General features: G+C 39.2%; 4 protein-coding genes and 1 long non-coding RNA gene across 5 annotated transcripts; 2 read left to right on the plus strand and 3 right to left on the minus strand.

Annotated features, from left to right (window-relative positions):
- Positions 1 to 4813: 4813 nt before the first annotated feature.
- LOC117339434 (putative protein TPRXL) lies at positions 4814 to 5263 on the minus strand. The gene has a single exon (XM_033901390.1). It carries the CDS (start codon positions 5261 to 5263, stop codon positions 4814 to 4816), a length of 450 nt encoding a protein of 149 aa, XP_033757281.1.
- An 18-nt stretch (positions 5264 to 5281) lies between these two features.
- Positions 5282 to 6436, plus strand: LOC117340303. Its single transcript, XM_033902389.1, has 3 exons — positions 5282 to 5427; positions 5679 to 6162; positions 6209 to 6436. The coding sequence occupies exons 1-3, from the start codon at positions 5282 to 5284 to the stop codon at positions 6434 to 6436; spliced, it is 858 nt and encodes a 285-aa protein (XP_033758280.1).
- A 113-nt stretch (positions 6437 to 6549) lies between these two features.
- LOC117341231 lies at positions 6550 to 7233 on the plus strand. Its single transcript, XM_033903409.1, has one exon. The coding sequence runs from the start codon at positions 6550 to 6552 to the stop codon at positions 7231 to 7233; it is 684 nt and encodes a 227-aa protein (XP_033759300.1).
- Positions 6826 to 32500, minus strand: LOC117323873 (beta-1,3-galactosyltransferase brn-like). Its single transcript, XM_033879380.1, has 2 exons — positions 32412 to 32500; positions 6826 to 9434 (listed from the first exon to the last, which is right to left on the minus strand). Exon 2 carries the CDS (start codon positions 9372 to 9374, stop codon positions 8265 to 8267), a length of 1110 nt encoding a protein of 369 aa, XP_033735271.1. The 5' UTR covers positions 9375 to 9434; positions 32412 to 32500; the 3' UTR covers positions 6826 to 8264.
- A 12099-nt stretch (positions 32501 to 44599) lies between these two features.
- On the minus strand, positions 44600 to 49646 carry LOC117323885. The gene is made up of 2 exons (XR_004531848.1): positions 49513 to 49646; positions 44600 to 44965 (listed from the first exon to the last, which is right to left on the minus strand). It is a non-coding gene; the product is annotated as an uncharacterized LOC117323885 (long non-coding RNA).
- Positions 49647 to 66133: the final 16487 nt, after the last annotated feature.

A 66133-nucleotide genomic window follows, 5' to 3' on the forward strand; every position in this document is an offset into this window, starting at 1 on the left:
ATCCATACAGTGTCGGTAAACAGATCTCTATAGTGTCGGTAAACAGATCTCTATAGTGTCGGTAAACAGATCTCTATAGTGTCGGTAAACAGATCCCTAAAGTGTCGGTAAACAGATCTCTATAGTGTCGGTAAACATATCCCTTTAGTGCCGGTAAACATATCCCTATACTGTCGGTAAACATATCTCTATAGTGTCGGTAAACATATCCATATAGTGTCGGTAAACAGATCTCTATAGTGTCGGTAAACATACCCCTATAGTGTCGGTAAACATATCCATATAGTGTCGGTAAACATATCTCTATAGTGTCGGTAAACAGATATCTATAGTGTCGGTAATCAGATCTTTATAGTGTCGGTAAACAGATCCCTATAGTGTCGGTAATCAGATCTTTATAGTGTCGGTAAACATATCCCTATAGTGTCGGTAAACAGATATCTATAGTGTCGGTAAACAGATCTCTATAGTGTCGGTAAACAGATATCTATAGTGTCGGTAAACAAATATCTATAGTGTCGGTAAACAGATCTCTATAGTGTCGGTAAACAGATATCTATAGTGTCGGTAAACAGATCTCTATAGTGTCGGTAAACATATCCCTATAGTGTCGGTAAAAAGATCTCTAGTGTCGGTAAACAGATCTCTCTAGTGTCGGTAGACATATCCATATAGTGTCGGTAAACAGATCTCTATAGTGTCGGTAAACAAATCCCTATAGTGTCGGTAAACAGATTCATATAGTGTCGGTAAACAGATCTCTACAGTGTCGGTAAACATATCCATATAGTGTCGGTAATCAGATCTTTATAGTGTCGGTAAACATATCCCTATACTGTCGGTAAACAGATCTCTATAGTGTCGGTAAACATATCCATATAGAGTCGGTAAACAGATCTCTATAGTGTCGGTAAACATATCTCTATAGTGTCGGTAAACATATCCCTATAGTGTCGGTAAACATATCCCTATAGTGTCGGTAAACAGATCTCTATAGTGTCGGTAAACATATCCCTATAGTGTCGGTAAACATATCCCTATACTGTCGGTAAACAGATCTCTATAGTGTCGGTAAACATATCCATACAGTGTCGGTAAACATATCTCTATAGTATCGGTAAACAGATCTATACAATGTCGGTAAACATATCCATATACTGTCGGTAAACATATCCATACAGTGTCGGTAAACAGATCTCTATAGTGTCGGTAAACAGATCTCTATAGTGTCGGTAAACAGATCTCTATAGTGTCGGTAAACAGATCCCTAAAGTGTCGGTAAACAGATCTCTATAGTGTCGGTAAACATATCCCTTTAGTGCCGGTAATCAGATCTTTATAGTGTCGGTAAACATATCCCTATAGTGTCGGTAAACATATCCCTATAGTGTCGGTAAACATATCCATATAGTGTCGGTAAACATATCTCTATAGTATCGGTAAACAGATCTATATAGTGTCGGTAAACATATCCCTATAGTGTCGGTAAACAGATCTCTATAGTGTCGGTAAACAGATCCCTATAGTGTCGGTAAACAGATCCCTATAGTGTCGGTAAACATATCCCTATAGTGTCGGTAAACAGATCTCTATAGTGTCGGTAAACAGATCTCTATAGTGTCGGTAAACAGATCTCTATAGTGTCGGTAAACAGATCTCTATAGTGTTGGTACACAGATCTCCTATAGTGTCGGTAAACAGATCTCTATAGTGTCGGTAACATTCCCTATAGTGTCGGTAAACTATCCATATAGTGTCGGTAAACATACTCCTATAGTGTCGGTAAACAAATCCCTATAATGTCGGTAACATCTCGCCCATTTCCGACTTTTTGACGTAATCAAGACATACGGAAACATCCCAGAGTGTCGGTAAGGTATGATCTTACCTCAGATATATATAGTGTCGGTAAACATATCTCTATAGTGTCGGTAAACATATCCCTATAGTGTCGGTAAAAAGATCTCTAGTGTCGGTAAACAGATCTCTCTAGTGTCGGTAGACATATCCATATAGTGTCGGTAAACAGATCTCTATAGTGTCGGTAAACAAATCCCTATAGTGTCGGTAAACAGATTCATATAGTGTCGGTAAACAGATCTCTACAGTGTCGGTAAACATATCCATATAGTGTCGGTAATCAGATCTTTATAGTGTCGGTAAACATATCCCTATACTGTCGGTAAACAGATCTCTATAGTGTCGGTAAACATATCCATATAGAGTCGGTAAACAGATCTCTATAGTGTCGGTAAACATATCCCTATAGTGTCGGTAAACATATCCATATAGTGTCGGTAAACATATCCCTATAGTGTCGGTAAACATATATCTATAGTGTCGGTAAACAGATCCATATAGTGTCGGTAAACAGATCCATATAGTGTCGGTAAACAGATCCATATAGTGTCGGTAAACAGATATCTATAGTGTCGGTAAACATATCCCTATACTGTCGGTAAACAGATCTCTAAAGTGTCGGTAAACATATCCCTATAGTGTCGGTAAACAGATCTCTATAGTGTCGGTAAGCATATCCATATAGTGTCGGTAAACATATCTCTATAGTGTTGGTAAACAAATCCATATAGTGTCGGTAAACAGATCTCTATAGTGTCGGTAAACATATCTCTATAGTGTCGGTAAACAGATCTCTATAGTGTCGGTAAACAGATCCCTATAGTGTCGGTAAACATATCCATATAGTGTCGGTAAACATATCTCTATAGTGTCGGTAAACAGATCTCTAAAGTGTCGGTAAACATATCCCTATAGTGTCGGTAAACATATCCCTATAGTGTCGGTAAACAGATCTCTATAGTGTCGGTAAACAGATCCCTATAGTATCGGTAAACAGATCCCTATAGTGTCGGTAAACATATCCCTATAGTGTCGGTAAACAGATCTCTCTAGTGTCGGTAAACAGATCTTTATAGTGTCGGTAAACAGATCTCTATAGTGTCGGTAAACAGATCTCTATAGTGTTGGTACACAGATCTCTATAGTGTCGGTAAACAGATCTCTATAGTGTCGGTAGACATATCCCTATAGTGTCGGTAAACATATCCATATAGTGTCGGTAAACAGATCTCTATAGTGTCAGTAAACAAATCCCTATAATGTCGGTAAATCCTCGCCCATTCCGACTTTTTGACTAATAAAAAGAAATAGAATACAGATGTTGGTAAAGGTAATGATCTGACTATACTTACCTAATCTCTCCTATCTATATTACGTAGTGGTTTCTGTAGCACAATCAGTATTTTCTATTCGTTGAGAATTGAGATCAGACATACAATAACCTCCGTTAAGTTGATTACTTATTCCTTATTCCATTACCTATTCGTTTCCCATTTACTAATTAACACGTCAAATGGTTCAAAACTTCTTATTCAATATTCCAGTTATCCATTCGACCATTCATTAGTCATCATTATTTGTTATTTTGTTCCTTCATTACTTATTCGATTACCTCATTACTTATTCGTTTCCTCTTTACTAATTAACACTTAAATGGTTCAAAACTAATTATCAAACATTCCCATTACCCATTCCACCATTCACTTCCTTGTTTATAAGTAATAAGGTATGGATAAGGAATGGGTAATAGGAATGTTTAATAAGTAGTTTTGACCATTTAAAGTGTTAATTAGTAAATGAGAAGCGAATATGTTATGATTAAATCGAATAAGTAATGAGGTATGGAAAAGAAATGGAATGTTGTAATGGGTAATGGGAATGTTTAATAAGTAGTTTTGACCATTTAAAGTGTTAATAAGTAAATGAGAAGCGAATATGTTATGATTAAATCTAATAAGTAATGAAGTAATTGAATAAGTAATAAGGTATGGAAAAGGATTGGAATGTTTAATAATTAGTTTTGAACCATTTAAAGTGTTTGTTAGTAAAGAAGAAATGAATAAGACACGAAGAAACTGCATAAATAATAAGTTATTGCTAATGAATGGAATGGTAGAATGGGTAACGGGAACGTTTAATAATAAGGTTTGAACCATTTGATGTACTAAATAGTCAAGAGGAAACGAATATATAATGATGAAATCGAATAATCAATGGAATAAGGAATAAGTAATCAACTTAACGGAGGTAATACACTATTCTTTACGGAGGGGACTGGTAATTAGTGTTATCCAGCTAATCATCTACATTACACGTGCAATATGGTCATTATACTGATGTGTACGTACAAGTCAATATATCAACGATAACAATCAAAAACTCCAAAGTAAAGGCACGAAATAATGAAAGAGGTATGTGTAAAATGTTGGCTTAGGGATTATGTGTAAATATAACGTATTAGTACATCATGGTGGATATATGTGAATCATTTATACATGATAAAGGCTAGAAATTACAATCAAAAGTATTAGACAAATCATACTCTTTATAACAACTACATGTACAAATGAATTAATCTATCACAGCTAAACGTGGAACTAATACGCTCTGAAGGGATACTCCGCAAAGGTTGCATAATTTTGTTGATCTGTACCAGTAAAAACTCTTTCTGATGACATTTAAAACTTCTCAGTATCAGAATAGATTTCCTGTTTGAACAAGAGATATTATTGGGAATACCTGGCTGATAGGACCGTCTAAAGTGTCACCGATTTTATACAAATCATTGGGTAAATGTGTACACTGTTCGAATTTCTGCTGTGATCGCAATGGTATTGTTTCGTTAGGCTTATTTTCTGCCACTAATGTACGTTGAATTTCTTATAGAACACACCTGTTGCGATACAATAGGGCCACATGGATCTAAAAAGAACAAACTCCCAACTTGTGCGAACTATCCCTTTAACAGATCCACGTGGTTTATGTTTACGTTATGACAGATATGCATTGTGTATACATTATCACAGACAATGAGGAAAGATTTATACATTAATACATTTATTGCCTTCTTTTGACTGAGGGCACTATGGTCTGATAGTGTTGTCGAGGATGGCTTAGTACCCGGGCCGGAGGCGAGGTCTGATAGTGTTGTCGAGGATGGCTTAGTACCCGAGCCAGAGGCGATATCTGATAGTGTTGTCGAGGATGGCTTAGTACCCGAGCAAGAGGCGAGGTCTGGTAGTGTTGTCGAGGATGGCTTAGTACCCGAGCCAGAGGCGATGTCTGATAGTGTTGTCGAGGATGGCTTAGTACCCGAGCAAGAGGCGAGGTCTGGTAGTGTTGTCGAGGATGGCTTAGTACCCGAGCCAGAGGCGAGGTCTGATAGTGTTGTCGAGGATGACATAGTACCGAGCAGGAGGCGATGTCTGATAGTGTTGTCGAGGATGGCTCAGTACCCGAGCAGGAGGCGAGGTCTGATAGTGTTGTCGAGGATGGCTTAGTACCCGAGCCAGATGCGAGGTCTGGTAGTGTTGTCGAGGATGACATAGTACCCGAGCAGGAGGCGAGGTCTGGTAGTGTTGTCGAGGATGACATAGTACCCAGCAGATGGCGTTGTCGAGGATGACATAGTACCCAGCAGGAGGCGTTGTCGAGGATGACATAGTACCCAGCAGGAGGCGAGGTCTGATAGTGTTGTCGAGGATGGCTTAGTACCCGAGCAGGAGGCGAGGTCTGGTAGTGTTGTCGAGGATGGCTTAGTATCCGACCAGGAGGCGAGGTCTGATAGTGTTGTCGAGGATGACTTAGTACCCGAGCAGGAGGCGAGGTCTGATAGTGTTGTTGAGGGATGACATAGTATCCGAGCAGGAGGCGAGGTCTGATAGTGTTGTTGAGGATGGCTTAGTACCCGAGCAGGAGGCGAGGTCTGGTAGTGTTGTCGAGGATGGCTTAGTACCCGAGCAGGAGGCGAGGTCTGGTAGTGTTGTCGAGGATGACATAGTACCCGAGCAGGAGGCGAGGTCTGGTAGTGTTGTCGAGGATGGCTTAGTACCCGAGCAGGAGGCGAGGTCTGATAGTGTTGTCGAGGATGGCTTAGTACCCGAGCAGAAGGCGAGGTCTGGTAGTGTTGTCGAGGATGGCTTAGTATCCGAGCAGGAGGCGAGGTCTGATAGTGTTGTCGAGGATGGCTTAGTACCCGAGCAGGAGGCGAGGCCTAGTAGTGTTGTCGAGGATGGCTTAGTACCCGAGCAGGAGGCGAGGTCTGATAGTGTTGTCGAGGATGACTTAGTACCCGAGCAGGAGGCGAGGTCTGATAGTGTTGTTGAGGGATGACATAGTATCCGAGCAGGAGGCGAAGTCTGGTAGTGTTGTCGAGGATGGCTTAGTACCCGAGCAGGAGGCGAGGTCTGGTAGTGTTGTCGAGGATGGCTTAGTACCCGAGCAGGAGGCGAGGTCTGGTAGTGTTGTCGAGGATGGCTTAGTACCCGAGCAGGAGGCGAGGTCTGGTAGTGTTGTCGAGGATGACATAGTACCCGAGCAGGAGGCGAGGTCTGTTGTGTTGTCGAGGATGACATAGTACCCGAGCAGGAAGCGAGGTCTGATAGTGTTGTCGAGGATGGCTTAGTACCCGAGCAGGAGGCGAGGTCTAGTAGTGTTGTCGAGGATGGCTTAGTACCCGAGCACGAGGCGATGTCTGATAGTGTTGTCGAGGATGACATAGTACCCGAGCAGGAGGCGAGGTCTGGTAGTGTTGTCGAGGATGGCTTAGTACCCGAGCAGGAGGCGAGGTCTGGTAGTGTTGTCGAGGATGGCTTAGTACCCGAGCAGGAGGCGAGGTCTGGTAGTGTTGTCGAGGATGACATAGTACCCGAGCAGGAGGCGAGGTCTGGTAGTGTTGTCGAGGATGGCTTAGTACCCGAGCAGGAGGCGAGGTCTGATAGTGTTGTCGAGGATGGCTTAGTACCCGAGCAGGAGGCGAGGTCTGGTAGTGTTGTCGAAGATTACATAGTACCCGAGCAGGAGGCGAGGTCTGGTAGTGTTGTCGAGGATGGCATAGTACCCGAGCAGGAGGCGAGGTCTGGTAGTGTTGTCGAGGATGGCTTAGTACCCGAGCAGGAGGCGAGGTCTGATAGTGTTGTCGAGGATGGCTTAGTACCCGAGCAGGAGGCGAGGTCTGATAGTGTTGTCGAGGATGGCTTAGTACCCGAGCAGGCGGCGAGGTCTGATAGTGTTGTCGAGGATGGCATAGTACCCGAGCAGGAGGCGAGGTCTGATAGTGTTGTCGAGGATGACATAGTACCCGAGCAGGCGGCGAGGTCTGATAGTGTTGTCGAGGATGACATAGTACCCAGCAGGAGGCGTTGTCGAGGATGACATAGTACCCAGCAGGAGGCGAGGTCTGATAGTGTTGTCGAGGATGACATAGTACCAAGCAGGAGGTGAGGTCTGATAGTGTTGTCGAGGATGGCTTAGTACCCGAGCCAGAGGAGGTCTGATAGTGTTGTCGAGGATGGCTTAGTAACGAGCAGGAGGCGAGGTCTGATAGTGTTGTCGAGGATGGCTTAGTACCCGAGCAGGAGGCGAGGTCTGGTAGTGTTGTCGAGGATGACATAGTACCCAGCAGGAGGCGTTGTCGAGGATGACATAGTACCCAGCAGGAGGCGAGGTCTGATAGTGTTGTCGAGGATGACATAGTACCGAGCAGGAGGCGAGGATACTATTCCATCACAGATAACACTGCCATAGCGACCTCAAAAGAAGGCAATATTTTTTCTCAGTACATCACGCTTTTAATTATTTCTTATTCAGCTGAATATTTCATCACCGGAGGGCCTGTCAACTTCGGCTTCTGTGTCAGTCACAACAGTAATAGTCACAATATATTCATGTTCAAATTCGCGCCAAATTTGATAATGCAAAGGTACACTATCGCCTCATAGTACACGTGTGTAGCCATTGGAAAGTCAGTATTCTGTCATGTGATGTACTTAATCCGTACATTTTGGAATATTATATAAATGTATACTTGGGATTGTGTATATATTAATACATAACATTTCATTAAAACGGCTTCAAATGAAGCTATGTGAATTATGCAATTATAAATACATCGATTACAGCAAAGCATCGCATATTTACTAAATACATGGAATAGCATGGGTATATGATGTCTACTAATCGTGCGGCTATAATGGGGCTGATTTGGAAAGAAAAATTACTTGTTTTTTTAACAAAATCATGATAATTGAGTATATCCCCCTTTTGCCAGACAATTCAGTTTTACACTGTAATGTATTTGCCAACTTACGGTGTTATATCTTTGTATCAATTCATTGATAACTGCCAAAGATGAAATCAAAAGATATGAGTTTAACTTTTGGCCTTTTTATCAACAGCTTCATTATTTATATAAACGTCGTCTGCTCTGTGATATTTTCCAGAGGAGTTGTTCGTTGACGAAGAGGTTGCAATACCTTTCGAAGGGCGGCCACATACGCCGAATGTGTCCGCCAGGCTGCCTGCAGGAGCACGTCGTTGTAATACCCATGTGATGCGATGACGCTATGGAACTGCATACTGTTGTGTTCTACTCTCTCTTCCCCAGTGTGGATGTTAGAGTTGTGCTGGGGGTAGATCCCCAGTTTAAACACCACGATAGCAAGGAAGACGTCGTCAAACGGAAAGTTCTTGGTGTAAGGTATCGCTATTTGTATATCCTTTAACAAATGCATAGATATGAGCATAGCCCCGGCACTAATGAATGGTGGGTAGCGATTAAAAGGGTAGTCCTCATAGGAAATAAACCACTTTCCATACTCATTACGTTCAGGCGCGTCTTCGTGAAGATTTCCCATGAAAAGTGTTCTGTGCTGTTGGGTAGACAGAGTGTTGAGATAAGCGATCAAAAAGGGCGTGGCTACGTAGAAGTCGTCATCCATGAACACGACGTACTTAGCGTGACCACAGTTGTTCACGGCCCAATGGATCCCACCCACCGTCTTCTGTGTGTTATTATAGTAATCGTCCTTGAAGGTCATTTGAAGGACATCGTTGTGACGAAGAATCTCCTCCTGTAATACCTTGTGCATTCGATGGTTGTCGTTTTCCCTAGGCATACCTACCAAAAATATCGTTTTTGTTGGAAATTCATACGACTCGGGGCGCTGCTGTCCCCAGGTGGATCGGATTGAATCCCTTCTGCCGAAATGGCGGACGGAAGATTTGACGAGGAATAGAAGGAATATGTCTCTCTGATTGCATAAGTAAGTGACGTTGGTAGTGTAGTGGTATTGGTAGGGATTGATTGGCTGCCTATCCACTTTACCCCCGGAACGGTACGTCCGTACCAGGGCCGGCATGTCAACTTCCATTGGATACCGGAAAGCTTTAAACGAAACATCCCTCGAAATTTTGCCTATATGGTCTCGTGTCATCAGAAACACCAAGACAACCAGAAGAAGCAGTAAATGACATCTCTTCCGGAAGAATTTTTGTATCAATCCATCGTACCTCATATTCTCTCTGTTCTTGTCCCGTGCTGGTGTGATGTTTGGTTGAGGACATTGGTGAAGGTCCTAAAAAACAATATAGAGACGTAGAAGAAACAGTTTATTAACTCAAAAGGACCGCCACTAAAAACTTATCCATGATTACTCCAACTATCCGTCAATAAAAACCTCCCCCATGACCTACTCCCACTATCCGTCAATATAAACCTCTCCATGACCTACCCCCACTACCCGTCAATATAAACCTCTCCACGACCTACCCCCACTACCCGTCAAAAAAAAAACCTCTCCACGACCTACCCCCACTACCCGTCAATAAAAACCTCTCCACGACCTACCCCCACTACCCGTCAATGAAAACCTCTCCATGACCTACCCCCACTACCCGTCAATAAAAACCTCTCCATGACCTACCCCCACTACCCGTCAATAAAAACCTCTCCATGACCTACCCCCACTACCCGTCAATAAAAACCTCTCCACGACCTACCCCCACTACCCGTCAATAAAAACCTCTCCACGACCTACTCCAACTACCCGTCAATAAAAACCTCTCCACGACCTACCCCCACTACCCGTCAATAAAAACCTCTCCATGACCTACCCCCACTACCCGTCAATAAAAACTTCTACACGACCTACCCCCACTACCCGTCAATAAAAACCTCTCTACGACCTACTCCCACTACCCGTCAATAAAAACCTCTCCAGGACCTACTCCCACTACCCGTCAATAAAAACCTCTCCACGACCTACTCCAACTACCCGTCAATAAAAACCTCTCCACGACCTACCCCCACTACCCGTCAATAAAAACCTCTCCACGACCTACCCCCACTACCCGTCAATAAAAACCTCCCACTACCCGTCAATAAAAACCTCTCCACGACCTACCCCCACTACCCGTCAATAAAAACCTCCCACTACCCGTCAATAAAAACCTCCCCACGACCTACCCCCACTACCCGTCAATAAAAACCACCCCACGACCTACCCCCACTACCCGTCAATAAAAACCTCCCCATGACCTACCCCCACTACCCGTCAATAAAAACCTCTCCTCGACCTACCCCCACTACCCGTCAATAAAAACCTCTCCACGACCTACCCCCACTACCCGTCAATAAAAACTTCTACACGACCTACCCCCACTACCCGTCAATAAAAACCTCTCCATGACCTACTCCCACTTCCCGTCAATAAAAACCTCTCCAGGACCTACTCCCACTATCCGTCAATAAAAACCTCTCCACGACCTACCCCAACTACCCGTCAATAAAAACCTCCCCACGACCTACCCCCACTACCCGTCAATGAAAACCTCTCCATGACCTACCCCCACTACCCGTCAATAAAAACCTCCCCACGACCTACTCCCATTACCCGTCAATATAAACCTCTCCATGACCTACTCCCACTATCCGTCAATAAAAACCTGTCCACGACCTACCCCCACTACCCGACAATAAAAACCTCTCCACGACCTACCCCACTACCCGTCAATAAAAACCTCCCCATGACCTACTCCCACTACCCGTCAATAAAAACCTCTCCACGACCTACCCCCACTACCCGTCAATGAAAACCTCTCCACGACCTACCCCCACTACCCGTCAATAAAAACCTCCCCCATGACCTACCCCCACTACCCGTCAATAAAAACCTCCCCATGACCTACCCCCACTACCCGTCAATAAAAACCTCTCCACGACCTACCCCCACTACCCGTCAATAAAAACCTCTCCACGACCTACCCCCACTACCCGTCAATAAAAACCTCTCCACGACCTACCCCCACTACCCGTCAATAAAAACCTCTCCATGACCTACTCCAACTACCCGTCAATAAAAACCTCTCCACGACCTACTCCAACTACCCGTCAATAAAAACCTCCCCATGACCTACCCCCACTACCCGTCAATAAAAACCTCTCCATGACCTACCCCCACTACTCGTCAATAAAAACCTCTGCATGACCTACTCCAACTACCCGTCAATAAAAACCTATAAATAATAGCTTGCGTGAGCTAATGTTGTTTGTTTATATGTATGCGACGTTATGATAAAGTTTCTTGTATCTTGTACATTGATATACTCGTTGGGCATATTAACATAAACGAGAGTATGTACTAGTTACCTCCCCTCAAACAAACCAGGCAGCAAACGCAATAATTTGTGCAGAAAATAATTCGGAACAAACATTGTTTATATAATCTATTAATCTCTAATTGGTCATATAATAGCATAAAGCACATTAAAAAATGACAAATAGTCAACATGACAAATTTGCTTGTCCTTCATCCAAGAATGCTACTGGCCGTGAGACCTTGAGACCTCGAGGCCTCTTGTTTATTGATGAGATGGTGTCGAAATGTAATGTTGATGCTTTACGGATGGATGATAGACTGCAGCACACTAGTATTGTCTTACTTGCTTGAATAATGTGGTCATTTGAATACAGAACACTACTATTGTCTGACTTACCTGAATAATGTGGTCATCTGAATATAGAACACTAGTATTGTCTTACTTACCTGAATAATGTGGTCATCTGAATATAGAACACTAGTATTGTCTTGCTTACCTGAATAGTGTGGTCATCTGAATACAGAACACTAGTATTGTCTTACTTACCTGAATAATGTGGTCATCTGAATATAGAACACTAGTATTGTCTTACTTACCTGAATAATGTGGTCATCTGAATACAGAACACTAGTATTGTCTTACTTACCTGAATAATGTGGTCAGCTGAAAACAGAACGCTAGTATTGTCTTACTTACCTGAATAATGTGGTCATCTGAATACAGAACAGTAGTATTGTCTTACTTACCTGAATAATGTGGTCATCTGAATACAGAACGCTAGTATTGTCTTACTTACCTGAATAATGTGGTCATCTGAATACAGAACGCTAGTATGGTCTTACCTGAATAATGTGGTCATCTGAATACAGAACGCTAGTATTGTCTTACCTGAATAATGTGGTCATCTGAATACAGAACGCTAGTATTGTCTTACCTGAATAATGTGGTCATCTGAATACAGCACGCTAGTATTGTCTTACCTGAATAATGTGGTCATCTGAATACAGAACGCTAGTATTGTCTTGCTTGAATAATGTGGTCATCTGAATACAGAACGCTAGTATTGTCTTACTTACCTGAATAATGAGGTCATCTGAATACAGAACGCTAGTATTGTCTTACTTACCTGAATAATGAGGTCATCTGAATACAGAACGCTAGTATTGTCTTACTTACCTGAATAATGAGGTCATCTGAATACAGAACGCTAGTATTGTCTTACTTACCTGAGTAATGTGGTCATCTGAATACAGAACACTAGTCCTTTGTGCATCCATGTCAGTGTCTACCAATAATGTAATCATATTTTTAGGGAAAATTATTTCTTTATATTATATTTTAATATTTCATCTTGGTTATTGTCACCGTCATCTTAAACAACTATAGTCGTATCAAGATTTTTCGGTACTGTCGCCATGACAACTAATCGTCGAACTTGGTTATCTGAGTAAGGTGCATTTTCACTATCGGACCTTAGGATTGCGAGGCCTTTTGAATACAGGGCCCATGGTCCTTATCTGTCACCTTAGTTCAGATAGGTATGGAGTACTTATAGATGACGTTTTTCTTATACACTAACATTCAACACATCCCACCCCTGTGACATTAATTTAGATCAAGGTTTACCATCAAAAGCCCCATCGCAATCATCATAAAGCCATCTGCCTATGGCCATATTGCTACTCATGAAAAATTTACATTATACATGTAATATGATTTAACTCTTGTTTCTTTCCACCTCTGTTTGGCTGTGCTAGCAGAAATGTAAGATTCAACATAAATTTAGGGTACAGCGATATGCTCCCTTTTCTAATTCCCCACAGCACGCCTCTGTTGACCACCGCAAACCGCGCCATACTTGCCAACATGCGGACGACGGGAGTCAGCCGCGGCCCCCTAGCCTCGCCAACGACACCAGTAACGCTACCAAACGCCACCGGTGGTAACCCCCACCCTGATGAGAAACGATAACTTCCAGGCGACTAACCTGCAAGAAAACAACAAACTGATGCTGACACGTTGAAAAGAACCGACATTGCTTCCTCTGTGCATCGGATTGATGCGTCTTCGCCTTCGTTCCGTAGGACATGTTTTCTGCCCCAGCATTGTGAACAATACCACTACACAGATGACCTCTGATTCCACAGTGAACCGACATCGACACACGGCCCCTACCAATAGGCACTTCCGCAAACACAACCCCAAGCACGCCAACCGAAACACTTCAGGACCGCCACATGGAAAGACACCTCGGCCATAAATGAATAACCGCATCAAGGACACAATGAAAGGCATCCACGGAACATCACCAAGACTGATCTCCAAGACACGGCGTGATACTCCCTACCCCTAAAGCTTCAGACCCTAGGGTTTTCATTTCACTCAGCAGCTGTACAGAACATCTCTTCATAAACATACTCAGGTTCAAATTAAACCCAACAAAGACTCCACGAGAGGACAGAGAAAGCTTACCAACACTTAATGTTTATTTCCGCCAGCATAAGTTCCGCACTAATCCCAGCAACAGGATCTCGGGAGGGCATAAATGACCTGTCTATGCCCAATACCCTATCTGGCAGCAACGGACTGTATAACGCTTGATAACTGTATGCAATAGAGTCCTCAAAGCCTTCACATGGCTACTCTAACGAGCCATTTCCCCCGCAACCCTCTGGGCTTTGGAGGCGTGAACATTTCACTCTCCACATACACTTTCCTCCCCCACAAATTGAGGTTGTCCAATCGATAATACCTACAGGCTGGTACCCATTATCCAACCAATTAGCATCATGGTCCCCGTTTCTAAACCCCCGGACCCACGAGTTGTCTGTATCAGAACGTCTCCAATGATTATAGGAACTCCCTGTTAACAGAAACCCCGCGCTCCGTATAGGTCGAATCTAATCCTCGGCCATCAAGAACAAAATCTTTCTCCAACTCACCATGGCCTAATTGAAATGAACCTCAGCTTCCCCCGTTGTATGCTGAATTACATCACCACAAGGCGGAAGGGCAATAGGCCATTTGGTGTGGATAGTTCCGGTAAGTAACACAATCGTCGGATGTAGTAGAGCTTCCCAGAACTGATATCCTGCGCTTAGCCATCATCACAATGCCAGCGTATTTCCAGTTCGCTGATTCCAGTCGATGTTACCAATCATACTGATACCGTATATGGAAACACAACACGAAGTTTCTGTATTATCTCACCCATTTGTCCCACGACTGGTTTCGCTCCCCTATTGTCATCTTAAATAATAAAAGTAACAAAACAACAGAAAATAAATGAAAACCTAACTAATAAAAAAAAATTCAGCCTTTCAATGTATTTTAGGTGGCAGCACTAACTGCAATCAAGAAGTGTGCATTTAAAGTTCAAATGTTTTATAACATGCATGTTTCAAACAAGGGCCATTATATCTACTTTTTGCGATTAAATACGGAAATGCTCACATTGTTATGGTATCATTGCGCCTTGCCGAAAAAAAGAATCCAAGAAACAATGTCAGGCCTAACTACAAGGACCATGGAAACAAACGAAATACATGGGAAGTTGTCCTGTGAAGGGTGTGTATGCGTTCAGCTACAACCAACATCACATTCGAAAGTTAGGTTTTTTAAACTGCTGTTGTAGTACATAAATGGATAAGTGGATGGAATTACCCTCTCGTATTATAGGATTTAAAAAAGTCACTGTACGTACAAATGAAAACTTGATTTATTTCCAACCTTACCTTATTTATATGGTAGTACTTGTCTTATTTTCAACCTTATTTTAATACTTTTTTGCTATTGTAATCGATCAAATTTATATTTATATTTGAAAAAAATATATACATTTGTATTTTATACACATATTCCCTTGTTTATTGGACATATATGACAACTGGTATTAATTTGTGTATTACAACAATAGTACTCATATACTACTATAACCAGAAGCTTGTATGTATTAACACTTCTCATATTTTTAAGAAATATTCTCACGTTTATGTAAACACGGTCATTTTCAAAACCCGTTAATTACCATTCCACCAAATAGCTACATTATATAATATTCGTTTTGATTACAAAATTGTTTGTATTGCAGGGTCTAAACAAGTTCCTATAACGGGAAGACACGACAAGCGTCAAATTACAACACTACTTGGTATAGCAAAAGATGGGTCTGTGCCATATAATACCATATAGGGAAATAGTAGAAATTATACTTACGATGTACACATTTTATTCGACTCTAATATGATATCGTGAAACAGTAGAAACTACATGTATACTTACGATGTACATGTTCTGCTTAACAATATGCTTTAAATAAAGATTGTTTACTATTCATTGTCATAGTTGTCATTTATCACAAGGTGAAAAATATTCACGGGTATTTAATTTCGCGGATATTACCTTGACCGCGAATATAGCGAAATTAAATCCCCCGTGAATAAAAGCAACTATACAGTACATGAGTTATACATGTGATATATACCTGTGTGTGTGGGTATGGATGTGATATATACCTGTGTGTGGGTATGGATGTGATATATACCTGTGTGTGTGGGTATGGATGTGATGTATACCTGTCTGTGTGGGTATGGATGTGATATATACCTGTGTGTGGGTATGGATGTGATGTTTACCTGTGTGTGTGGGTATGGATGTGATATATACCTGTGTGTGTGGGTATGGATGTGATATATATCTGTGTGTGTGGGTATGGATGTGATATATACCTGTGTGTGAGGGTATGGATGTGATATATACCTGTCTGTGTGGGTATGGATGTGATATATACCTGTGTGTGGGTATGGATGTGATGTATACCTGTGTGTGTGGGTATGGATGTGATATATACCTGTGTGTGTGGGTATGGATGTGATATATACCTGTGTGTGTGGGTATGGATGTGATGTATACCTGTGTGTGTGGGTATGGATGTGATGTTTACCTGTGTGTGTGGGTATGGATGTGATGTTTACCTGTGTGTGTGGGTATGGATGTGATATATACCTGTGTGTGTGGGTATGGATGTGATGTTTACCTGTGTGTGTGGGTATGGATGTGATGTATACCTGTGTGTGTGGGTATGGATGTGATATATACCTGTGTGTGGGTATGGATGTGATATATACCTGTCTGTGTGGGTATGGATGTGATGTTTACCTGTCTGTGTGGGTATGGATGTGATATATACCTGTGTGTGTGGGTATGGATGTGATATATACCTGTGTGTGTGGGTATGGATGTGATATATACCTGTGTGTGTGGGTATGGATGTGATATATACCTGTGTGTGGGTATGGATGTGATGTTTACCTGTGTGTGGGTATGGATGTGATATATACCTGTGTGTGTGGGTATGGATGTGATGTTTACCTGTGTGTGTGTGGGTATGGATGTGATGTTTACCTGTCTGTGTGTGTGGGTATGGATGTGATGTTTACCTGTCTGTGTGTGGGTATGGATGTGATGTTTACCTGTGTGTGTGGGTATGGATGTGATGTTTACCTGTGTGTGTGGGTATGGATGTGATATATATGTGTGTGTGGGTATGGATGTGATATATACCTGTGTGTGGGTATGGATGTGATGTTTACCTGTGTGTTGGGGTATGGATGTGATGTTTACCTGTGTGTGGGGGTATGGATGTGATATATACCTGTGTGTGGTGGTATGGATGTGATGTTTACCTGTGTGTGTGGGTATGGATGTGATATATACCTGTGTGTGTGGGTATGGATGTGATGTTTACTTGTGTGTGTGGGTATGGATGTGATTTGGTGTATAACGTTTATTAAGTTTTTTTATTAGTCCTTTGTATGAATGTATAATATACATAATGTGGTGTTCTTTAGTTGTTGTCTTTTTCGTTCTGTTTCTGTCTTAAACTGAACAAGTAGAGCCATGGATAAATACCTACATGTATATGGGGGGGGGGGGGGGGGGGGGGGGAATCACAACAGCCACTGAGCAACCTGAACATGACATAAGGAAACCTTCCACGATTTATTTGGTAGCCATTGACAGTACAGTGATATTTGCAAAAAAAGGGCCAACAGCAGAGGAGTGTAATATTTCATTAGACATACCAAGTATTTACTCAGATGTCTCTGTTCTATCAGGGTTAATAAACAGTCAATTTGGAAAGAAGTAACAATTGAAAATGACCTTGAGCAAACCATATACCAATCTACACTATCAACTACAATTGACGGCGAAGAGAGATATCGTTGTTTTGCTGAGTCGCTTTGCTTCTAAAGCCTCTCGCCTTATTGACAACTTCACTACAAATCTGGCCGAATAATGGATGGCTATACGATTAAAGTTTGATGAAGGTAAGCTGTATAACCGGAGCAACCCTGGGTCTTGGCACAACCGTTGCTATGGTGGAGCACTAAGGAAAACTGTTTGGTGCTGCTTGCTTGGTCTCCGTCGGTTTGGCACGTACTGGTGTAAAACCCGTACCCGCATTTACAGCCATTACCATCAACGGGCACGTCATAGCCTGGCTAGCCACAAAAATGAGAATAAAGCTTAGCTTAGAGCTCGAGCATATATAAGAGGACGCTGTCTGAATCAACAAGCTGTACCAGCAAGAAAGCTCACATGTAATATGGTGTTGATTCTGTCGATGTACTGCCAGATACATCATCGCGACAACTTAAAGAGGTGTGTGATAAGTACCTTTCTAGACATTTTAGCCTTTCTGTGACAACCGGCCAGTCCAACAGCTTTACATGGATGGAAGAGAGAAAGAAAAGGCATCATCGAGATTTGGATATATTGTGAGACGAAATACACAAAGGAATGTTGGACCTTCGGTGAAAAGTCTTCTGTACACCAGTTTCAGAGGGAATCCATTTACTACACATGGATTAGAACAGGAATATGTCCCCATTAAAAATATGTCCTTAAGAAAACAGGCTAGTCTGTGACAGTAACCCCATCAGGATTCATGGCTGGTGTCTATACATTCCTGGCTGTTTCACCTGATGGGAAAGTAAAGAAAAGGGGTGTTTTTGGTGCGAAGGACAATCTCATATCAGATCGACATCGAAATTGGAAAATGTTATGATTTAAAAACTCACTGGGTTTGATAATCGGGTCTTACTTACCGAGCTGGCTAGTCAAGGGAACTCACCAGTATTGGCATGCGTGAACCAGATAAGCTAGATAAACTATGGTTAATGAATAGTTTCAAATACATATAGATTTCATTTAAACACTTTATTGAACTAGATTTCATTCCATAAAAAAAAACATTATGATCCTCTGACCACCTAACATGTCCTGGTCCAACAAAGGCCTGAAAATATTAAATTAGGTATAATATGCATATTTCCTATTGCCCAGTAATAAAATATGCAATCTGTCTATACATTGGATAAATAAATTGCATATAAGCATTTAGGCGTTTGGTGATATCATATATTACATGAACACACCATTACATACAAATCCGATCCAGACCAAACATACGACACCAGGAAAGAACAAATGCCAATCGACTCAACAAAGAGAGAACAAGAAGAAACGCATTATGTGTAGCATTCCCACATCTGTAAGTGGCTTTGTGATTGATCAAATACTGACTGTTATATGCAGAAAACTAGCTATTTTCTCGTAAAATGTAGATAAGGCATTTACAAAATGAAAGTTGTGTGATTCACCATATCAAAGATAATCATGCTACATTAATCTTTCTCATAAATATAGATATACCTCTGTAAACAATATTCACTACTAACGTATACAATATGTATTAGTATATCAAAATGTGAGTGCTGTGATAGCTTACTCTGTCAGAGCGTTGGCCTACGTAAGCCTTATTGCTCTGCATGGCATGCAACGGCTCTCATTTGTTCTTTCGTGAGGTAGTCACCACCTGCTACAAGAAGACTCAGCCTCAAAATGACACTGGCTGTTCGCCAGGCAACAAACCCAACAACAACAACAAAAACTCCGCCCAAATGGATAATAAACAAGACGTCTTGATTTACAGTATGCGCGGGGAAAGGTTTTCAGTATTAATACAGAATTAGGTATTTTGAGAAAAAAATGACTCTTTGACATATGAATACGTTTTTTTAATAACTACCATGAAGTATAGCGAATGATAGCCCTCTTACACGAGGACATTGATGTATATGTTTGCGACTTAGAAAAATAAAATTTATTTGAACGTAAAAAAAAAAAAAAAATAACTACCATCACATGTCAGCTCTAAATACATGAATGACCAACAAATTAAAATATATATAAATATTGTATAAATCTCAATGTAACAAATATAATAATTGTTTTGTATAGACTATCCAGTTCCATCAACGTCGGCTAATAACCCTGGGAACTAGGAGCAGCGTTGGACGCCTAATCCTCTATAAATGGTGTATTGATGATAAAACACAGCAATGTAAACATTATGAGGACAATGAATTAGACTGTGTGAAAGGTAAAGATGGCCAGTGGCCAGGATGGTGCCGAGTATGACATCCAGTACAGAGGCGATAAGGAGAAAGTTTGGGTGGATGAGCTACTGCAGGATTTTCATTTTGGTGCAGTGAAAATCATCGATATCTAATTCAGGTATGTTGTGTGCGTCATGGACGCTTTAAGAATTTCCTGGTACAAGTGATGTAAACGTGTAAGTTTTGGACATTGTTAGATCCATTAAAAACAAGAAATGTTTAATGTTGAAATAAAAATCATTTGAACATAGCGTGTTGAATCAAATTGCCGAGAGCCTAGAAATGTGCCAAAGACTTATTATATACCATCGTTAAAATATTGGTAAGGTCTAGCAATGTTTGAATAGGAGGTGTTACTTATTGTATTTATCGTGCCATCACAGAGGGCTGTAGAAAATGGAACGACAAGCAGAAGAACATTGCTGATTATCTTTTCTGTACATACAGTAACGTTTAAAAGTAAGATATGCTACATGCGACCCTTTAAAAGATTTGACTCTTGAAAGAGGAAGTCTCCTTGTGGCAGCTGTTGACGATATAAACTGTATTAAGTAGATAAAATAACAAAGGTGTTACAGATTTAGGATTTGTTGTACAGAACAAATATACATTACTTGTATCTGCTTAAGGCTTGTATATCGCCTGGCATCCTCTGTTTGGATTGGGGATCTCTTGTATTTGGATATCGCTACAAGATGCATAATTTGAATCATGCATTCTTATTATGTATAATTAGATATTGATACCACAAGTTACCTAATTATGTGTCACACATGAAAACCACAATCACGTGTTTATTATATTTCGTATATCGTAAGAACATGATATTGTTAATGATAAAACTAAAATTCATTCTAAGTCTAATTTAAATTGTCTCCCTTGAATTGAATGGTTTGAACGGTAGAACATTCATCTAGAATACATTATTTTTGGGGCTGTACAGTTGTTTCATGGAGATGTTGTGACTTTGTAGTTTTATCAGGATTTTCTCCTCGAATTGCCCTGCTGTGGATATTGAACCAATCTATTTTAATTTTTAGGTATTTCAAAAACTTCAGGGAGTTGGGCTTTCCACGTACAAACATTTTTGAAATTCTCTAAAAGTTTTGTGAATACTTTTAAAATTCTGGAAATTATAAAGAATAATCTATTTATAATTCAAATTGGTGATATGATAAAAAAAAAAGTGATAATTTTTTTCTTGTTTTTGTTAAATACAACTATTGACAGTTCATGGTATGGTTAATCCAAGATGAGCCATATTATACTTTTCCTGATCATGACTCAAACAAAATACAAGTAGGAAATATCTTTGATTTTCATGATAGATCTGCACATAATACATAGTTAATCGATATATAATTGATACATACATTCACAACAATGTCACAATAAAACGATATAGACCTCAGTCACAATGTCACTGTGACACAATTACACGATATATACCTCAGTCACAATGTCACTGTGACACAATAACACGATATAGACCTCAGTCACAATGTCACTGTAACACAATAAAACGATATATACCTCAGTCACAATGTCACTGTGACACAATAACACGATATAGGCCTCAGTCACAATGTCACTGTAACACAATAAAACGATATATACCTCAGTCACAATGTCACTTTAACACAATAAAACGATATATACCTCAGTCACAATGTCACTGTAACACAATAAAACGATATAACCTCAGTCACAATGTCACTGTGACATAATAACACGATATATACCTCAGTCACAATGTCACTGTGACACAATAACACGATATATACCTCAGTCACAATGTCACTGTGACACAATAAAACGATATACATACCTCAGTCACAATGTCACTGTAACAATAACACGATATATACCTCAGTCACAATGTCACTGTGACACAATAAAACGATATAGGCCTCAGTCACAATGTCACTATAACACAATAACACGATATATACCTCAGTCACAATGTCACTGTAACAATAACACGATATATACCTCTGTCACAATGTCACTGTGACACAATAAAACGATATAGACCTCAGTCACAATGTCACTGTGACACAATTACACGTTATATACCTCAGTCACAATGTCACTGTGACACAATAACACGATATATATACCTCAGTCACAATGTCACTGTGACACAATAAAACGATATATACCTCAGTCACAATGTCACTTTAACACAATAAAACGATACATACCTCAGTCACAATGTCACTATAACACAATAACACGATGTAGACCTCAGTCATAATGTCACTATAACACAATAAAACGATATAGACCTCAGTCACAATGTCACTGGAACATAATAACACGATATAGGCCTCAGTCACAATGTCACTATAACACAATCAAACGATATAGACCTCAGTCATAATGTCACTATAACACAATAAAACGATATATACCTCAGCCAAAATGTCACTGTGACACAATAACACGATATAAGACTTCAGTCTCAATGTTACTATAACACAATGACATGATATATACCTTAGCCACAATGTCACTGTGACACAATAACACGATATAAGACTTCAGTCTCAATGTTACTATAACACAATGACATGATATATACCTTAGTCACATTGTTACTATAACACAATGTCACGATATAGACCTCAGTCACAATGTCACTTTAACACAATGACATGATATATACCTCAGTCTCAATGTCACTATAACACAATAAAACGATATATACCTCAGCCACAATGTCACTGTGACACAATAACACGATATAAGACTTCAGTCTCAATGTCACTATAACACAATGACATGATATATACCTTAGTCAGGACATCCCCACAACGCAATAATCCTACCGATACAGCTAGAGTGGATCCCGATGGGCGATGTTGTACGGAATGCGTGTTTCATATGAGAATGTATACGATGTTCCGCGAGTGTACAGCTTCTCGATTAATTACTCCCAGATATAACACTATACGTCGGACGTTTTAGCGTGCTGAAATGATATTCACACGAAAGGGACAATATGTCTACCAAAACACATACCTGATAGTTCTCAGTTTTCTCATTTCCGTAGTTTTGTTCAAAATACAATGAGGTCGGTTTAATGACCTAAGATTTGAATTTATGTTCATTCTAAAATAATTGAACAATTACAAGTAGCATTAACCGGAAGTAACATTATAGTGTGATAATATGCTATTGTAATTAGACAGACCGGTAAGTGAATCAGTAACGGCGTTTAATTGCTGATTGGGCCTATCATCCAACCAAGCCTTTATAAGGGGAGGCCTATGGGCCTTAACGGTCATTTGACCCATTTTGACCCTGCCTCCAGCCCATGGGGCCAATAATTGCATACCTGCAAACTGCCTTCTAAAAGTGCTAATTCCAATAGAAATGAAACAAATGATAGTTAAAAATATGATTTCCTTATATAAACTACAGTTAAGTTTACCCCCTCCCCAGGGGCAAATATGAGGCCACAAGACCATTTTAACAATTTTGGCAAAGCACCTTAATACCCTTCCATCTGTGAAGATTATTTTATTCTACCTTATTTGGGTTTTGAGAAGAAGATTTTTGAAATTTCAGCCAATTTGACTCTTTTTGGCCCTGTCTATCAGTCCCTAGGGGTCAGTCAGGGCCAACATGCGTATACCATCAAATTGTCATCTCATGCTGATAATGTTAACTTAGTTAGAATGCATTCCAACAGAAATGAAACAAATGATAATCAAATTTGTGATTTCCCAATATAAACTATATGAAAGTGCATCCCATCCCTAGGGGCAAACGTGAGACGCCAGGGTCTTGAAATTCACAATATTGGTAAAGTACCATCAGACCTATCTATCTGTGAAGAATATTTGATTCTACCATATCTGGAAGATGAGAAGAGTATTTTTGAAATTTCAGTTAATTCGACGGACCCCTTTTGGCCCCGCCCCTGAAGTCCCTGTGGGTGGGGACCATATAATTCATAATTTAGGTTGACATTTGGCCATAGAAGTTTCCTGCTAAATTTCATTGAATTTGGTTCAGCGGTTTTGGAGAAGTCGAAAATGTAAATTGTTTACGACGGACGACGCACCAGGACGGACAAAGGTCAATATCTCATATCTTATGTGATATGGCGATAGACATGTTCGACGCTCGTTGATAAGCCTGGGGTGTTAACCACACCATTCTCATTTAGAGGAGATGACCTGTATTAGACACATGAACACCTGATTTCATTCTGCCCTTTTAAGCCGTACAAGTGCATTGCCTTGCTGTTTGTATCATCTCTACATACGCGGCTCGTACAAGTCGGAAACTTGGAGCGAAATCCAATATTTATACCTACAATCGATAATATATATATTATATTGTACATTGGTATCGTTGTTTTTCCATACAAAGATGGTGCTAACACAGATGTCGTGATTCCGGTTGTTTTGGCTGGAAGTACAGGTCACGTGTCCGACACTCTGATGCTGTATGTGTAGGCAATCGTAGACATATAGAATCGTTCCCCTGTTTGAGACAGAGAGATCTCCAACCAAAGGGATGATAGTATTTAATGTCTAACACGAGTTCTGCCTCCTCACAACCTACAGTGTTGTAGCCTTGTAAATCAAGTTGGCTTTGTTTTTCATTCCCCTTCCCGGGATATCACGTGGTCTGAAGGTGGCGAGTATTACGAATGAAAATGGCGGCCATCAATGTTAAAAGCATAACAGGAGACGAGACGCTGAAAATACACATTATATATGCGTTTTATAGTTAGGGGCACATGATATAGTACATTCTGCCGAATGAGTTTGTAACAATAAGCGTGTTGGAAATACCACAAAAAGAAAAGATTTGACATTGTTTCAGGTGATGTAGACTTATAAGGATTTCAGTTGAGAGAAATATCGATCAGACATTGAAAGAAATAGATGACACAAAGGAAAGCACCAGGAACAATAGGTTTGGGATTTTGTTCCTTAATTCATGAAATATCGATTTTGTTTGTTTGACACAGCTTTAAAATCTTGAGAAAATTCCAAGTATGATGTATTGCCGCGTGCAATTTGTTCACGTGGGGTTGGGGAAGACTCTATGGTCAAAGGACATGTCCTGGAGGGGGTATGCATTGTGATAGGCTCCCTTCGTGCTCGGGCCCCGGTGGTTGTTGCTCGTATACCCGACCAAATCATATTGGGACTTTATTTTCTTGATAAGAATAGAGCTGTCATTGACTTATCAACATATACTGTTGAGTTTAATGGTGAACCCCACGCTGCAATATGTGTACAGGATTCCAATGACGAAGGAGCAAACATTTTTAAAGTCCGTCACAAAAGTAAAGTTGTTGTTCCCCCAGCGTCTTTCAAATACGCCAAAGGTGCAGGAGTTGGAGAGGAAGAATCGAAGGGTGACATAGTCGTGCAGCCCCATAGACACTTTAATGGCCTACTTGCTCCAGCCACCCTGCAGTCTGGCAACAACGATATGGTTTTTACGGACAACTTTATCACCTTGAGGAAAGGGTACGATTTTGGCACCGCATTAGAAGCTGATGAAATAGGCCACGATGCGGACGCGGTCGGATCTCCGATTGTCCGGGAGGTTATTGTTGAGCCAGGCGGGGATATGAAAAAGGAATTGGCAAGCGCATGGTCAGCGCTTCCTCTTCATCTTGGTGACCTGTTCGACCGTTCCGTTAGTGGGTTACGACAATTATATCAATCTCTTCATTAGGATAACGTACGGTTAATGGAGAGATCCGCCAATCCTTTGAAATAAGTTATGGAATGCAATATCGTACACTTAACACCTCGGTGTACATCAGAGTATAGTGTAGCCTTACAGACCTGTCAACTTGATTACGATCTCATACACCTAACACCTCGGTGTACATCAGAGTATAGTGTAGCCTCACAGACCTGTCAACTTGATAACAATCTCGTACACTTAACACCTCGGTGTACATCAGAGTATAGTGTAGCCTTACAGATCTGTCAACTTGATTACAATCTCGTACACTTAACACCCTGGTGTACATCAGAGTATAGTGTAGCCTTACAGACCTGTCAACTTGATTACAATCTCATAAACTTAACACCCTGGTGTACATCAGAGTATAGTGTAGCCTTACAGACCTGTCAACTTGGTTACAATCTCGTACACTTAACACCTCGGTGTACATCAGAGTATAGTGTAGCCTTACAGACCTGTCAACTTGACAACAATATCGTACATTTAACACCCTGGTGTACATCAGAGTATAGTGTTGCCTTACTGACCTGTCAACTTGATTACAATCTCGTACACCTAACAGCTCGGTGTATATAAGAGTATAGTGTAGCCTTACAGACCTGTCAACTTGATTACAATCTCATAAACTTAACACCCTGGTGTACATCAGAGTATAGTGTAGCCTTACAGACCTGTCAACTTGGTTACAATCTCGTACACTTAACACCTCGGTGTACATCAGAGTATAGTGTAGCCTTACAGACCTGTCAACTTGACAACAATATCGTACATTTAACACCCTGGTGTACATCAGAGTATAGTGTTGCCTTACTGACCTGTCAACTTGGTTACAATCTCGTACACTTAACACCTCGGTGTACATCAGAGTATAGTGTAGCCTTACAGACCTGTCAACTTGACAACAATATCGTACATTTAACACCCTGGTGTACATCAGAGTATAGTGGAGCCTTACATACCTGTCAACTTGATTACAATATCGTACATTTAACACCCTGGTGTACATCAGAGTATAGTGTAGCCTTACAGACCTGTCAACTTGGTTACAATCTCGTACACTTAACACCTCGGTGTACGTCAGAGTATAGTGTAGCCTTACAGACCTGTCAACTTGATTACAATCTCGTACACTTAACACCCTGGTGTACATCAGAGTATAGTGTAGCCTTACAGACCTGTCAACTTGGTTACAATCTCGTACACTTAACACCTCGGTGTACGTCAGAGTATAGTGTAGCCTTACAGACCTGTCGACTTGATTACAATCTCGTACACTTAACACCCTGGTGTACATCAGAGTATAGTGTAGCCTTACAGACATGTCAACTTGATTACAATCTCGTACACTTAACACCTCGGTGTACGTCAGAGTATAGTGTAACCTTACAGACCTGTCAACTTGGTTACAATCTCGTACACTTAACACCTCTGTGTACATCAGAGTATAGTGTAGCCTCACAGACCTGTCAACCTGATTACAATCTCGTACACTTAACACCTCGGTGTACATCAGAGTATAGTGTAGCCTTACAGACCTGTCAACTTGATTACAATCTCGTACACTTAACACCTCGGTGTATATAAGAGTATAGTGTAGCCTTATAGACCTGTCAACTTGATTACCATCTCGTACACTTAACACCTCGGTGTACATCAGAGTATAGTGTAGCCTTACAGACCTGTCAACTTGATTACAATCTCGTACACTTAACACCTCGGTGTACATCAGCGTATAGTGTAGCCTTACAGACCTGTCAACTTGATTACAATCTCGTACACTTAACACCTCGGTGTTCATCAGAGTATAGTGTAGCCTTATAGACCTGTCAACTTGATTACAATCTCGTACACTTAACACCTCGGTGTACATCTGAGTATAGTGTAACCTTGCAGACCTGTCAATTTGAAAACAATCTCGTACACTTAACACCTCGGTGTACATTAGAGTATAGTGTAGCCTTATAGACCTGTCAACTTGATTGCCATCTCGTACACTTAACACTGCGGTGTACATCAGCGTAAAGTGTAGCCTTATAGACCTTTCAACTTGATTACAATCTCGTACACTTAACACCTCGGTGTACATCAGCGTATAGTGTAGCCTGACAGACCTGTCAACTTGATTACAATCTCGTACACTTAACACATCGGTGTACATGAGAGTATAGTGTAGCCTTACAGACCTGTCAACTTCATTACAATAGCGTACACTTAACACCTCGGTGTACATCAGAGTATAGTGTAGCCTTACAGACCTGTCAACTTGATTACAATCTCGTACACTTAACACCTCGGTGTACATCAGCGTATAGTGTAGCCTTACAGACCTGTCAACTTGATTACAATCTCGTACACTTAACACCTCGGTGTACATCAGAGTATAGTGTAGCCTTACAGACCTGTCAACTTGATTACAATCTCGTACACGTAACACCTCGGTGTACACCTGTCAACTTGATTACAATCTCGTACACGTAACACCTCGGTGTACACCTGTCAACTTGATTACAATATGGTGTACTTCATATCTCGGTAAATATACGCTTCACAGGCCATTTGTCTGATGAAGGTGACAGAGTGTTTTCATACTCATTCTGGGATATAAGGCTTTTCTTCTTTAACGCAATGGACACAAAGTCTTAAACTGAGATATGCTGTAATTGTGATAAAATAATCGAGCTCTTGCCATCTGGATCATATCATTGAAAGAATATTGACGTTTACAGTGTGTGCTATCATTTACGAAATTAAAACGCACATTTCTAGAAAAAAACATATTTATAGAAAAACAAGCCTTCATAATTAGGAAAGCTATATTTTGTATTTCCATAGAAAGGAAGAATCCAATAATTAACTTATTAGACCTTGAAAAGAAGATCGTCTTCACTGGTATAGTGGAGACCAGTTTGAGACCAGACACCCTTCTACTGTCCCGATCCATACAGAAACTCTCTATGGTGGAGCTGACAGTACCATGACAAATCAGAATATATGAGGCCTAAGAAAGGCAGTGAAGTAATATATGTGTTTTGATCACCGATAGTGTTGGAGACAGGGGATCAGTGTTGGAGACAGGGGATCAGTGTTGGAGACAGGGGGACAGTGTTGGAGACAGGGGACAGTGTTGGAGATAGGGGGACAGTGTTGGAGACAGGGGAGCAGTGTTGGAGACAGGGGAACAGTGTTGGAGACAGGGGGACAGTGTTGGAGACAGGGGGACAGTGTTGGAGACAGGGGGACAGTGTTGGAGACAGAGGAACAGTGTTGGAGACAGGGGAACAGTGTTGGAGACAGGGGAACAGTGTAGGAGACAGGGGGACAGTGTTGGAGACAGGGGAGCAGTGTTGGAGACAGGGGGACAGTGTTGGAGACAGGGGGACAGTGTTGGAGACAGGGGGACAGTGTTGGAGACAGGGGACAGTGTAGGAGACAGGGGACAGTGTTGGAGACAGGGGAGCAGTGTTGGAGACAGGGGACAGTGTAGGAGACAGGGGAACAGTGTTGGAGACAGGGGAGCAGTGTTGGAGACAGGGGGACAGTGTTGGAGACAGGGGGACAGTGTTGGAGACAGGGGGACAGTGTTGGAGACAGAGGAACAGTGTTGGAGACAGGGGGACAGTGTAGGAGACAGGGGGACAGTGTAGGAGACAGGGGGACAGTGTAGGAGACAGGGGACAGTGTTGGAGACAGGGGACAGTGTAGGAGACAGGGGAACAGTGTTGGAGACAGGGGAGCAGTGTTGGAGACAGGGGGACAGTGTTGGAGACAGGGGGACAGTGTTGGAGACAGGGGGACAGTGTTGGAGACAGAGGAACAGTGTTGGAGACAGGGGGACAGTGTTGGAGACAGAGGAACAGTGTTGGAGACAGGGGGACAGTGTTGGAGACAGAGGAACAGTGTTGGAGACAGGGGGACAGTGTTGGAGACAGAGGAACAGTGTTGGAGACAGGGGGACAGTGTTGGAGACAGGGGGACAGTGTTGGAGACAGGGGGACAGTGTTGGAGACAGGGGAACAGTGTTGGAGACAGGGGGACAGTGTTGGAGACAGGGGACAGTGTTGGAGACAGGGGAACAGTGTTGGAGACAGGGGGACAGTGTTGGAGACAGGGGAACAGTGTTGGAGACAGGGGGACATTGGAGACAGGGGAACAGTGTTGGAGACAGGGGAACAGTGTTGGAGACAGGGGGACAGTGTTGGAGACAGGGGATCAGTGTTGGAGACAGGGGAACAGTGTTGGAGACAGGGGGACAGTGTTGGAGACAGGGGGACATTGGAGACAGGGGGACAGTGTTGGAGACAGGGGGACAGTGTTGGAGACAGGGGAACAGTGTTGGAGACAGGGGGACAGTGTTGGAGACAGGGGAACAGTGTTGGAGACAGGGGAACAGTGTTGGAGACAGGGGGACAGTGTTGGAGACAGGGGAACAGTGTTGGAGACAGGGGACAGTGTTGGAGACGGGGGAACAGTGTTGGAGACAGGGTGACAGTGTTGGAGACAGAGGAACAGTGTTGGAGACAGGGGAACAGTGTTGGAGACAGGGGGACAGTGTTGGAGACAGGGGAACAGTGTTGGAGACAGGGGGACAGTGTTGGAGACAGGGAGACAGTGTTGGAGACAGGGGCTTTCCGTCGAAGTCATACCCCATCTAAATTGCTTTTTACACTGTTAAAGTGGCTGCCAATAGAAGATTATTTCAATCTTATGAAAGCTGTTCCTGCTTACAACATTTTGCATAAAGATATTCTAATTGTCTTAATTAATAAGTTTATCTATGTCAGGGATGTTAGTTTAAGAAGAACAAGGTCTTCACTTTCAAATAAGTTTGATATTCCAAATGCGAGAACAGGTTATTTTAAACGCTCATTTGTGTACACATGCTCCAATCTATTAAACAGGTTAAATGAAAATATCAGAAATGCCAGCAGTGTTGCTATTTTTAAACAGAGATATTTAAATGATGTCTTTTCATATTAAATTAGATTTGTACTTAAGAACACCTAAGTACACTTTATACATGTACTTTTTAGATGAGAACTATATTTTTGTTTTAATATACATGTATTTGAATTAAGGAGTTTATATTAATATTTCGTTTATCTGTGATAATTGTATATAAAAATGTATATTGATGCAGCGCCTTATTAAACATTAGACTTGTCTCCACATGTAACCCTCAAAACACAAAAGATATTATTATCACAGGCCAGACTATTGAGGGCAGGAGACTGATAACCTCCTTCTGAATTGCAATGTCGAGAATGTTCCGATTTAAGGTAAAAACATAGAACGGCGGAAGAATCCAGCTGATGAATAAATGGCCATGCAGGATAGAATCGTGGCTGTTTCCAGGAATATAGTATCCATCACGTGATCATATACATCTAAAGTGTATAGTATCCATCACGTGATCATAAACATCTAAAGTGTATAGTATCCATCACGTGATCATATACATCTAAAGTGTATAGTATCCATCACGTGATCATAAACATCTAAAGTGTATAGTATCCATCACGTGATCATATACATCTAAAGTGTATAGTATCCATCACGTGATCATATACATCTAAAGTGTATAGTATCAATCACGTGGTAAAAGTGATCATATATATCTAAAGTGTATTCGTGTATATCTCTCAATTACGTGGTCACTGTACTCGTGTAATCTGTGGTGTACATTCTTAATCACGTGGTCACGGTACTCGTGTACATCTAAAGTGTATATAGTATCAATCACGTGGTCACGGTACTCGTGTACATCTTTCAATCACGTGGTCACGGTACTCGTGTACATCTAAAGCGTCTAATCACGCGGTTCGGTCCTTGTGTACATCTAAAGCGTCTAGTATCAATCACGTGGTCACGGTACTCGTGTACATCTAAAGCGTCTAGTATCAATCACGTGGTCACGGTACTCGTGTACATCTAAAGCGTCTAGTATCAATTACGTGGTCACGGTACTCGTGTACATCGTCTAGTATCAATCACGTGGTCACGGTACTCGTGTACACAATAAATTACATGATTGTTGATAAATTATCTGTCCATGAATCGGTAAACTTTTTTGACCAAGATGATTCTGATATTTTAGCATTTATGCTCGGTAATGTCAATGAAATTACAGAAAAAAATAACAGTCAGACGTGGCTTAATATAATACTTAATATAGCAAAGCTTATCATGCCGATGTATATCAAATCTAAAAACACATTAAAAGCAAATAAGTATGTAAACTACAGTTGAAGTTCATTTCGCTTAATTATAGATTATGTTTGTAAATCATTGTCCATATATGTGAATTTCTTTATCTCTTAATATGTACTGATCTGTATATGTAAATGTTTTTTCTATACCTCTTAATATGTATTGATTTGTATATGTAAATGTTTTGTAGAAAAAATCTCCATCTGAGGAGGAAATAAAGATTCATTCATTCATTCATTCTAAAGCGTCTAGTATCAATCACGCTGTTCGGTACTCGTGTACATCTAAAGCGTCTAGTATCAATCACGTGGTCACGGTACTCGTGTACATCTAAAGCGTGTAGTATCAATCACGCTGTTCGGTACTCGTGTACGTGCGTACGTCTAAATGGGACAGAAGATATGAATATGTGGTTGAGTTGCTTGTTTACGTTGGAGGTACGCTACTTTGGAGCCGATTACTGGAGTATGGACCTAACGATCGATAGATGACGCCACATGAGAACATGTAACGTTTATTGATCCCTATCACCCTCCCGTTACTGCCCCTCCGACTTACCAATGGTGTGTCCGAGGGCGGGTACTCTTCTGCATCCCTCCCTACCGTAGGCACGTCCCTCCCTAAGCTGTAGTTCCGGTCTTGTCTGACACTTGTATGAGCTCTTCAAAAACTAGCGACCCTGGTATCGATTCCTGTAACTACAGACGCTCATGCGCACATCATAAGTGTGTGATACAGACACGCTAAGAGAATTAGAGTGCCGTTTGATGTTATTGGTTATTGGTGCTATGTAACGTAAGTGCAGTAAGTCACATTGGGCATTTACCGCACGGATTTTGTGACGTTTTGAAGTTTTCCGGACTTGTGTTTGTACTTGGTATGTGCCTTTATACTAGATAACAGATTAGGTTCGAACCCCTGTCAATAAATACATGTATAGCTTTATGACTCGAGCCCAGACCGAGCCTCGAACACACGATCTACGGCAATCAATCGCCTAGGCAGAAATACCCGCAGCTTTTACCGCTGCGCCAAATCCTTTTGAATTCCCTGTCGTAGTTGTACTGTGATGTACCTTCGTCATTTGTGTTGCTAAGTTATATATCTATTTATTAGCACAATGTATCATATACACTGTGTTGGTGATCCGAAGATATAGATTTGAATTTCCTGTCGTAGTTGTGCCGAGAGAAATATATTATATATGTATAATTCGTATCCATGTATGTAAATACATTGCGATCCAGGTATTCATATCATCTTATAGACGACTTCCACAATGATGAAGTCAGGGTATCGGGCCGACGTTCACTGCGCCATTGAAACGTTCCAGTGGCGTAGGAAGTCGTCAAAAAGTGGGGGCAAAATTTTTTTTAACCTTAAGTTTTACGCACTAAACAAATCGTATGCCATCTCCGCAAAATTAACCAATAATTATCATTTCAACATCCCCTGATAATTTTGATAATTTATGTAGTACAAAATAAGTTATTTACGGAAATCAGAATATATTATTTATGGCAAAACATGAATCACCAGGCCCGGCCAGGATTTTCGAAAGGGCATTAATTTAGTAATAATGCGAGCGCCGTAGGCGCGAGTCGATTTGTTTTTGCTTTTTTTTTTTTTTTCTACGAGGGGTCTGAAGGGCCGCCCAGCGGGTCCAGGGCAGCGCCCTGATAGGGTGTTCAAGGGGGTCTAAGCCCTCCGCGGAAAATGAATATAGCACATTTCCGATAATTTGGGATCAGGCGCGGATCCAGGAGTTTTCGAAAGGGTGATATATTGATCATGCGAGCGCCGTAGGCGCGAGCCGATTTTTTTTCCCTTTTTGCGAGAGGTCTGGGGGCCGCCCAGCGGGTCCCAGGGTGGCGAAGTCCCCCTGTGGATCTGCAATCGAAAGGGGGGGGGGGGGGGGGGCAGTAATTTAGTGATACAGCGGGCGCCGTAGGCGCGAGCCGAATTTTTTTTGTATTTCCTCGTACCTGTCGGTAATTAGTATCACTCTATTCACATTAAAACCTCGCATTCTTATTCATGTTGTGTTTCTGTCTTGCTCTCATTATAAACTCAATTAACTTCACAAATTATCATCAACTTATTGAATCTATGTGATGAGGTTAAGCAAAATTTCGTATTAAGATATAAATATTGACTTACCAGGCTCTATTGCAGACGACCGACACACAGGTCTGAGGATTGATATACTAGTATAAAAGTCGGAATGTTCCGGATGTACAAGATAAAGTTTTTATCGTTGCCTTCAAGAAAACATTATCGGTTCGAAAATATACAGATATTTATCGAAATGAATATATAAATTCGTGTTTTTCCCCCTTTTTTAGATTTTCGATGTCAAAAAGTGGAGGGGGGGGGGGGGGGGCAAAAAGATATGTTTGCCCCCCCCCCCCCCCCCCCCCCCACTGTAAAAAGTACGAATACTTGATGAAATTCCAGGACACGTGGAGTTATAAGCCTTGAGTAGGAATATCTAGTAATTTTTAAGATTTTACAATAATAAAGTGGGGTGGTAACAAATACAAATATCTGTCTTAAAATGCAGGTCATGGGGTAATTTATTTTTTCTTCGGTAGAGTATCGAGGGAAATTAATTATGGTCTAAAGCAAGATCAGTTTACAAAATCTAGGTCATACAATATGCTGGGATAAAGACCTACATTCAAGCTCACAGGGGTGAAATAGACAAAAATCTCTAAACGACTTCTTTTCAATGACCAAGAAGCCCAGAAACCTGGTATTGGGTCTGTAGAATATTGATTGAGTGAATGGCTAACAATTTTGTTCAGAAAAGATCTTGACCTACATTCAAGGTCACAGAGGTTAGAAAGGCTAAAATCTTAAACGTCCTCTGAAAGGCCCAAAGAGTTGATCCACGATGTACAAAGACACAAGATATTAACACCTTCTATACAAAGATTGTACAAAGATACAAGATATTAACACCTTCTATACAAAGATTGTACAAAGACACAAGATATTAACACCTTTGTATACAAAGATTGTACAAAGACATACAAGACATTAACACTTTCTATACAAAGATTGTACAAAGATACAAGATATTAACACCTTCTATACAAAGATTGTACAAAGACACAAGATATTAACACTTTCTATACAAAGATTGTACAAAGATACAAGATATTAACACCTTCTATACAAAGATTGTACAAAGACACAAGATATTAACACCTTTCTATACAAAGATTGTACAAAGATACAAGATATTAACACCTTCTATACAAAGATTGTACAAAGACGCAAGATATTAACACCTTTCTATACAAAGATTGTACAAAGACATACAAGACATTAACACCTTCTATACAAAGATCCTACAAAGACATACAAGATATTAACACCTTTGTATACAAAGATTGTACAAAGACATACAAGACATTAACACCTTCTATACAAAGATCCTACAAAGACATACAAGATATTAACACCTTTGTATACAAAGATTGTACAAAGACACAAGATATTAACACCTTTCTATACAAAGATTGTACAAAGACATACAAGACATTAACACCTTCTATACAAAGATCCTACAAAGACATACAAGATATTAACACCTTTGTATGCAAAGATTGTACAAAGACACAAGACATTAACACCTTTCTATACAAAGATTGTACAAAGACACAAGATATTAACACCTTTCTATACAAAGATTGTACAAAGACATACAAGACATTAACACCTTCTATACAAAGATCCTACAAAGACATACAAGATATTAACACCTTTGTATGCAAAGATTGTACAAAGACACAAGACATTAACACCTTCTATACAAAGATTGTACAAAGACATACAAGATATTAACACCTTTGTATACAAAGATTGTACAAAGACATACAAGATATTAACACCTTTGTATACAAAGATTGTACAAAGACACAAGATATTAACACCTTTCTATACAAAGATTGTACAAAGACACAAGATATTAACACCTTTCTATACAAAGATTGTACAAAGACACAAGATATTAACACTTTCTATACAAAGATTGTACAAAGACATACAAGATATTAACACCTTTCTATACAAAGATTGTACAAAGACATACAAGATATTAACACCTTTCTATACAAAGATTGTACAAAGATACAACATATTAACACCTTTGTATACAAAGATTGTACAAAGACACAAGATATTAACACCTTTGTATACAAAGATTGTACAAAGACATACAAGATATTAACACCTTTGTATACAAAGATTGTACAAAGATACCAGATATTAACACCTTCTATACAAAGATTGTACAAAGACACAAGATATTAACACCTTTCTATACAAAGATTGTACAAAGACACAAGATATTAACACCTTTGTATACAAAGGATTGAGTCTGTAGCATACAGTTTGTTCGAATGAATGGCATTGACCAGCATTCAAAATCACGGGAGTCAAATAGACTAAACTCTTTAGACGACATTTTCTCAATAACCAAGAAGGCCAGGATCGATATCATGCTGGGGTGAAGGGTTACCAAGCTTTTTCGAATGAATCATCTTGACCTATATTCAACGTTACCGGGGTCAAATAGGCTACATGTTTTAAATAATGATTTATCGATAGCCAAGAGACTCCAAGACCTGATTTTATGCCAATAATATGTTGGAATGAAGAACTAGAACGAGCGATACAGGCCAATTGGGCATCTTTTTTAAAAAATACAGACTGACCAAGTGTTTGTAGGTATATAATACGATTAGTAGACATTCCGCGTTTTTATGTTAGAAACTTATGTTGGACTAAACCAAATGGCCTAACATTTAATTAGATGATCAATTATCCCTGAGCCTGTTAATTGTTCACACAATAATGTCAACTTTGCCGTTTTTTCGGTGATATTTATTATTATTAACTGTGAAAATTGAATGCACCCCGTTATGTCATTTTCTGTTGGAGTTATGGCCCTTCGCACATAGGTAATCCGCGTAATGACCTGTTTTCCACACTGTGGGTCATAATGGAATTTCGTCGGGGTTAGAATCATGTGTTACTATTCAATTACGGGTTAACCCCTTTGCACATAATTCTTATTACGGTGGTATATGGTTCAGATCCGGTCTAACTGTAGGACGGTGGTATATGGTTCAAATCCGGTCTAACTGTAGGACGGTGGTATATGGTTCAGATCCGGTCTAACTGTAGGACGGTGGTATATGGTTCAGATCCGGTCTAACTGTAGGACGGTGGTATATGGTTCAGATCCGGTCTAACTGTAGGACGGTGGTATATGGTTCAGATCCGGTCTAACTGTAGGACGGTGGTATATGGTTCAGATCCGGTCTAACTGTAGGACGGTGGTATATGGTTCAAATCCGGTCTAACTGTAGGACGGTGGTATATGGTTCAGATCCGGTCTAACTGTAGGACGGTGGTATATGGTTCAGATCCGGTCTAACTGTAGGACGGTGGTATATGGTTCAGATCCGGTCTAACTGTAGGACGGTGGTATATGGTTCAGATCCGGTCTAACTGTAGGACGGTGGTATATGGTTCAGATCCGGTCTAACTGTAGGACGGTGGTATATGGTTCAAATCCGGTCTAACGGTAGGACGGTGGTATATATTCAAAACCGGTCTAACTGTAGGACGGTGGTATATATTCAAATCCGGTCTAACGGTAGGACGGTGGTATATGGTTCAGATCCGGTCTAATGGTAGGACGGTGGTATATGGTTCAGATCCGGTCTAACGGTAGGACGGTGGTATATATTCAAATCCGGTCTAACTGTAGGACGGTGGTATATGGTTCAAATCCGGTCTAACTGTAGGACGGTGGTATATGGTTCAAATCCGGTCTAACTGTAGGACGGTGGTATATGGTTCAAATCCGGTCTAACTGTAGGACGGTGGTATATGGTTCAAATCCGGTCTAACGGTAGGACGGTGGTATATGGTTCAAATCCGGTCTAACGGTAGGACGGTGGTACAGTATATGGTTCAAATCCGGTCTAACAGTAGGACGGTGGTATATGGTTCAAATCCGGTCTAACTGTAGGACGGTGGTATATGGTTCAAATCCGGTCTAACTGTAGGACGGTGGTATATGGTTCAAATCCGGTTTAACTGTAGGACGGTGGTATATGGTTCAAATCCGGTCTAACTGTAGGACGTCGGTATATGGTTCAAATCCGGTCTAACGGTAGGACGGTGGTATATGGTTCAAATCCGGTCTAACGGTAGGACGGTGGTACAGTATATAGTTCAAATCCGGTCTAACAGTAGGACGGTGGTATATTGTTCAAATCCGATCTAACTGTAGGACGGTGGTATATGGTTCAAATCCGGTCTAACTGTAGGACGGTGGTATATGGTTCAAATCCGGTCTAATTGTAGGAACGGTGGTATATGGTTCAAATCCGGTCTAACGGTAGGACGGTGGTATATGGTTCAAATCCGGTCTAATTGTAGGAACGGTGGTATATGGTTCAAATCCGGTCTAAAAGTAGGACGGTGGTATATGGTTCAAATCCGGTCTAACTGTAGGACGGTGGTATATGGTTCAGATCCGGTCTAACGGTAGGACGGTGGTATATGGTTCAAATCCGGTCTAACTGTAGGACGGTGGTATATGGTTCAGATCCGGTCTAACGGTAGGACGGTGGTATATGGTTCAAATCCGGTCTAACTGTAGGACGGTGGTATATGGTTCAAATCCGGTCTAACTGTAGGACGGTGGTATATGGTTCAAATCCGGTCTAACTGTAGGACGGTGGTATATGGTTCAAATCCGGTCTAACGGTAGGACGGTGGTACAGTATATGGTTCAAATCCGGTCTAACTGTAGGACGGTGGTATATGGTTCAAATCCGGTCTAACGGTAGGACGGTGGTATATATTCAAATCCGGTCTAACTGTAGGACGGTGGTATATATTCAAATCCGGTCTAACGGTAGGGCGGTGGTATATGGTTCAGATCCGGTCTAATGGTAGGACGGTGGTATATGGTTCAGATCCGGTCTAACGGTAGGACGGTGGTATATATTCAAATCCGGTCTAACTGTAGGACGGTGGTATATGGTTCAAATCCGGTCTAACTGTAGGACGGTGGTATATGGTTCAAATCCGGTCTAACTGTAGGACGGTGGTATATGGTTCAAATCCGGTCTAACGGTAGGACGGTGGTATATGGTTCAAATCCGGTCTAACGGTAGGACGGTGGTACAGTATATGGTTCAAATCCGGTCTAACAGTAGGACGGTGGTATATGGTTCAAATCCGGTCTAACTGTAGGACGGTGGTATATGGTTCAAATCCGGTCTAACTGTAGGACGGTGGTATATGGTTCAAATCCGGTCTAACTGTAGGACGGTGGTATATGGTTCAAATCCGGTCTAACTGTAGGACGGTGGTATATGGTTCAAATCCAGTCTAACGGTAGGACGGTGGTATATGGTTCAAATCCGGTCTAACGGTAGGACGGTGGTACAGTATATGGTTCAAATCCGGTCTAACAGTAGGACGGTGGTATATTGTTCAAATCCGATCTAACTGTAGGACGGTGGTATATGGTTCAAATCCGGTCTAACTGTAGGACGGTGGTATATGGTTCAAATCCGGTCTAATTGTAGGAACGGTGGTATATGGTTCAAATCCGGTCTAACGGTAGGACGGTGGTATATGGTTCAAATCCGGTCTAATTGTAGGAACGGTGGTATATGGTTCAAATCCGGTCTAAAAGTAGGACGGTGGTATATGGTTCAAATCCGGTCTAACTGTAGGACGGTGGTATATGGTTCAGATCCGGTCTAACGGTAGGACGGTGGTATATGGTTCAAATCCGGTCTAACTGTAGGACGGTGGTATATGGTTCAGATCCGGTCTAACGGTAGGACGGTGGTATATGGTTCAAATCCAGTCTAACTGTAGGACGGTGGTATATGGTTCAAATCCGGTCTAACTGTAGGACGGTGGTATATGGTTCAAATCCGGTCTAACTGTAGGACGGTGGTATATGGTTCAAATCCGGTCTAACGGTAGGACGGTGGTACAGTATATGGTTCAAATCCGGTCTAACTGTAGGACGGTGGTATATGGTTCAAATCCGGTCTAACTGTAGGACGGTGGTATATGGTTCAAATCCGGTCTAACTGTAGGACGGTGGTATATGGTTCAAATCCGGTCTAACGGTAGGACGGTGGTATATGGTTCAAATCCGGTCTAACGGTAGGACGGTGGTATATGGTTCAAATCCGGTCTAACGGTAGGACGGTGGTATATGGTTCAAATCCGGTCTAACTGTAGGACGGTGGTATATGGTTCAAATCCGGTCTAACGGTAGGACGGTGGTATATGGTTCAAATCCGGTCTAACTGTAGGACGGTGGTATATGGTTCAAATCCGGTCTAACTGTAGGACGGTGGTATATGGTTCAAATCCGGTCTAATTGTAGGACGGTGGTATATGGTTCAAATCCGGTCTAACTGTAGGACGGTGGTATATGGTTCAGATCCGGTCTAACTGTAGGACGGTGGTATATGGTTCAAATCCGGTCTAACTGTAGGACGGTGGTATATGGTTCAAATCCGGTCTAACGGTAGGACGGTGGTATATGGTTCAAATCCGGTCTAACTGTAGGACGGTGGTATATGGTTCAAATCCGGTCTAACTGTAGGACGGTGGTATATGGTTCAAATCCGGTCTAACTGTAGGACGGTGGTATATGGTTCAAATCCGGTCTAACTGTAGAACGGTGGTATATGGTTCAAATCCGGTCTAATGGTAGGACGGTGGTATATGGTTCGAATCCGGTCTAACGGTAGGACGGTGGTATATGGTTCAAATCCTGTCTAACGGTAGGACGGTGGTATATGGTTCAAATCCGGTCTAATTGTAGGAACGGTGGTATATGGTTCAAATCCGGTCTAATTGTAGGAACGGTGGTATATGGTTCAAATCCGGTCTAATTGTAGGAACGGTGGTATATGGTTCAAATCCGGTCTAACTGTAGGACAGTGGTATATGGTTCAAATCCGGTCTAATTGTAGGAACGGTGGTATATGGTTCAAATCCGGTCTAACTGTAGGACGGTGGTATATGGTTCAAATCCGGTCTAACTGTAGGACAGTGGTATATGGTTCAAATCCGGTCTAATTGTAGGAACGGTGGTATATGGTTCAAATCCGGTCTAACTGTAGGACAGTGGTATATGGTTCAAATCCGGTCTAACTGTAGGACAGTGGTATATGGTTCAAATCCGGTCTAACTGTAGGACAGTGGTATATGGTTCAAATCCGGTCTAATTGTAGGAACGGTGGTATATGGTTCAAATCCGGTCTAATTGTAGGAACGGTGGTATATGGTTCAAATCCGGTCTAATTGTACGAACGGTGGTATATGGTTCAAATCCGGTCTAACTGTAGGACGGTGGTATATGGTTCAAATCCGGTCTAACTGTAGGACGGTGGTATATGGTTCAAATCCGGTCTAACTGTAGGACGGTGGTATATGGTTCAAATCCGGTCTAACTGTAGGACGGTGGTATATGGTTCAAATCCGGTCTAACTGTAGGACGGTGGTATATGGTTCAAATCCGGTCTAACTGTAGAACGGTGGTATATGGTTCAAATCCGGTCTAATGGTAGGACGGTGGTATATGGTTCAAATCCGGTCTAACGGTAGGACGGTGGTATATGGTTCAAATCCTGTCTAACGGTAGGACGGTGGTATATGGTTCAAATCCGGTCTAATTGTAGGAACGGTGGTATATGGTTCAAATCCGGTCTAATTGTAGGAACGGTGGTATATGGTTCAAATCCGGTCTAATTGTAGGAACGGTGGTATATGGTTCAAATCCGGTCTAACTGTAGGACAGTGGTATATGGTTCAAATCCGGTCTAATTGTAGGAACGGTGGTATATGGTTCAAATCCGGTCTAACTGTAGGACGGTGGTATATGGTTCAAATCCGGTCTAACTGTAGGACGGTGGTATATGGTTCAAATCCGGTCTAACTGTAGGACGGTGGTATATGGTTCAAATCCGGTCTAATTGTAGGAACGGTGGTATATGGTTCAAATCCGGTCTAATTGTAGGAACGGTGGTATATGGTTCAAATCCGGTCTAATTGTAGGAACGGTGGTATATGGTTCAAATCCGGTCTAACTGTAGGACGGTGGTATATGGTTCAGATCCGGTCTAACTGTAGGACGGTGGTATATGGTTCAGATCCGGTCTAACTGTAGGACGGTGGTATATGGTTCAGATCCGGTCTAACTGTAGGACGGTGGTATATGGTTCAGATCCGGTCTAACTGTAGGACGGTGGTATATGGTTCAGATCCGGTCTAACTGTAGGACGGTGGTATATGGTTCAAATCCGGTCTAACTGTAGAACGGTGGTATATGGTTCAAATCCGGTCTAATGGTAGGACGGTGGTATATGGTTCAAATCCGGTCTAACGGTAGGACGGTGGTATATGGTTCAAATCCTGTCTAACGGTAGGACGGTGGTATATGGTTCAAATCCGGTCTAATTGTAGGAACGGTGGTATATGGTTCAAATCCGGTCTAATTGTAGGAACGGTGGTATATGGTTCAAATCCGGTCTAATTGTAGGAACGGTGGTATATGGTTCAAATCCGGTCTAACTGTAGGACAGTGGTATATGGTTCAAATCCGGTCTAATTGTAGGAACGGTGGTATATGGTTCAAATCCGGTCTAACTGTAGGACGGTGGTATATGGTTCAAATCCGGTCTAACTGTAGGACGGTGGTATATGGTTCAAATCCGGTCTAACTGTAGGACGGTGGTATATGGTTCAAATCCGGTCTAATTGTAGGAACGGTGGTATATGGTTCAAATCCGGTCTAATTGTAGGAACGGTGGTATATGGTTCAAATCCGGTCTAATTGTAGGAACGGTGGTATATGGTTCAAATCCGGTCTAACTGTAGGACGGTGGTATATGGTTCAGATCCGATCTAACTGTAGGACGGTGGTATATGGTTCAGATCCGGTCTAACTGTAGGACGGTGGTATATGGTTCAGATCCGGTCTAACTGTAGGACGGTGGTATATGGTTCAGATCCGGTCTAACTGTAGGACGGTGGTATATGGTTCAGATCCGGTCTAACTGTAGGACGGTGGTATATGGTTCAAATCCGGTCTAATGGTAGGACGGTGGTATATGGTTCAGATCCGGTCTAACTGTAGGACGGTGGTATATGGTTCAAATCCGGTCTAATGGTAGGACGGTGGTATATGGTTCAAATCCGGTCTAATTGTACGAACGGTGGTATATGGTTCAGATCCGGTCTAACTGTAGGACGGTGGTATATGGTTCAGATCCGGTCTAACTGTAGGACGGTGGTATATGGTTCAAATCCGGTCTAACTGTAGAACGGTGGTATATGGTTCAAATCCGGTCTAATTGTACGAACGGTGGTATATGGTTCAGATCCGGTCTAACTGTAGGACGGTGGTATATGGTTCAGATCCGGTCTAACTGTAGGACGGTGGTATATGGTTCAAATCCGGTCTAACTGTAGGACGGTGGTATATGGTTCAAATCCGGTCTAATTGTAGGAACGGTGGTATATGGTTCAAATCCGGTCTAATTGTACGAACGGTGGTATATGGTTCAGATCCGGTCTAACTGTAGGACGGTGGTATATGGTTCAGATCCGGTCTAACTGTAGGACGGTGGTATATGGTTCAAATCCGGTCTAAAAGTACACTAGATTAAAGAGGATTCTTTTTCACACACTGTTGATCTTAATTTGCTTTGTTGTTTTTTTTCGGAACCAGAAACTAAATAAGATAAAGAAAATTGTTGACTGCAATGCACTGTAGCGAGGTGCAGATCCCGAAATAGGAAAGGTATTTTTGTCATTATAGGTATGTGTATACTGTTTGTAAACAGAAGCACGAGGTCGAAGAAGGGGGCGTTTTCATATAGGTCAAAGGTTAGTAATCACGTATCGGTGTACAGTTAGCTATAACATGTACGTGCTGGAGGTGTTAATGTAGAGTACAGATGACTACTGTACAGCCATTCCAGTCATTGCGGTCAAAGTTATCACTTTATTTTATTGCAAAATGTAAACAAATATATATGCTAGAATATAAATAAATGGATGGTTTCAGTGTTCCCTGGTTTTGTGAAGGAACTTTTAAACTTGACTTATTGATTTGATTTTTCTTCGGGAACATGTTATCCGACATACACCGGGGCGGAAACACGACGTGTCAGGTTTTTCTGAATTACTGAAATTCAGGATCGTCTTTTGTAGTGTCGTCCGTCGTCCGGCGTCTGGCGTCCGTCGTGCGTAGCGAGTCGTAAACAATTTACATTCTCAATTTCTTCTCAATAACCAACAGGCCAAGAGACCTGATATCGAGTCTATAGCATGCTAAGATGAAGGGCTACCAAGTTGGTTCATATGAATGACCTTGACCTTCATTCAAGGTCACAGAGGTCAAATATGCTAAAAGGTTTAAACGACTTCTTGATAACCAAAAGGCCCAGCGGTCTGATATTAGGTCTGTGGCATGCTTGGATGAAGTGATACCAAGTTTGTTCAAATGGATGACCTCCACCATCATTCATGGTCATAGAGGTCAAATATGCTAAATATGTCAAAACTTTTTTTTTTTTTTTTTTCTTGGGTTTTGGGGTGTTTTTTTTTTTTTTTTTTGCCTTTTTTTGTTTTTCCTTTTTTTTTAATTGAAGAAATGAAAACGAGTAAACGATTAATTTGTCAAACTGATATATGTTTATTTAAGAGATATGCATGAAGGCGCAAGATGTTTACAAAATCATGGTATTTGATTTATACAAATTGTATGTGTTTCGCCCTATCTACAGATTTGTTCCGATTATTTGAGTCAGTCTGTAGTCCCCACACCGGATGTTACTTCTTTGGGGGTGTGTACTTCGTGTCCTGGGGATTAAGTTGTCTGCTGTGGTTATCAGCGGCCTTCTGGTCTCCCTGGAAATGCTTGTCATAGCCTTTGTGTTCAGCATTGTTGGGGTTACATTGGTTTGAGTGGTTATCTAGGCCCTTTTGTGTGGGAACATTGCCATCCTTACTAGACATCGTGTCTTACTCTGTACAAGTGTCTGGAAATAACAAGTGGAATGGTTACTGGTTAGAACGAATAATCATACCCAGCCTAAACTGCTCTCCGGCAGGCGACGGCCACTGTAGTAATACAACTGTCACATACACACAATAACATAACCCGGGTTTCCTCTGACCCCACTCCGATGATAGGGACAGTTGTCTTATTGGTTATTGTGTGTATTGGGTAGTTGTATTGTCGGAGTGGGGTCAGAGGAACCTCTTCATCCTTTGCAAAGATTGGGTTATGAAGATAACCAGAAAGAACAACAAGAGTGAGTTCACATGGATTATGTCATAGATGTTAGAGGACGACGCCATCATGACATCCAAGACAAGATCAATGATATGGATACCACTAGAAAACAATTTGGGCTGAACATCAATACCAACAAAACCAAGATACTAAAGGTCAACCCAAAGTCAAATAAGCCGATCAAACCTGATACCACCCGCATAGAAGAAGTGAATGACTTTGTCTACCTTGGAAGCATGATAGCCTCACACGGTAACTCTGAGGTAGAGATGAAAGCCCACATCGCAAAGACCAGAAGATCATAGACATGATTGAACAACATCAGGATATCGACCAAGATCAACACCACACACCAAGCTGAACAACATCAGGATATCGACCAAGATCAACACCACACACCAAGCTGAACAACATCAGGATATCGACCAAGATCAACACCACACACCAAGCTGAACAACACCACACACCAAGCTGAACAACATCAGGACATCGACCAAGATCAACACCACACACCAAGCTGAACAACATCAGGACATCGACCAAGATCAACACCACACACCAAGCTGAACAACATCAGGATATCGACCAAGATCAACACCACACACCAAGCTGAACAACATCAGGATATCGACCATGATCAACACCACACATTTAGCTGAACTACATCAGATTATCGACCAAGATCAACACCACACACCAAGCCGGACAACATCAGGATATCGACCATGATCAACACCACACACCAAGCTGAACAACACCACACACCAAGCTGAACAACACCACACACCAAGCTGAACAACATCAGGACATCGACCAAGATCAACACCACACACCAAGCTGAACAACACCACACACCAAGCTGAACAACATCAGGACATCGACCAAGATCAACACCACACACCAAGCTGAACAACATCAGGACATCGACCAAGATCAACACCACACACCAAGCTGAACAACATCAGGATATCGACCAAGATCAACACCACACACCAAGCTGAACAACATCAGGACATCGACCAAGATCAACACCACACACCAAGCTGAACAACATCAGGACATCGACCAAGATCAACACCACACACCAAGCTGAACAACATCAGGACATCGACCAAGATCAACACCACACACCAAGCTGAACAACATCAGGACATCGACCAAGATCAATACCACACACCAAGCTGAACAACATCAGGACATCGACCAAGATCAACACCACACACCAAGCTGAACAACATCAGGACATCGACCAAGATCAACACCACACACCAAGCTGAACAACATCAGGATATCGACCATGATCAACACCACACATTTAGCTGAACTACATCAGATTATCGACCAAGATCAACACCACACACCAAGCCGGACAACATCAGGATATCGACCATGATCAACACCACACACCAAGCTGAACAACACCACACACCAAGCTGAACAACATCAGGACATCGACCAAGATCAACACCACACACCAAGCTGAACAACACCACACACCAAGCTTAACAACATCAGGATATCGACCAAGATCAACACCACACACCAAGCTGAACAACATCAGGATATCGACCAAGATCAACACCACACACCAAGCTGAACAACACCACACACCAAACTGAACAACATCAGGATATCGACCAAGATCAACACCACACACCAAGCTGAACAACATCAGGATATCGACCAAGATCAACACTACACACCAAGCTGAACAACACCACACACTAAGCTGAACAACATCAGGACATCGACCAAGATCAACACCACACACCAAGCTGAACAACATCAGGATATCGACCATGATCAACACCACACACTTAGCTGAACTACATCAGAATATCGACCAAGATCAACACCACACATCAAGCCTGACAACATCAGGATATCGACCATGATCAACACCACACACCAAGCTGAACAACATCAGGATATCGACCAAGATCAACACCACACACCAAGCTGAACAACACCACACACCAAGCTGAACAACATCAGGATATCGACCAAGATCAACACCACACACCAAGCTGAACAACACCACACACTAAGCTGAACAACATCAGGATATCGACCAAGATCAACACCACACACCAACCTGAACAACATCAGGACATCGACCAAGATCAACACCACACACCAAGCTGAACAACACCACACACCAAGCTGAAAAACATCAGGATATCGACCGAGATCAACACCACACAACAAGCTGAACAACATCAGGATATCGACCAAGATCAACACCATACACCAAGCTGAACAACACCACACACCAAGCTGAACAACACCACACACCTAGCTGAACAACACCACACACCAAGCTGAACAACACCACACACCAAGCTGAACAACACCACACACCAAGCTGAACAACATCAGGATATCGACCGAGATATTTAAAATCAACAACCTACGGGTCCGTCTTTATTGTGTAAGGTCATGGAAGTCGAGAAAACCAACAGCATCATTAACAAGCTAGTTGTTTTCCAGAGTAGATGACTACGCAGAATCGTGTGGATATTCTGGCCTCGTACCATCTCAAATACAGACATATGGAGAACACATACTATACCCTTGTCACAGGAAATAAGGCTAAGAAGGTGACGCCACGTGGATTGGACAGATGGATACCAACAGGGAAGAGAAAGTGCGAAGACCAAAGGAAACCCGGAAACAGTCGATTGAAAAGGAAATGAAAGTGTCAGGATGGACGTGGGGACATGTTCAATAATGGTCCCAGGACAGGCAGCATTGGAAATTTCTGGCGATGCCGAACGAAAAGGATTAAGTAAGTATATCAAAACTCTGGAATAACTTGCACAACACTGTAAGAAACTCAGTCCAACTAAATTACTTCAAGTCTGATGGAAAAAATTGACAGTGAATAATTTGTTAAGCAAACGTTTCGTAAAATATGAACCCAGAGTATTAGATGTTGTCCAGAGGAAATCGACTAACTCATTAGACTATGATATGTCCATAGCAAAGTTCATAAGGTTGGGTGATTGCGTGTGTGAGCATCAATGTGATGATTTTTATCACTTTCTTATTTGCATTCAAGGAGAGCCCTCACTATCAAACTAGAAAGGTTCTCTGTAAAGGTGTTGACCCCAATATCGCAGAAACTAGCCAAAGCTGCACTGCATTTACTGGGAAGAACCCCCCCCCCCCCCCCCCCCCCCCCCCCCAAATTAAAAAGTTTGAAAAACTTAACGACCACTCATTTTGTAAATAAATCATATTTGAACTAATTAACACACAATGGTTCAGTTCATACTCGTACTACGACTTAATGAAAAGCAAGGGTTACACATGTTCTATATAAAACATAGGGTTACACATGTTCTATATAAAATATAGGGTTACACATGTTCTATATAAAATATAGGGTTACACATGTTCTATATAAAATATAGGGTTACACATGTTCTATATAAAATATAGGGTTACACATGTTCTATATAAAATATAGGGTTACACATGTTCTATATAAAATATAGGGTTACACATGTTCTATATAAAATATAGGGTTACACATGTTCTATATAAAATATAGGGTTACACATGTTCTATCTAAAATATAGGGTTACACATGTTCTATATAAAATATAGGGTTACACATGTTCTATATAAAATATAGGGTTACACATGTTTTATCTGAAATATAGGGTTACACATGTTCTATATAAAATATAGGGTTACACATGTTCTATATAAAATATAGGGTTACACATGTTCTATCTGAAATATAGGGTTACACATGTTCTATATAAAATATAGGGTTACACATGTTCTATATAAAATATAGGGTTACACATGTTCTATATAAAATATAGGGTTACACATGTTCTATATAAAATATAGGGTTACACATATTTTATCTGAAATATGTAAGTCTGTTTTGGTCGTTATTGGTTGTATCAGAACTAGATTGTAAATCGATGAATTCAGACCATGATCAAAAGTAATTCACAGTGATTATAAATTAAAACAGGCGTAGAACAGTGTCTTATTCATTTGATGTAAAATTAAAACAAGCGGAGAATTTGATATGATAACAATCAAAACAGGCGAACAGTTCCTTATTCATTTGATATGGTACAATTTAAAACAGACGGATAACAGTGTCTTATTCATTGAATATAATAGTGTAAAACAGACGGAGAGCACTAATAAAACTTGACTAGATTTATTGACTGACATATTGTCCATTCTTTCATATAAAGCCTAGACAGGGAAGCCCTACAATCATTTAAACTATTTTGGTTATTGGAAAAAACATACACTTACCTTATCTTTAACTTGAAATTTTACGATCAGAAAATCGGAGATGAAAATCGGCGTTGGTATGGCGCATAAAAGGCACTTGCCTGCTATTTAACTGGAATCCCACGCATGCGTAGACAAGGTTTTACATGGAAATTTCCATGTCAGCTATGATTACAGCAGAACAGCTTGCTTCTAGTATCACTTTGTTTTGGCCTTGACTGTTATCTCTTATTACTTTCGTGTTAAATGTAGGTTTCCTTATTTATTTATTTATCCTTTTTTTTTTTTTGTTACTGGTAAACGATTGTGAAATGCATTTTTAAAGAGAAAAATATTCCATTTATTGAAATTCAGTGGTGCAGGAAAAAAAGAACATTTAAAAATGTTATTTACAAATCTATTTAGTCAAAGTAGATGGGTTGAACTATCCTGAGTTTCTGTTGAATTAAAACGTAAAGTTATTTAATACTAGTAAGCAAAAGAGACTATCGGCAAACCATTTACTAAAAGCATGTTATTTCAAGAGCTCTCTGACTGTACAGACAATAGACTTACGATTTGGAGAAGTGATGTATGTTTGTACAGACAATAGACTCACGATTTGGAGAAGTGTTGTATGTTTGTACAGACAATAGACTCGCGATTTGGAGAAGTGTTGTATGTTTGTACAGACAATAGACTAACTATTTGGAGAAGTGTTGTATGTTTGTACAGACAATAGACTCACGATTTGGAGAAGTGTTGTATGTTTGTACAGACAATAGACTCACGATTTGAAGAAGTGTTGTATGTTTGTACAAACAATAGACTCACGATTTGTAGAAGTGTGATATATTTTGGCGATTAACCAAGAAGAGATTGATTTAATACATTTTTTAAAGAACAAAAAATGTAGATATCTTCAGGTGGCAATGTTTTAGACAATCTAACACTTAAACTAATGTGTGATGAGTTAAGTTTACAAACTAATCTATCAATGTTTATGTACTTAAATGATCAGAACACCTTCTTTTCTTCACTCAAATTAAAACTATTCTGTTCCGCTGCACAGACTTAACATGAAATACCCCTTTCCTAAAAAAAGCCAAATCGATTTAATAGCATACATGGATAACGCATCTGAGAAAAACATTATGAATAATATCAAGAGGATACAGATAGTTGACTGATCATACATAAGGGAAGGAGGGGTTACAGAAGGATTCCTGTACAAAGCCATTCCCCCACTCGCTAAGATTCGTCAAACAACCGTAAAGATAAAAAAAAAGTGGTTGATCCATATAATTGAAGACATTCCATCTTACTATAAAGTGGTGTATCTATACATTTACTCAGTTACATATAATAATATATTAAATATAATATTCAATCTCACGGCCGTAAATTATTTTTAAAAAGTGTATACTTCTGAATTTTTCCATTCATGTATTCATGTCGAGATTCTGTAACACATTAAGGTGTTAACATTATTTGAAAATTGAAATTAAAAATGAATTATACATATTGGCCAAATATTAAAGAACTGCCAACAGAAAACATATCTAGACGAACTGGCATTGATTTACATATGCATGTATTACCTGTATTTATTTTACATCATTTATTTGATTTCTGGAAACACAGGCGAAAGTGAAACCTGCTTGCAATACCGGGAATTCTCTGGTCAGCCCATACGTTTGTTTTGTATGAATGGGTTTTTGCACGAACCAGTGTATTTTCAGTACGTTGTTTTAATAAGAAAAAGAAAAAAAGCAAAGCAATCGGAAAAATCTGCTCGACTACGCAAGGGGCCTAACAATCTGTAGCAATCTTGTCGGACACTAATATGTATTAATAGCCTTTATTGAAACAAATTACATGACTACTAATGTACAAGTACTGAGGTATGGGTTTTACGTCTTAAAATAGTAACGACATTGTTATGACGACGTTGTAGAGTTTTTGAAAACTTGAGACCTATATACATGTAAATATTTGTGTACCTCTTTGTTACGTATGCTATTCATAGGTTCCTGACGCATACGATAGGGAAAACACTATGCAATGCATATATATAAATATATATATATGTGTGTGTGCATAACATATTATTTTCCTATCTTATTCGTCAGGAACGTATGGACTATTGTAGACTGAAGCACTGCTAAGGTATTGTCTGTCCATTTAATGAATAAGCATTATACATATTTTAGAATTATGTTTTGTATTTGGTCCCACAAAACAATCAATTACCCTGGCGTTAGTCATTATACATACACATCATTTAAATATTATCCAATAGAGTACTGTTATCAACTCCGATATAGTTTCATTGAGATAATGTTTTGAAGGACATCCAATGTGTAAACATCTCAAACAGTGCATGCTACTTTTCGAGTACCGGCTACAAATAAAAAAAGGCCTACGCAATAGCGATATCTTTTCAAGGTCCTTTAAATCGCTCGAACCCGAATATTCCACGTATTTCTATTTCTTTGATTTTGCTTTCGATACACATAGCTTTATGAAAGTCCCAAATAACTTTTTGAAAGTTAAAAAAGGATACGATTGATGTATAAATAGATATATTTATGACTGACATAGTAAACAACAAATTGATTTATGTTTGACGTAGTAAACAAATTGATTTATGATTGATGTAGTAAACAAACTGATTATGATTGATGAAGTAAACAAATTGATTTATGTTTGATGTAGTAAACAACTTGATTTATGATTGATGTAGTAAGCAAATTGATTTATGTTTGATGTAGTAAACAACTTGATTTATGATTGATGTAGTAAGCAAATTGATTTATGATGTAACAAAAAAATGATTTATGATTGATGTAGTAAACAAATTGATTTATGATTGATGTAGTAAACAAACTGATTGATGATTGATGTAGTAAACAAATTGATTTATGATTGATGTAGTAAACAAATTGATTTATGATCGATGTAGTAAACAAATTGATTATGATTGATGTAGTAAACAAACTGATTATGATTGATGTAGTAAACAAATTGATTTATGATCGATGTAGTAAACAAATTGATTATGATTGATGTAGTAAACAACTTGAATTATGATTGATGTAGCAAACAAATTGATTATGATTTATTAAGTAAACAAATTGATTTATGGTTAATGTAGTAAACAAATTGATTTATGTTTGATGTAGTAAACAACTTGAATTATGATTGATGTAGCAAACAAATTGATTATGATTTATTAAGTAAACAAATTGATTTATGGTTAATGTAGTAAACAAATTGATTTATGCTTGATGTAGTAAACAACTTGAATTATGATTGATGTAGCAAACAAATTGATTTATGATTGATGTAGTAAACAAATTGATTTATGATTGATGTAGTAAACAACTTGAATTATGGTCAATGTAGTAAAAAAAACAAAACAAAAAGTAAACAAATTGAATTATGTTTAATGTAGTAAACAAATAGGTTTATGTTAAATGTAGTAAAAAAATATCATGATTGATGTGTAGTAAAATTGAATCGTGTTTAATACAGTAAACAAATTGTTTTATGATTGATGTACAGTTGTAAAAGATTGACTTATGATTAATGAAGTAAACGAATTGATTTATGCCTGATGTAATGAACAAATTTATTATGATTTATGAAGTAAACAGATTTATTATGATTAATGTAGTAAACAAATTTATTATGATTAATATACATGTAGTAAACAAATTGATTTATGATTGATGTAGTGAACAAACATATTGATTATGATTGATGTAGTAAACAAATTGATTATGATTGATGTAGTAAGCATTTTGATTTATGTTTGATGTAGTAAGAAAATTGATTTATGTTTGATGTAGTAAACAAATTGATTTATGATTGATGTAGTAAATAAATTGATTTATGATTGATGAAGTAAACAAACTGATTATGATTGATGTAGTAAACAAATTGATTTATGATTGATGTAGTAAACAAACTGATTATGATTGATGTAGTAAACAAATTGATTTATGATTGATGTAGTAAACAAATTGATTATGATTGATGAAGTAAACAAATCGATTTATGTTTGATGTGGTAAGCAAATTGATTTATGTTTGATGTAGTAAACAAATTGATTTATGATTGATGTAGTAAACAAATTGATTTATGATTGATGAAGTAAACAAATTGATTTATGTTTGATGTGGTAAGCAAATTGATTTATGTTTGATGTAGTAAACAAATTGATTTATGTTTGATGTAGTGTAGTAAATAAATTGATTTATGATTGATGTAGTAAACAAATTGATTTATGTTGAATGTAGTAAACGGTACAGATTTAGGATTTATGTAGTGAATAAGTAAATTTTGGATTGATGTAGTAAACAGATATATTTTGGATTGATGTAGTAAACAGATATATTTTGGATTGATGTAGTAAACAGATATAATCAGGGTCAATATATAACCTCTGCCCTCATGGCCAACAATGGCTCCCTAAGGTTACGGCCAGATATAGGCTACCCCAGGTAAACTGGACAATTCCATCATAACAAGTAAAATGTGGATTACTCGAAATAAGTCTCCTAGTTCCGGTACACATTACATCAACTCTGACATGAGCCTTACCATCCTGTTAAATGTTTAACATTCATATGATCAAATATTAACAAAAAATCATATTCCAGTCTCTTTAATCCTGCTCACAAAATCATCCCAAGTACATCTATAGGTTGAACAAAAAACACAAAAGATTAGTTAGCTCCTTTCAATATAAATTGAGGGTTCCATAGCAGATCCAAAAATGAATTTAACTATGTAAAACTGAAGACAATATACATTTGTATTACTGAAACTATATCCTTGTAGACATTTTCAAACCTGATAAAATAAACATCTTAAAATCTGTTCTTTTAAACTGCCATGCTATCGTTCAACCTTTTAATTTACAAATGACTTACGAACTAATAACACTTTCTATACAAAGGATTGTACAAAGTCACACAATATATTAACACCTTTCTATACAAAGATTGTACAAAGACATACAATATATTAACACCTTTCTATACAAAGACTGTACAAAGATACAGAAGATATTAACACCTTCTATACAAAGATTGTACAAAGACACAAGACATTAACACCTTCTATACAAAGGATTGTACAAAGACACAAGATATTAACACTTTCTATACAAAGGATTGTACAAAGACATACAAGATATTAACACCTTTCTATACAAAGATTGTACAAAGACACAAGATATTAACACTTTCTATACAAAGGATTGTACAAAGACACAAGATATTAACACTTTCTATACAAAGATTTGTACAAAGACACAAGATATTAACACTTTCTATACAAAGATTGTACAAAGACACAAGATATTAACACCTTTGTATACAAAGATTGTACAAAGATACAAGATATTAACACTTTCTATACAAAGGATTGTACAAAGACATACAAGATATTGAAACCTTTCTATACAAAGATTGTACAAAGACATACAAGATATTAAAACATTTCTATACAAAGATTGTACAAAGACACAAGATATTAACACTTTCTATACAAAGATTGTACAAAGACATACAAGATATTAAAACCTTTCTATACAAAGATTGTACAAAGACACAAGATATTAACACTTTCTATACAAAGGATTGTACAAAGACATACAAGATATTAACACCTTTCTATACGACGATTGTACAAAGATACACAAGATATTATAGTAACACTTTCAAAAAAATCAATATAGTAGAACCAAAATGAATTAAACAACTATGCAGCTGTTTCGTTCTTCTAGGTCTCGTTTAACAACTCGCAATTAACATAGAATATTGTCAAAATCTGGATGGATGTAAAAGAATCATAAGGTGGTTTCAAAAAACCTCCCATACTCATTTTTTTCAAATTTGCAGTATTGTTTTTTCTTCATAATCTAATTTTTATTCATTTTCTACAAATGCCATGTGCACGAAATAATACAACATTCACACATATACTCACACCTACTCAGTACATACCTAGACCTATATCTGTCAAGATTTATCACTGAGTACACTACATATATTCTCACTGGTATTCTGGGTGGTCGGATGGCAAAGTGGTTTACACACTTGCCTTTCACCTAGGCGACCGGGGTTCAATTCACCGATATGACGTTAACGGTATATATTTACATTTTTGTGGCAAAGCCACGATATAAACTAAGTAAAAAGATTTGCAGTCTATGTGAGCATAATTGGCACCCAAAACGTGACATCAATCCATGCCACACATGAATATATTCACCCACCGGAACTACTTGTAACTAACGTAAACATGGCTCTATGAAAAAAGCATAGGACTACGCCGTTTTTTTATGTTAATTAAAAAGTACCAAAAAGAAATTTCATACAATATTGTTACACAAATAATAAAAAGAATTGAACTGACTGTGTATTCGTATTATTTCAATGCACTTTTTTGTTTGCCAATCTGCACGTGACAAATGAATTTTGAAAAAATAGGCTGTTCCATTTGTCGAACCCCATTGACGAAGTCGCTGAATATTGGCATTCTTTATGCTAACTCAATTTTGATTTTCAAAAATAACAAAAACATATGTCGAGAATGTAAATATAAGCATTAAACCGTCTTTTTTGGTGTCTATGGTCGATATAGATGCCAGAGCTTTGTAAACAAACGTGTCATATTGTGCTAGCGCACAATATGACGTTTGTTTGCAAAGCTCTGGCATCTATATCGACCATAGACACGATATAGATGCCAGAGCTTTGTAAACAAGCGTGTCATATTGTGCTAGCGCACAATATGACGTTTGTTTGCAAAGCTCTGGCATCTATATCGACCATAGACACCAAAATAAAGAAAGTTTAATCCTTAAGGAGTAACCTGCCCAGTCACGTGAGTTTTTCCCATGGCTATCCCCTCGCGCGCTTCAATCCAGGTCAGCAAGTGTGATTATTAAAGTTGATACAACTTGTTTCACAATTGCTGTAAAATAAATTAACATATTTTCTCAAAACTCTCATATTTGTTCACACATACATAAATAAATACTCCATATTATTAATATAGATGATATATTAATATTAGCATATCATTTAATATCACAACACCTTTCCAAACATAACACCATTCATCCATCCGTTAACATTCACACATCCCTTAACATTCACACATCCGTTAACAGTCACACATCCCTTAACATTCATACATCTGTTAACATTCATACATCCCTTAACATTCATACATCCGTTAACATTCATACATCCGTTAACATTCATACATCCGTTAACATTCACACATCCCTTAACATTCACACATCCGTTAACAGTCACACATTCCTTAACATTCATACATCCGTTAACATTCACACATCCCTTAACATTCACACATCCGTTAACAGTCACACATTCCTTAACATTCATACATCCGTTAACATTCACACATCCCTTAACATTCACACATCCGTTAACAGTCACACATCCCTTAACATTCATACATCCGTTAACATTCACACATCCCTTAACATTCAGAATAAGCTATCCGATACACATGCAACGAGTATATACGCCATTTAGATAAAAACATTTCAACATTTTGTTACACACATACACACATCAATCAACATTCAGTAAATATAGAGTACATATAAATTCATCATATATAGTATGTCTTAATTATCATTGGAATAACATCCACACTAATCTACCCCACATACAGTATAACTCATGTCCATCCTTGTCAAACCTCATACACAATCTACCCTACATACAGCATAACTCATATCCACCCATGTCAAAACACATACACAATCTACCCCATATACAGTAAAACTTATATCCACCCGTGTCAAAACACATACACAATCTATCCCATATACGGTAAAACTTATATCCACCCATGTCAAAACACATACACAATCTACCCCACATACAGTATAACTCATATCCACCCATGTCAAAAACACACACAATCTATCCCACATACAGTATAACTCAGATCCACCCATGTCAAAACACATACACAATCTACCCCACATACATTATAACTCATATCCACCCATGTCAAATACACATACACAATCTATCCCACATACATTATACCTCATATCCACCCATGTCAAAACACATACACAATTTACCCAACATACATTATAACTCATATCCACCCATGTCAAATACACATACACAATCTACCCCACATACATTATAACTCATATCCACCCATGTCAAAAACACACACACAATCTATCCCACATACAGTATAACTCAGATCCACCCATGTCAAATACACATACACAATCTACCCCATATACAGTATAACTCATATCCACCCATGTCAAAAAACATACACAATCTACCCCACATACATTATAACTCATATCCACCCATGTCAAAAACACACAATCTATCCCACATACATTATACCTCATATCCACCCATGTCAAAACACATACACAATCTATCCCACATACATTATAACTCATATCCACCCATGTCAAAAAACATACACAATCTACCCCACATACAGTATAACTCATATCCACCCATGTCAAAAAACATACACAATCTACCCCACATACATTATAACTCATATCCACCCATGTCAAAACACATACACAATCAACCCCCATATACAGTATAACTTACATCCACCCATGTCAAAACACATACACAATCTATCCCACATACATTATAACTCATATCCACCCATGTCAAATACACATACACAATCTATCCCACATACAGTATAACTCATATCCACCCATATCAAAAACACATACACAATTTACCCAACATACATTATAACTCATATCCACCCATGTCAAAAACACATACACAATCTACCCCACATACATTATAACTCATATCCACCCATGTCAAAAACACATACACAATTTACCCAACATACATTATAACTCATATCCACCCATGTCAAAAACACACACACAATTTACCCCACATACAGTATACCTCATATCCACCCGTGTCAAAAAACATACACAATCTACCCCACATACATTATAACTCATATCCACCCATGTCAAAAACACACAATCTATCCCACATACATTATACCTCATATCCACCCATGTCAAAACACATACACAATCTATCCCACATACATTATAACTCATATCCACCCATGTCAAAAAACATACACAATCTACCCCACATACATTATAACTCATATCCACCCATGTCAAAACACATACACAATCTATCCCACATACATTATAACTCATATCCACCCATGTCAAAACACATACACAATCTACCCCACATATAGTATAACTCATATCCACCCATGTCAAAAACACACACAATCTACCCCACATACATTATAACTCATATCCACCCATATCAAAAACACATACACAATCTACCCCACATACATTATAACTCATATCCACCCATGTCAAAAACACATACACAATCTACCCCCACATACAGTATAACTCATATCCACCCGTGTCAAAACACACACAATCTACCCCACATACAGTATAACTCATATCCACCAATGTCCAAAAACATACACAATCTACCCCATATACAGTATAACTCATATCCACCCATGTCAAAACACATACACAATCTACCCCCATATACAGTAAAACTTATATCCACCCGTGTCAAAACACATACACAATCTACCCCATATACAATATAACTCATATCCACCCATGTCAAAACACATACACAATCTACCCCACATACATTATAACTCATATCCACCCATGTCAAAAATACACCCACACGTCCATGTATACCAACATAAAAAATGACATTTTACACCTATATATAAATATGCATGATATTACAATATTATAAGACATGTATGAAAACCTACTGATTCGTTTGTTTTGAATGTTTGGTGGTTCGTTGTCCCTACCGTTGTACTTTAACAAGTGGAATTCTCGGTTTGTTTTTATAGCGCATTAAAGTGACAGCCACCAGAAAAATGATTATGTTTTATTTACAATTGATAATCTCACCCAATGATGAACAACGACGAGTCCACATTCAAGGCAACAGATTACCGTGGAATTATGTTTCTAACACGAGAGATTTATAGCAAAGCAAATGCGAACAGTCATTGTAGTTAGAACTTTTGAGACAAAAAAAGTCTGAGTATAAACTATCTCTAGAGTGTTTTGAACCTAGTAAAAGTAACATAACGAGATATTCATAATACCACGAAATATCAACAACTTGGGGCTACATACGAGTATTTAGAATACGGATTATTGACCCTAAATTGCAAATTTCCACTATCATTATAATTATAATTGGTCATGAAGTAATAACGACAGTGCGCTACATAACCAATTATCTATTTCCAGTAGTACACATCCGGCGAACATATGTTTGTTAGGATCCAGTACCGATATTGGACCATACCGCCATTATTACTGGCTAGACCCTATATTGATTGAAATGTCGTCACATACAAACAACTTTTCGTCGTTTGATATTGGTGTATCCCTAGTTTATATCTATGTCTCCGTTTATTTGAACATTAACAGCTAAGGTAGTAAGGTATAATATTTAGGAAGACACAAGAATATGTATCCTTATACTGACGACACTCACGTCAGCAGGGGAATCTCCGACTCTGTCTGAATTGTTTTGCTAGTGGTTGGAATGATTTAGGAATGTCTAGCTTTCTGTAATAGCCAAGATAATATAGCATGCTCTATATGTACGCACACATTCCCATCGTTCTGTACCATCACTCAAATGCTGTGATGTAACCTGGAGCCAACGACAACTGGTAGGTTCCACATGTTTTAGTCTCCAATCACTCTAAATCAAGCCAAGGAAAGGTAAGCGATGAAATCCATTTGATTCAGTTCTACTTTCGCTCTCAGAGCCAAACATTGGCTTTAGTCAGTCGAGCCTTCATTTGCTCTCTCATTATCCTGTCCTTGTTGTCTCTTTCTAATGTTCTTTAGTAGATTGTTCCTCAAATCTCATTCAAAACGTCACAATTCTAAACAGAGTCGCTACAACATCAGTGATACAATTTTATATTCAATGTGTCCGGAGAAAAGGCCAGTGCTTTAACCGCCCGTGATAGGATTCTACAATCCATCTTAGTTCTGTCAAAGTTTGCTTGCATAACTGAATGTTGACTCTGACAAGGCGTCTGGATATGAAGGCATACTAGCATAGAGACCTGGTGCCACTAACAATGGTAGGACATCTCTGAAGTCACCGTCAACGACTACATTGTCATCTGGTTCTAGCTACGTCAGTTTTACATGATTTTTTTTGTTATTGACACATCATTTTCACTTCCAGAGAATAGTCTTACTATGTCTATAATGTAGCCATCAGGCAGGGCAATGCTGATGAATTTGAGGTAATTACGCTTCTTCCGACCACAGTAGAATATTCTCTGGTGCTTATGATCGAAACTTTTTAGGATATATATGTACGTACCATCTAGTATGGCAGTGGCCTTTCCCCAAAAATATTTCTGAAAAGACAGTGTTGTGTCCAAGTAACTGTTCTATGGTCAAGTGGTCTGGACCTAGAAACATTGGTACTGAATTGGTCTAATGCCTACACTATGATTCAAGGTTTTAGATACACTAGATTTAGAAATACCAAATACAGAAAGACACTGATTCCAGGAAATATCAGTTTTACCTAAAACAGTAATAGAGAATCGTGTGTGGTCCTCTTGCATATACCAGAAGAATGAAATCGGGCACAGTGAGAGCGGATTTTGAGGAACTGATCCATGGACCAACCAATCAGAGTCTCATAGATAAGAAAACATTAGTACAAATACTGACTCTTTCTGACAGAATATGCGACACTGCTAACAGGCCATTGATTATTTCAGACGATTTTGTAGGTAACTGATTCTCACCCCTCTAGCACAGCCACTGTAGAAGGATTAGCCAGTTAGGTGACGAGTTAGGTGACGAGTAAACGGGAGATGAAGCTGGACGCCATAGAGTAGATCAGGTGGTGTCTAATTTTTAATTTCAAACAATTTTATTGACAAAAATACAATTGTCAAAGGGATTAGACGTCAGGCATTGCCTATATAAGTCTTCTCCCTAAGAACAACACAGTGGTACAAAATACAGACATTCATTAACAGTACATACACAAAACATAACAAAACAAAAATAGTCATCTAAATTAAAATGTATTCAATTGAAGGGAGATAACTCCAATATGATTATCATACTTAAATGAGATTTAAATGGTGTAAGAAAATAAATATATAATTCAAATTTTTCATGAACATAATAACTTGAATAAATGATTCTATTTTTAGTTGGTGATTATATTTTGCAAATATTTAGTGAAATTGTTGCCCGCTCCACATACAGATACAGGCCAAGGACTGTCCATTTCACATTAAGTAGGCCATCCACTGATGAGGAAGGAGACACAACTACACAAAGCAGTTTTCTTTTTAAAAGGAATCAGGGTTTATTTAGTATTTTCGTTTCAATGGGACGTTGTTTTAAAAATTCATATTGGAGTTTCACTTCATGAGAATAAAAAAAAAGACAACATGTAAATAATAAGTTGAAATGAATAATTCATAACAATATGTATTATATTATTCAGTCTATTATAGAATTATGAAAGTATTGAAATATTTAAATAATGAATATACCCATTGAAAATCTCGAAATGGAATTCATGTACATGTGTATTGTTTAAATTTATAAATTTAATTGTATCAAAAAAAGTGATTGTTTTTTATTAGATGAATCTTTTTGAGCTTGAAATAAAGTTAGAGACAGCAGATAGAATATTCATATTTTCATTAACAGTACACAATTCACATCCATTCAAAAGGATATTTAATGAGAAGTGGTTATGATTTTCATTTTCATATATTATATTACTTATAGTATTATGTAAAGTGACACGACAATTAGTGAAGTTAACACAATTAAAGAAGAAATGCGATGATGCTTCAGGACCATGACCACACGAGCATACAGCAGATTCAGCAAGGTGATCTTTATATAGATCATAGTTTAAATTACTACACCTATTCCTCAGTTGACAAAGAATAATATTAATATGACGATTACCACTGTATTTGAAAACTTCAGTAGTTTTAGACTTAATCAGCTGACTGGAAGAAATGATTTTTTTTAAATTGAGAAAGAGATTGAATATTTTCAAGATTTGAAGCAATATTATTGAATTCATTAAGCATTGATGGAAAAAAGAATTAAAGTGGTATCTAGAGTTGGTATAAATGTGATGAGACACCGAAAACATTTATTGTGGGAACAACCCTTTCTTTACAGACATCACCCCTTGTTGAATCATTTGTATTCCAAATACTTTCAATATTGCAACTATAACAAAATATGGAAGTCCAATAACGAACTTAATTGCGTATACTAATTAACAAAACAGAACAAGGAACGTAGAAGAATCCTGGGCCAGATGGGTACTTAATGGGTCAAATGAAGTCTTTAGTTGTATATATATATATCTTATATATTTAAAGTTTTTCAAAACGTGAACAATCCTCATAGCCTTTTTTTTTTTTTTTTTGCGTACAAAAATACATTTAAAAATCATTTATGAAAACAGTGACAGTTGGTTTTTGGTTTGGTTTGTTTTTGTTTAACGTCCTATTAACAGCCAGGGTCATTTAAGGACGTGCCAGGTTTTGGAGGTGGAGGAAAGCCGGGGTACCCGGAGAAAAATCACCGGCCTACGGTCAGTACCTGGCAACTGCCCCACGTAGGTTTCGAACTCGCAACCCAGAGGTGGAGGGCTAGTGATAAAGTGTCGGGACACCTTAGCCACTCGGCCACCGCGGTCAGTTGGTATACAAATCAGGTATATAGAGGATATTTAATGGTTTCCCGTTTAATATACACTAAACTGTAATTACATATTTCACGAGTATGGCCGAATATCGATATTTTCACTGGTGCGAGGCACTAGTGAAAAGTATCGAAATATTCTGTCATACGAGTGAAATATGTGTTATATCAAACGGGAAACCATTCAATTTTATTTTTATTGCATTTGATATACTTTTAAAAACAAAATCGAAAACATCGAAAATTAATAGTGTCAAAAAGTGCTGGAATCAGTAACATTATTCATGACGCCATCTATTTGTGACGTTACTCCGCGTCAACTTGACAGCGCCATTTTGAAAGGACTGATCAACGCAATACTCAAGCGTTTTCTGTGGTTATCGGAGAATGTGTGCATGAATAGTTAACGTCAAGTGAGTATTTTGTCTAAAACTAGTCTAAATATTTCAGAAATACAGCAAAATAACCAATTTATCTATATTCGCTTCGATTGGAAAATCGGCAAGTTTCAATGAAATAACTACAAAGGTTCGCTCTGATTGGTTAAAAACGAAAAACATATTTTCACTGCATGCAAAATCCTATCTTTCACTGCTCATTGCCTCAGGGAAAATAAAAGTTTTATTAATTTGATAAATTTCTATATTTTACTGGCAAAAATGCAATAAATAGAGGATAATTAATGTTTTCCCGTTTGATATATAGAGGATATGGAATGGTTTCCCGTTTAATAAAACATCTATTTCACGAGTGAAAATATATGCTATATTTAACGGGAAACCATTCAATTTTCTTTTTATTGCATTTCATAAGCTTAAAAACAAAATTAAAAACATCGAAAAATTGATAGTCAAAAGGGGGGGGGGGGGGGGGGGGGGGAATCAGTAATGACGTCATCTCTTTGTGACGTTACTCCACGTCAACATGACGGCGCCATTTTAAAAGGAGTGATTAGCGCAATGTAAGCGTTTTCTGAGGTTATCAGAGAATCTGTGCATAAATACCTAACATCAAGTGAGTATTTAGTCAAAAACTAGTCAGAATATTTCAAAGATACAGCAAAAAAAAACAACAATTTATCTATCTCCGCTTCGATTGGAAAAATCGGCGAGTTTCAACGAGGTGAATACAAAGGTCCGCTCTGACTGGTCAAAAACGGAAAACTTATATTTTCACTGCAAAACTTGTATATTTTCACTGCAAAATCTTATATTTTCACTGCTCATCTCTGCAGTGAAAATATAAGTTTTATTAGTTTCATAAATCTCTATATTTCACTGGCAAAAATTTAATAAAACGCATATTTCCCGAGAACGACAGAATATCGATATTTTCAAAAGATATTGTATGTAATGAGTATGGTAAGTGGTTAATTGAGCTAAGTAAACATTGTAATATATTGTGGATGAATTGGACATTTTCTATCATTTCTTAATCCTTTTTTCTTGTATGGTGACCAGACAGAACTCGCATATTCCACATAGGGACGAACCAGTGCTTTAAATAATAAACAAAACGTCCTGTTATCTAGATGAATAAATGTTCGCCTCATTAGCCCGACGATTTGATTTGCCTTGTTCACCTGCAACTGTATATGTTTCTCAAATGTGAGGTGTCTGTCAATGGTTACTCCAATATCTTTTTCGATTTCTATATTCTGCAGGACGTCTTTACCACCATCACATTTACTCATGCTGTATCTTGTTTCCTCATTTTCTTTCCCCTTATTTTAAATGGATGAAACCTTGCACTTATCTGGATGAAAATTTAACAACCATTTTTCGCTCAACTGATAGAGATTATCAAGATCCTCCTGAAGTACCATATAGTGTCATTGAAATCTTTTATCTCCCAATAAATTTTCGTATCATCCGCAAATAGGAACACTTGAGATGAAACACATTCAGGTAAGTCATTAACATATATAACAAATAGAACTGGTCCAAGCATAGATCCCTGTGGTATTCCACTGGTGACTCTGTTCCTTTTGGATTGAGCTCCATTGACTTGTACACATTGCTTCCTATTTTCAAGAAAACCTCTCATCTAGTCCCACAGCTTCTTGTTTATTCCTTACACTTTGAGTTTCTCAATAAGCCTGAGATGTGGCACTTTATCAAAAACCTTCACGAAGTCTAAGTAAACCGTATTTATGACTCCTCCTCTATCTAGTATTTCAGTCCAGTTATCTAACACTTTCAATTATTGTAATGCCGTTGATCTTCCTCCTTAAAAAAAACCCAAACTGCTTTTCACCAAACAAGTTGTTCTCATCTATGTAGTCCATTATTCTTGATCTGATCAATGTTTGCATTATTTTACACACAATACTGGTTAAGCTGACTGGTCTGTAATTTGAAGCTTGCCGTTTGTCTCCTTTCTTAAATATGGCTGTAATACTGGCAACTTTCCAACTCTCTGGTATGGTCCCCGTCTCTAATGACTTTTTAAACATAAGTAGTAGTAGTTTATCACAGTACGTACTTCATGTAGCACCTTTCGATGTAGTTTGTTTGGGCCAGGTGATTTTGTAACATTCAGCTTTTGAATTAGTTGATTCACTTCATCAATAGTAATATTGTTTACAGTATCTTGGGTTATGTCTTTACATTTTAGCACTGGTACATCATTACAGTCCTCTTCAGTGAAAATACTACTAAAAAAAGCTAGTACTTCTGCCTTGTCTTCGTCATTGATTGCAATAAAGATCCTCTCTTCTTTCCTTTCATGTAGTTCTGACACTCCGCTCTTTGATTTTCGTTTAGAATTTACATATTTCCAAAAGTTTTTACTATTTGTTTTGACAAATTTACGTTCCCTTTTGATCATCAG

The sequence above is a fragment of the Pecten maximus genome, chromosome 1 (assembly GCF_902652985.1).
Source record: "Pecten maximus chromosome 1, xPecMax1.1, whole genome shotgun sequence".
NCBI lineage: Eukaryota > Metazoa > Mollusca > Bivalvia > Pectinida > Pectinidae > Pecten > Pecten maximus.

What these genes read in the sequence shown, in the direction of transcription:
- LOC117339434 (XM_033901390.1), bottom strand. Translation starts at nt 5,263, where the DNA reads ATGTCATCCTCGACAACACTATCAGACCTCGCCTCTGGCTCGGGTACT.
- LOC117340303 (XM_033902389.1), top strand. Translation starts at nt 5,282, where the DNA reads ATGTCTGATAGTGTTGTCGAGGATGGCTCAGTACCCGAGCAGGAGGCG. An exon ending in GTACCCGAGCAGGAGGCGAG is followed by an intron (nt 5,428 to 5,678) that starts GTCTGGTAGTGT and finishes GTACCCGAGCAG; the next exon opens with GAGGCGAGGTCTGATAGTGT. An exon ending in ACTTAGTACCCGAGCAGGAG is followed by an intron (nt 6,163 to 6,208) that starts GCGAGGTCTGAT and finishes GTATCCGAGCAG; the next exon opens with GAGGCGAAGTCTGGTAGTGT.
- LOC117341231 (XM_033903409.1), top strand. Translation starts at nt 6,550, where the DNA reads ATGTCTGATAGTGTTGTCGAGGATGACATAGTACCCGAGCAGGAGGCG.
- LOC117323873 (XM_033879380.1), bottom strand. Translation starts at nt 9,374, where the DNA reads ATGAGGTACGATGGATTGATACAAAAATTCTTCCGGAAGAGATGTCAT.